A 72,089-nucleotide genomic window follows, 5' to 3' on the forward strand; every position below is an offset into this window, starting at 1 on the left:
ATCTTCCTATCAAAATGAATCACTTCACATTTCTCCGCATTGAACTTCATCTGCCAGTGTCCACCCATTCCACCAACTTGCCTGTGTCATTTTGAAGTTCTACACTGTCCCCCTCACAGATCACAATGCTCCAAGTTTTGTATCATCTGCAAGTTTTGAAATTGTCCCCTGTACACCAAAGGTCTAAGTCATTAATAAGTATAAGAAAAAGCAAAGGTCCCAATACCAATTCCTGGGAACTCCACTCCAACCCTCCCTTCAGTCCTAAAAACATCTATTAATCAATAATCTCTGTTTGCTGTCATTCAGCCAATTCTGTGCCCACGTTGCTACTGGCCCTTTTATTCCATGAGCTAAACTTTTCTCACAAGCCGGTGGTGTGGAACTGTATCAATGCCTTTGAAAGTCTATGTCCACCACATCAACAGCATTATACTCATGACCCTTTCTGTTACCTCTTTGGAAAATTCCAGCAAGTTAGTTAAACACAATTTGCCTTTAACAAATCCATGGTGCCTTTCCTTAATTAGCCCACCTTTGTCCGTGTGACTATTAATTATGTGCCACATTATTGTTTTTAGAATCTTCCCCAAACTGACTGGTCTGTAGTTGCTGGGTTTATCTTTACACCCTTTATTGTACAAGGGTGTAACATTCAAGATTCCCCAGTCAGCTGGCACCACCCCGATTCTAAAGAAACCTGGAAAATGATGACCAGTGCCTCTGGGGAATTTCCATTCTCACTTCCCTCAGTGTCCCTGGATGCATTCTGTGCCATAGATTTTGAAGATTATTGTATTAAAATGCAGCTGTTGACTAATCTTGTTCAAAGCATTAACAGGGAAATCATGTTAAAAAATGCAAGCAACGCACCCCAGATGAGTAATGGTGATAAAGGTGTGGCTGCCTAGAGACACATACCATGAGGCTGATTCACTGTTAATAATGGCCTTCTCCCATCTCAATTGTATTTCGAGTTTAAAAATCTAGGCCTTAAAATAATGTGCTGCTTTGAAATTCTCCAGTTCTTTACTTTAATGATGGGTTAATGCTTCAATGAACACAGATTATAGGCAGTCCTCAACTTTACCACGTTCGACTTGTGACGGACAACACTTACAACATTTATAAATTGACAGTCCATTTCAAGTTTACAATGTTGGTTTTGACTTTACGACACCAAGCCAGCACATTCACAAGTGCTCATTGACACCCTGCACCACCCATCTGTATAAACGGACAGGCCAAACTCCCTTCATTAGGTTGGAAATGAATGTTTTATTCTGTTAAGTATTTTTGACACAACAGCTGTGATTTTTATGTATTTATAACCTTATGTTGTATTTAATATGCGCTCAGACTCACAGAAGATCAAGATTAAACAGGCAACTGATAACGATTAAGTGGTTTCATTATATCCTCCACACTAACTGAGGAACTTGCACTAAGGTGTGCAGACATCAACAATCGCCTCAGCGATATGACAGGACAAGAGTTGAGAGCATTTTACACCTCCGGGTATCCCATGACTGATGACCAGCCTCGGATTCTGGAACCAATCCTCCATTTATACCTTGTTGTTCCTCTGAGAAACTCGGTTCTGTCAGACAACACTTCGACTTACAACTTGGTTTTAATGAACCAATAGTGTCACAGGCCTGGACACTAGGGAATCCACTAAATGTGTTAAATGTTTACACATTAAGGTCAAAACTTTGGAAATCCAAGGCCTGAGTATCTGAACGTGGTGGCGGCTGTTGCATAAACCTTTCCCTTTCACCAATTAGATTGGGATTGAGGTACAGATCAGCCATGATCTAATTATGGGCACCACGGTGGCACAGTGATTAGCACTGCTGCCTCACAGCACCAGGGACCAGGGTTCAATTCCGGCCTTGGGTCACTGTCTGTGCGGAGTCTGCAAATTCTTCCCGTGTCTGCGTGAGTTTCCTCCAGGTGCTCCGGTTTCCTCCCACAGTCCAAAAGACGTGCGGGTTAGGGTGTGTTGGCCATGCGAAATTCTCCTTCAGTGTACCCGAACAGGTGCTGGAATGTGGCGACTAGGGGATTTTCACAGTAACTTCATTGCAGTGTTAATGTAAGCCTACTTGTGATACTGATAAATAAACTTTTAAAAAGCAGAATAGACTCGAGGGCTGGATGGCTTCCTCCTGTGTTCCAGCCCTGCCCTGCCAAACTGTAACATGATGAAATGCCCCAAAACACAGAACACAAATATTCTAAAATATCACAGTGAGCCACATGATTCAGTATTAAGGCATTTAAACAAAATCTTGGTCAAAAGGTTAGATTTTAAGGGGATTCTCCCAGCATGCTGCACTGTTTTCATAGCGCAGTGGGCCGGGAGACTTGAGCAGAGGCAGTTTTGTGGGCTGCCCGCTGGCGCCACGCCCTCTACGTGTCTCCAGCAGCCGGATTTCTGGCTGTGTCAGCTCCATGCCAGAAACCAGCGTGGAGCTGCACAATGTGTGCAGGCCCTCATTTGACTATGTTTTAAATGCCATTCGTGGGCCCAGGAGTGAATTCTCCAGGCTCGCTACCCTCTCCCCTCCCGCCAAGAGTGGTTCACTCCAGCGGGGTTTACTACAGCTCCCCACTTGCAGGGAGCTGTCGACCCAACACCGCTGGAGTGAAAGGGAGGGGAGGGGGGTGGTGGGGGGAGGGAAATTGAGGCCCCCCCAGAGGATCAGGTGCTAGGGGAATGCCACTGTGGCAGTGCCAGCCTGGCCCCTTAGCACTGCCCAAGAGGCAAAGTGCTAATGCCCAGGGGGTACCTTGGCACTACCAATCAGGCATCTGGCAGTGTCAAGAGGTGAGGCCTAATGGGGGCAGGGCCTCTCCAGGGACAATCTGTGGGGATCAGCCCAGACGGCACGGTAGCACAGTGGTTAGCACTGCTGCTTCACAGATCCAGGGTCCCGGGTTCGATTCCCGGCTTGGGCCACTGTCTGTGTGGAGTTTGCACATTCTCCTCGTGTCTGCGTGGGTTTCCTCCGGGTGCTCTGGTTTCCTCCCACAGTCCAAAGATGTGCAGGTTAGGTTGATTGGCCATGCTAAAATTGCCCTTAGTGTCCTGGGATGTGTAGGTTAGAGGGATTAGTGGGTAAATATGTAAGGATATGGGGATAGGGCCTGGGTGGAATTGTGGTCGGTGCAGACTCGATGGGCCGAATGGCCTCCTTCTGCACTGTAGGGTTTCTATGATTTCTATGATTTCTATGAGTGACAGAGGGAGGGAGGCCAGCAATCAGAGCTGGCCATCGGAGTGGGGGGCGGGGGGTTGGGGCTGCAGGGAGGGTGAGGGGAGGGTCGAGGCTGGCTCAGGCATGTTTAGGAGGGCCAGCGATTGGGCTGTGGGGTTCACATGGCCAGAGATATGGGATTGCAGGGTTGGCCAGGGATCGGGAGGCCGGCAGACAGGGGCCACTGAGCATGCATCGATCTCGGCACTGACAGATCGATGCACACACTGTGGCCCACTCAGCACGGTGTTGCCGGCCTCCTGTGGGAATAGGCCCCATCACAGCTTTTGGAATAGATTGATGCTCGTGTGTTCTGCAGATACAGAGTGTGGGAGATTTATTTTGAAACTCCCGCTGAGAAAACCAGCATGATTTACTCCAGGTTTTATGCAAATGCAACAATTAGAATTTTTTTGGGGAGAATCGCCACCTATATCTTTGTCTTAATGAAGGGGAGAGGTAGATGAGGTGGAGAGGTTTGGAGGCTTTGGAGCCCAGGCAGTTGAAGGCATGGCCACCAATGGTGAAGCAGTAATAATCAGGGGATGCCCAAGGAGAGTGTGCGGAGATCCCGGAGGGTTGTGGGGCTAGAGGAGATGACAGAGATAGGGAAGGGAGGGAGAGGCCATGGAGGGATTTGCTTAACCAGGAGCCAATGTAGGGATGATGGGTGAACAAAGCTCGCTGTGAGTTCGGACACAGGCAGTAGAATTTGCGATGATTGCGAGTTTATAAGTGAGCATAGAATGTGATTGGTCAGGTTAGAGTACATTAGACTAACCAATCTGGGCAGGATTGAGGGTTTCAGCAGAGAATCAGCTGGAGCTGGGGTGGAGTCAGGCAGTGTTACAGATCTGGATATTGGTGGTCACTGGGTAACACAGAGGTGTGCTCGAAGTTCATCCCATGTTCAAATATCACATCAAGGTCGGGTTTAGCCTCAGAGAGTAGCCAGGAAGAGCGCAGTTTATCACAGTGACCAAGGCACTGGCTTCGGCCTTTCCAATATTTATCAGGAGGAAATGTCTTCTGGATGTCAGACACCGGGGCCAGATTATTCTGGTCGTTCACGGCCTGGCGGCAGCAGGCGAGGATGGAGAATTTGGCGCTCAGTAGGACCAGAGAATCCCACTAACGTGAATGGCTGGAGATTTCTGGCCCAGATGTTAAGGAAGTGAAAGAGAAGCCATTGACATGGATCAATGCTCTGACTATGATTAGGTGGATTGGGTGCTGTCCCAAATGGCAGCATAACACTGGAGAGGGTTTTGAAAGGGAGGATGGGTTTCGCAGGGGCGGGGGGGGGGGGGGGACCTGAACCCACCGGAGAGGTGCCGGCATCAGCGCGCACACATTGATCTGTCAGTGGGGAGATCGGCACATGCACACTGCCCCCCCCCCCCACATCGCCGAACTCTGTGACCACCCCCCCGCAATCACCAGTCTTTGTGACCCCACCACTCCCCTGATCACCGGCTTATGTGGCCCCCCTCCCCATGTCCAACACCGATATCACCCCACCCCCCCCCTCCCCCAATGGCCTGCCTGACCCCCCGTCCCCATGACCAGTCCTGACCACCCTATGGAGTGGGAAGAGGAGTCAGACCTAGAACGGGAGGAGGAGGAGTCAGAGCTGGAGTGGGAGGAGGAGTCAGAGCTGGAGTGAGAGGAGGAGGAGTCAGAGCTCGAGGGGAGGAGGAGGAGTCAGAGCTCGAGGGGAGGAGAAGGAGTCAGAGCTGGAGTGGGAGGAGGAGGAGTCAGTGCTGGAGTGAGAGGAGGAGGAGTCAGAGCTGGAGTGGGAGGTGGAGGAGTCAGTGCTGGAGTGAGAGGAGGAGGAGTCAGAGCTGGAGTGGGAGGAGGAGGAGTCAGAGCTGGAGTGGGAGGAGGAGGAGTCAGAGCTGGAGTGGGAGGAGGAGGAGTCAGAGCTGGAGTGGGAGGAGGAGGAGTCAGAGCTGGAGTGGGAGGAGGAGGAGTCAGAGCTGGAGTGGGAGGAGGAGGAGTCAGAGCTGGAGTGAGAGGAGGAGGAGTCAGAGCTGGAGTGGGAGGAGGAGGAGTCAGAGCTGGAGTGAGAGGAGGAGGAGTCAGAGCTGGAGTGGGAGGAGGAGGCGTCAGAGCTGGAGTGAGAGGAGGAGGAGTCAGAGCTGGAGTGGGAGGAGGAGGAGTCAGAGCTGGAGTGAGAGAAGGAGGAGTCAGAGCTGGAGTGAGAGGAGGAGGAGTCAGAGCTGGAGTGAGAGAAGGAGGAGTCAGAGCTGGAGTAGGAGGAGGAGGAGTCAGAGCTGGAGTGAGAGGAGGAGGAGTCAGAGCTGGAGTGGGAGGAGGAGGAGTCAGAGCTGGAGTGGGAGGAGGAGGAGTCAGAGCTGGAGTGGGAGGAGGAGACAGAGCTGGAGTGGGAGGAGGAGGAGTCAGAGCTGGAGTGGGAGGAGGAGACAGAGCTGGAGTGGGAGGGGGAGGAGTCAGAGCTGGAGTGAGAGGAGGAGGAGTCAGAGCTGCAGTGAGAGGAGGAGGAGTCAGAGCTGGAGTGGGAGGAGGAGGAGTCAGAGCTGGAGTGGGAGGAGGAGGAGTCAGAGCTGGAGTGGGAGGAGGAGACAGAGCTGGAGTGGGAGGAGGAGGAGTCAGAGCTGGAGTGGGAGGAGGAGACAGAGCTGGAGTGGGAGGGGGAGGAGTCAGAGCTGGAGTGAGAGGAGGAGGAGTCAGAGCTGCAGTGAGAGGAGGAGGAGTCAGAGCTGGAGTGGGAGGAGGATTCAGACCTCAGATGAGCAACAAATGATGGTTGCCAGTAACACTCACATCCCAAGAGAGAATTTTTTTCAAAACCTTATCGAGTGACTTGGAGCACCTGGGGGAAACCCACGCAGACACGGGGAGAACGTGCAGACTCCGCACAGACAGTGACCCAAGACAGGAATTGAACCTGGGTCTCTGGTGCTGTGAGGTAGCAGTGCTAATCACTGTGCCACCATACCACCCAAGTACTACATCTACTTTCTCTCCTTTATCTAGCCCACAAGTCACATCCTCAAAAAACTCCAAAAGATTTGTTGTGTATAATTTTCCCTTCGTAAAACCCTGTAAACTTTTTCTGATGATGGGGGTGATTTTCTCTTTGTTCAGTGAAGAATTCCTCAGTGGATTCCAGCATTTTCCGATGACTGATACTAGGCCTTTAGATCCTGTTTTATTTCTAACTTCCAATCCGTTGGATCATTCTGGAATCCATGGAAATGTGTAAAATCACACTGAGTGCACATACCATCTCTACAGCTTCCTGTTTTCCGGGTTAAGATGGCAGGCACCAGGTGCTGGGGATTTGCTGAATTGCAGCTCCTTCAGGTTCTCAAAGATTCTTTGTGTTGATATTAATTACCTTCAGTTCCATCGTTTTGTTACACCCTTGGTTACCCTCAAATTCTGGGATGTAAATTGTGTCTTCTACCATGAAGACAGACCCAAAGGCTGAGATTTTCCGGCTGTTTCCCACCAGCAGGTTCTTCGGGGTTCCCTGGCAGTGGAGCGGCGAACAACAGGAAAACCCATAGGCGGGACTGGATGATCCCACCACCAGCCAATGGCAGGCTGACTCCGCTTCCACCCAATGGCAGGCGGACTCTGCTGCCACCCAATGGCAGGCTGACTCTGCTGCCATGTAGCAGGCCACAGAGGGGCTGGAAAATCCCTCCCAAAATATTTGTTCAGCACCTCTGCCATGTCCTCATTCTCCATGATAATTTCCCCTCTCTCTGCCTCTAGGAGCTAACATTTACTTTAGCTGCTCTCCTCCCTTTCATATACTGGTGAAAGTTCTTAAACTCCATTTTTATACTCCTGGCTAGTGTACTCCCATTTTCTAATTTTTACCCCTTTCCTCAACGTTTTGGTCACCCTTTGTTGGTTTCTATAGTTCTGCCAATCCCAAGGCTTACTACTATTTTTCACAACATTACAAGTCTCTGCATTCATTCTAATACTATCCTGAATTTCCCTTGTAAAGAATGAATCTTGCTGTTTTTTAGTGGAATGTATTTTTGCTGAGCATTTCAAATTTTACTTTAAATGTTTCTGACTATGTATTTATCACCATCCCTTTTGGTCTATTTACCCAATTAACCTTTACCAACCTTCCCTTCGTATCCAGGTAAGTGACTTTGTTTAAATTTGAGATTATTGTTTGGGACTGGAGTAATTTGCTCTCAAACTTTAATATGGAATTCAATCGTATCGCTTTATCCCAGTGGATCTTTTCCTGTTAGATTCTTGATTAACCCTGGCTCAGTGCACAATGCTAGATCTAAATAGCTTTATCTCCTCTTGGCTCCACTATGTTGGTTCTAAGAAGTGGGTGTGAAAGCATTTGGCAAATATCTTCCAGACTAACTTTGATTAACCCAGAATATGAAGATTAAAGGTTGATTAGAGGTTTAGATAGGGTGGATAGTGATAGCCTTTTTCCTCTGATGGAGAAATCCAGCACGAGGGGGCATGGCTTTAAATTGAGGGGGGGTAGTTATAGAACCGATGTCAGGGGTAGGTTCTTTACCCAGAGGGTGGTGAGGGATTGGAATGCCCTGCCAGCATCAGTAGTAAATGCGCCTAGTTTGGGGGCGTTTAAGAGATCCGTAGATAGGTTCATGGATGAAAAGAAATTGGTTTAGGTTGGAGGGTCACAGTTTTTTTTTTTAACTGGTCGGTGCAACATCGTGGGCCGAAGGGCCTGTTCTGCGCTGTAATGTTCTATGTTCTATGTTCTATGTTCTAAAGTTCCCATGATTATTTTATTGCTTTTGTTCCAGCTCCAATTCTTAGAAGTCATTAATCGGGGCTGCCGGCATTTGTTAGGCCACTGAGTACATGTGGCATTATGAGAGCGGTTGGTGCTACTGGGTCCATGGAGAATGAGAGAGTTGTGGGTAGGGAAGGCCATACAGCTATGGCTGTAACATTACATTCTGCACTCCTTTCCTTCTCTCCTATGTACTCTATGAATGGGACGCTTTGTATAGCGCTCAAGAAACAATACTTTTCACTGTATCCCTATACATGTAACAACAATAAATCAAAATCACTCCAAGTCTGAGTCTTCCTCCTCCCGCTCCTGGTCTGACTCCTCCTCCTCCCCCCACTCACAAACAATGTGAGTGGAGAGAGCATCAAGACAGGTTAAAGAGATGTGTATTGTCTCCTTACACATCCCTTTAGCCTGTCTTGATGCTCTCTCCACTCACATTGTTTGTACCTTTAAGGCTTGATTAGCTGTAAGTATTCGCACTCCAACCATTATTCTGTAACTTGAGTTTGTGTCTTTATATGCCCTGTTTGTGAAAAGAATTCCCACTCGCCTGAAGAAGGAGCTTAAGGCTCCGACAGCTTGTGTGGCTTTTGCTACCAAATAAACCTGTTGGACTTTAACCTGATGTTGTTAAACTTCTTACGATAAATACATAGCCAGAAACATGTAAAGTAAAATTTAAAATGCTCAGCAAAAATACATTGCATTACAAAACAGCAAGAAAGATTACAGATGCACCATAGAAAGCATCCTTTCAGATGTATCACAGCTTGGTATGATTCCTGCTCTGCCCAAGACCGTAAGAAACTACAAAGGGCCATGAATGAAGCCCAGTCCATCACGCAAACCAGCCTCCAATCCATTGACTTTGTCTACATTTCCTGCTGTCTCAGGAACTATAGAAACCAGCAAAGGGTGACCAAAATGTTGATTAAAGAGGTAAAAAGTAGAAAATGAGAGTACACTAGCCAGGAGTATAAAAACAGAGTTTAAGAGCTTTTGCCAGTATATAAAAGGGAGGAGAGTAGCTAAAGTAAATGTTAGCTCTTAAGAGGCAGAGAGAGAGGGAAATTATCATGGAGAATGAGGACATGGCAAAGGTGCTGAACAAATATTTTGGGTGGGGATTTTCCAGCCCCTCTGTGGCCTGTTACGTGGCAGTGGAGTCATAAGAACATAAGAAATAGGAGCAGGAGTAGGCCATCTAGCCCCTCGAGCCTGCCCCGCCATTCAATAAGATCATGGCTGATCTGAAGTGGATCAGTTCCACTTACCCGCCTGATCCCCATAACCCCTAATTCCCTTACCGATCAGGAATCCATCTATCCGTGATTTAAACATATTCAATGAGGTAGCCTCCACCACTTCAGTGGGCAGAGAATTCCAGAGATTCACCACCCTTTGAGAGAAGAAGTTCCTCCTCAACTCTGTCCTAAACTGACCCCTCTTTATTTTGAGGCTGTGCCCTCTAGTTCTAGTTTCCTTTCTAAGTGGAAAGAATCTCTCCACCTCTACCCTATCCAGCCCCTTCATTATCTTATAGGTCTCTATAAGATCCCCCCTCAGCCTTCTAAATTCCAACGAGTACAAACCCAATCTGCTCAGTCTCTCCTCATAATCAACCTGGTGAACCTTCTCTGCACTCCCTCCAAGGCCAATATATCCTTCAGCAAATAAGGGGACCAATACTGCACACAGTATTCCAGCTGCGGCCTCACCAATGCCCTGTACAGATGCAGCAAGACATCTCTGCTTTTATATTCTATCCCCCTTGCGATATAGGCCAACATCCCATTTGTCTTCTTGATCACCTGTTGCACCTGCAGACTGGGTTTTTGCGTCTCATGCACAAGGACCCCCAAGTCCCTCTGCACAGCAGCATGTTGTATTTAGGGCTAGCCTAGCTTCATAACCTATCTTTCCTTTCTTTATTGCTTTCTTAGTCGTTCTTTGTTGTCTCTTAACGTTTTCCCAATCTTCCGATTCTCCACTATTTTTGGCCATTCTGTACGCATCGGTCTTTAATTTAATACTCTCCTTAATTTCCTTCGTTATCCACGGCTGGTTATCCCTTTTCTTACAGCCCTTCTTTATCACCGGAATATATTGTTGCTGAGTACTGAAAAGGATCTCCTTAAATATCCTCCACTGTTCCTCAGCTGTCCTACCTACCAGTCTGCTCTCCCAGTCCACCTTAGCCAATTCAGCCCTCATCCTATCGTACTTCCCTCTGTTCAAACAGAGGACAGTGGTATGGGACCCTACTTTCTCCTCTTCCATTTGTACCAGAAATTCGACCATATTGTGATCACTTGACCCAAGAGGGTCCTTCACAAGAACATCCTTAATTCTACCTACCTCGTTACACATTACCAGATCTAAGATAACTCGTTCCCTCGTCGGTTCTGTAACATACTGTTCAAGGTAACTATCCCGACAGCATTCTAAGAACTCTTCCTCCATCCCACCTGCCATTGGGTGGCAGCGGAGTCAGCCTGTCATTGGCTGGTGCCGGGATCATCCAGTCCCGCCTCTGAGTTTTCCCGTTGTTCGTCGCTCCACTGCCATTGAACCCAGAAACTGGCGGGAGCAGGCGGAAAATCTCAGCCTTTGGGTCTGTCTTCATGGTAGAAGACACAATTTACATCCCAGAATTTGAGGGTGTAACAAAACGATGGAACTGAAGGTAATTAATATCAACACAAAGAATCTTTGAGAATCTTAAAGAGCTGCAATTCAGCAAATAGAGTCATAGAGGTTTACAGCATGGAAACAGGCCCTTCGGCCCAACTTGTCCATGCCGCCCTTTTTTTTAAAACCCCAAAGCTAATCCCAATTGCCCGCATTTGGCCCATATCCCTCTATACCCATCGTGCCCATGTAACTATCTAAATGCTTTTTAAAAGACAAAATTGTACCCGCCTCTACTACTACCTCTGGCAGCTTGTTCCAGACACTCACCACCCTCTGTGTGAAAGAATTGCACCTCTGGATACTTTTGTATCTCTCCCCTCTCACCTTAAACCTATGCCCTCTACTTTTAGACTCCTCTCCCTTTGGGAAAAGATATTGACTCGCTGATCTATGCCCCTCATTATTTTATAGCCCTCTATAAGGTCACCCCTCAGCCTTCTACGCTCCAGAGAAAAAAGTCCCAGTCTCTCCAGCCTCCCCTTATAACCCAAACCATCAAGTCCTGGTAGCATCCGAGTAAATCTTTTCTGCACCCTTTCTAGTTTAATAATATCCTTTCTATAATAGGGTGACCAGAACTGTACACAGTATTCCAAGTGTGGCCTTACCAATGTCTTGTACAACTTCAACAAGACATCCCAACTCCTGTATTCAATGTTCTGACCGATGAAACCAAGCATGCCGAATGCCTTCTTCACCACTCTGTCCACCTGTGACTCCACTGTCAAGGAGCTATGAACATGTAACTCTCGATCTCTTTGTTCTGTAACTCTCCCCAACGCCCTACCATTAACTGAGTAATCTCCAGCACCTGGTGCCTGCCATCTTAACCCGGAAAACAGGAAGCTGTAGAGATAGTATGTGCACTCAGTGTGATTTTACACATTTCCATGGATTCCGGAATGATCCAGCGGATTGGAAGTTAAAAATAAAACAGGAACTAAAGGCCTAGTATTGGTCATTGGAAAATGCTGGAATCCACTGAGGAATTCTTTACTGAACGAAGAGAAAATCACCCCCATCATCAGACAAAGTTTACAGGGTTTTATGAAGGGGAAATTATACACAACAAATCTTTTGGAGTTTCTGAGGATGTGACGTGTGGGCTAGATAAAGGAGAGCAAGTAGATGTAGTATTTGGGTGGCATGGTGGCACAGTGATTAGCACTGCTACCTCACAGCACCAGGGACCCGGGTTGGATTCCTGCCTTGGGTGACTGTCTGTGCGGAGTCTGCCCGTTCCCCCCCCGTGTCTGCGTGAGTTTCCTCCGGGTGCTCCGGTTTCCTCCCACACTCCAAAAGACGTGCTGGTTAGGTGTTTTAGCCATGCAAAACTCCTCCCTCAGTGTACTCGAACAGGCGCCGGAGTGTGGCAACTAGGTGATTTTTACAGTAACTTCATTGCAGTGTTAATGTAAGCCTACTTGTGACACTAATAAATAAACTTAAAAAAGTATATACTTGGATTTCCAAAAGTCACTCGATAATGTTTTTTTAAATTCTTTCCTGGGATGTGAGTTTCACTGGCAACGGCAGCTTTTTTTTCTCATCCCGATTTGTCCTTGAGAAGATCTTGAGGAGGTAACACAAACAGGTTAATAGGCAAGAAAAGAGCTGCTGGTGTTGAGGGTAATATATTAGCATGGATAGAGGATTGGTTAACAGACAGGACATAGCGAGTGGGGATAAACCGAGTATTTTCAAGTTTGCTGGTGCAATGATCAGTGCTGGGGCCTCAGCGATTTACAATCTATATTAATGACTTAAATGGAAAGAGTGAGGGTAATGTATCCCAGTTTTCAGATGATACAAAACTGGGTGAGAATGTAAGCTGTGAGGAGGATACAGAGGCTGCAAAGAGATATAGACAGGTTAACTAACTGAACAATAAGATTTCAAATGCAACATAATGTGAAGCAGTGTCAGGTTATTTACTTTGGTAGTAATAATAAAGGTATTTTATACATAAATACTCAATTGTTCAGCCTCTTATCCTGAGATTGTGCCCCCGTGTTTTAGACTCCCTGACTAGAGGAAACAATCTCTCAACATCCACCCAACTAAACCCCTTCAGAATTCTGTAGGTTTCAGTGAGATTACCTCTCATTCTTCAAACTCCAGAAAAAATAAGGCCACTTTACTCAGTCTCTCATCATAGGACAACCCCTCACCCAGGGATCAAGTTAATGAACTTTCGCTGTACCGTCTCCAATGTGAGTTTATCCTTCCTTAAATGTGGAGGCTAACACGGCACACAGTATTCCAAATGTGGTCTCATTAAAACGCTGCACACTTTCTCTACTCTTAAACTCCAAGCCCCTTGCAATAAAGACCTGCAGTCCAAAGATGTGCAGGTTAGGTGGATTGGCCATGGTAAATTCTCCCTCAGTGTGCCCGAACAGCTGCCAGAGTGTGGCGACTAGTGGATTTTTCACAGTAACTTCATTGCAGTGTTAATGTCAGCCTATGTGTAACACTAATAAATAATCTTTACTTACTTTAAAAGATTCATACATAGGCCAAGTAATCAGGTTCGGAACAAGTAAACTTGTAACAATAATGTATTATCAGAAATACACAAAGAACAGAATGGAAAAGCAGAAAATGTTTTTAAAAGATGTGAAACTTGTAAGTGTTGATGTTCCGAGGGACTTGTGTCTGCTCATTAAAAGAATACATAAAGTTAAGGTACAACACGTAATAATGAAGGCAAATAGCATCTTGGTTTTCATTGTAAGGGGATTGGAGTGGAAGAATAAAGAAGTTTTGCTCCAATTGTATATGATTTTGGTGATGCCATATCTGGAATATTGTGTGCAGTTTTGATGTGCATATTTACAAAGAACAAAGAAAAGTACAGGAACAGGCCCTTCAGCTCTCCAAGCCCGTGCTGATCATGATGTCCTAACTAAACTAAAAAAAACCTTACTCAGATCATATCTCTCTACTTCCTCCCTATTTCTGAACCCATCCAGATGCCTCTTAAATGTTGTTAATGTACCTGCTTCCACCACCTCCTCTGGCAGTGCGTTCCAGGCACCCACCACTCGCTGTGTGAAAAACTTCCCCTGCACATCTCCCTTAAACTCTCCCCCTCTCAACTTGAACCTGTGCCCCTTGTAATTGGCACTTCCACCCTGGGAAAAAGCCTCTGACTATCCACCCTGTCTGTGCCTCTCATAATTTTGTAGCCCTCTATCAGGTCTCCCCTCAGCCTCCGTCTTTACAGTGAAAATAATCCTAGTTTATTCAACCTCTCCTCATAGCCGACACCCTCAAGACCAGGCAACTTCCCAGTGAACCTTCTTTGCATTCTTTCCAAAGCTCCCACACCCTTCTGGTAATGTGGTGACCAGAACTGCATGCAACATTCCAAATGCTTAACCAAGGTTTTATATAGCTGCAACATGGTTTGCCGACTCTTGTACTCAATGCCCTGGCTGATGAAGGCAAGTATGCCGTGTGCTCTCTTAATCACCTTGGCCACCTGTGTTGCCACTTTTAGGGAACTGTGGACCTGCACGCCCCTTTGTCATCCAGACTCGAAACATTTAGCGCATTTAGAAAGGAATAAACTCATTAACGATAGTCAGCATGGTTTTGTGAGAGGGAGGTCATGCCTCACTAACCTGGTGGAGTTTTTTTAAGAAGTGACCAGAATGGTTGATGAGGGAAGGGCCGTGGATGTCGTCTATATGGACTTTAGTAAAGCGTTTGACAAAGTCCCTCATGGTAGGCTGGTGTAAAAGGTTGGATCTCATGGGATAAAGGGGGAGGTGGCTAGATGGGTGGAGAACTGGCTTGGTCACAGAAGACAGAGGGTGGTAGTGGAAGGGTCTTTTTCCGGCTGGAGGTCTGTGACTAGTGGTGTTCCGCAGGGCTCTGTATTGGGACCTCTGCTGTTTGTGATTTATATAAATGATCTGGAAGAAGGTGTAACTGGGGTGATCAGTAAGTTTGCGGACGACACAAAATTGGCAGGACTTGCAGAAAGTGAGGAGCATTGTCAGAAGCTACAGAAGGATATAGATAGGCTGGAAATTTGGGCAAAGAAATGGCAGATCGAGTTCAATCCTGATAAATGCGAAGTGATGCATTTTGGTAGAAATAATGTAGGGAGGAGCTATACGATAAATGGCAGAACCATAAAGGGTGTAGATACGCAGAGGGACCTGGGTGTGCAAGTCCACAGATCCTTGAAAGTGACGTCACAGGTGGAGAAGGTGGTGAAGAAGGCATATGGCATGCTTGCCTTTATAGGACGGGGCATAGAGTATAAAAGTTGGGGTCTGATGTTGCAGATGTATAGAACGTTGGTTCGGCCGCATCTGGAATACTGCGTCCAGTTCTGGTCGCCACACTACCAGAAGGACGTGGAGGCTTTGGAGAGAGTACAGAGGAGGTTTACCAGGATGTTACCTGGTATGGAGGGGCTTAGTTATGAGGAGAGATTGGGTAAACTGGGGTTGTTCTCCCTGGAAAGACGGAGGATGAGGGGAGACTTGATAGAGGTGTATAAAATTATGAAAGGCATAGATAGGGTGAACGGTGGGAAGCTTTTCCCCAGGTTGGTGGTGACGTTCACGAGGGGTCATAGGTTCAAGATGAAGGGGGGGAGGTTTAACACAGATATCAGACGGACATATTTTACACAGAGGGTGGTGGGGGCCTGGAATGCGCTGCCAGGCAAGGTGGTGGAGGCGGACACACTGGGAACGTTTAAGACTTATCTAGATAGCCACATGAACGGAATGGGAATGGAGGGATACAAAAGAATGGTCTAGTTTGGACCAGGGAGCGGCGCGGGCTTGGAGGGCCGAAGGGCCTGTTCCTGTGCTGTATTGTTCTTTGTTCTTTATTAGCTCTATTCTCCCTCCACAGATAGATAGGGTGCTCTGTCGAAGAATCAGTGCAGACTCGATGGGCCCAAATTGCCTTGTTCTGCACTGTAGTGATTTCATGCTGTCATACCTGCTGAGATTTTCCAGCATTTTCTGCTTTTATTTCAGATTCCAGCATCTACAACAATTCGCTTTTAACATTTTGAAATGCTTTGAGAGTTGAAATAAGGTAATAAAAGAACCAAATCTTGATCGCCCAATGGCATTGGGTACCATCACTACATCAAGAATAATTGAGCACTGCATGCGGTTTAAATGAATTAGCAATCCTACTCTCAAATTTTCCCAAAGGTCACTTGGCTGTGATGAAGAGAGGGACATTAGGACCCAGTGTGGCTGAGCCAGCACAGTCAGGGTATCAAAGTTTAAACTTTATTTATTAGTGTCACCAGTAGGCTTAATTAACACTGCAATGAAGTTACTGTGAAAATCCCTTAGTTGCCACACTCCAGCGCCTGTTCGGGTACACTGAGGGAGAATTTAGCACAGCCAATGCACCTCACCAGCACGTCTTTTGGACTGTGGGAGGAAACCGGAGCACCCAGAGGAAATCCACACAGACAGTGACTCAAGCTGGGAATTGAACCCGAGTCCATGTGAGGCAGCTGTGCACTGTGTCACCCAGCTAGGATCCAGTGATGGCAATGCTAGTACATGATGTGGAGATGCCGGCGTTGGACTGGGGTAAACACAGTAAGAAGTTTAACAACACCAGGTTAAAGTCCAACAGGTTTATTTGGTAGCAAAAGCCACACAAGCTGCCGGAGCCTTAAGCCCCTTCTTCAGGTGAGTGGGAATTCTGTTCACAAACAGGGTATATAAAGACACAAACTTTATATGCCCTGTTTGTGAACAGAATTCCTACTCACCTGAAGAAGGGGCTTAAGGCTCCGAAAGCTTGTGTGGCTTTTGCTACCAAATAAACCTGTTGGACTTTAACCTGGTGTTGTTAAACTTCTTACAATGCCAGTACAGTCAGGGCGTTAGGACCCAGTGGTGGCTCTGCCAGTACAGTCAGGGCGTTAGGACCCAGTGGTGGCTCTGCCAGTACAGTCAGGGCGTTCGGACCCAGTGGTGGCACGGTCAGTACAGTCAGGGCGTTAGGACCCAGTGGTGGCTCTGCCAGTACAGTCAGGGCGTTTGGACCCAGTGGTGGCTCTGCCAGTACAGTCAGGGCGTTAGGACCCAGTGGTGGCACTGTCAGTACAGTCAGGGCGTTAGGACCCAGTGGTGGCACTGTCAGTACAGTCAGGGCGTTAGGACCCAGTGGTGGCTCTGCCAGTACAGTCAGGGCGTTAGGACCCAGTGGTGGCTCTGCCAGTACAGTCAGGGCATTAGGACCCAGTGGTGGCTCTGCCAGTACAGTCAGGGCGTTAGGACCCAGTGGTGGCTCTGCCAGTACAGTCAGGGCATTAGGACCCAGTGGTGGCTCTGCCAGTACAGTCAGGGCGTTAGGACCCAGTGGTGGCTCTGCCAGTACAGTCAGGGCGTTAGGACCCAGTGGTGGCTCTGCCAGTACAGTCAGGGCATTAGGACCCAGTGGTGGCACGGTCAGTACAGTCAGGGCGTTAGGACCCAGTGGTGGCTCTGCCAGTACAGTCAGTGGGTGGGGACAGGCAGCAGAACAGGACTGGCAGCTTTCTGCACTCAAATCCGGTTGCAGAAAGGGAGACTGCGCCATTTATTTTCAGCCGGATCCCTGTCGGTAAGGAAGAGATCCCGCAGATACTCAGAACTGGACGGAGGGAATTTGTTTCAATTCTCGGAAACATTGTATTTGGTGATTGTAATATTGTATCCAGGAGCCTGGCCCTGGAACTGGGCTTTGATCCGCCCTGATTGATACTCTCTATTTTTCTCTCCCACAGCTTTTCCTTTCATTTTGAGTGAATTTGCAGCTTCACTATGTTTAATATCGGGAAGTTTCTGGGTGCAGGAGGAGGAGGAGGCGCGGGCATTGCCGGCCAGCTGCTGCAGGGACTGGTCGGTGTTATTGGGTAGGTGGCTTCATTAAACCTCTTTATTTCCGTTTGGGATTTAAACAAATGGCAGCGCCTGTGCTGAGCTGTTTCAGATCATTTCTCCCCCCTCTCTCCATGTTGTGAATATTACATTGTAAAATAATAAGTACATTTATGAACGGAATGTCTCAATAAAGCTCATTCACTTGTCTGAGATGACCACTCCCATTTGTATCAATTAGCCTCCGGGTTTCACTGTTTGTGCTGCTGGGTGTGGCTCGATACATCACCAAGTTGCGCAAAAGGGTCACTGAACAAGTTATTAAAATTGGGTGAGAGATATCCAGGCCTCTGCGTGACTTCACCCTCCGGTTTTGCGAAGACATTCCTTGAATTTCAATCTTCACTTCACCCATTCACTGCCCTCCCGGCCCATGTTATTCGGCATCCGGGGTGACTGAGTGTGTCTGAATACAGTCCCACCCAGTCTAAACATCACAGCCCCAACTGACTGTGTGAACTGCACGCCATGTTATAGAATCTCTGTAGTGCAGAAGGAGGCCATTCAGCCATTGAGTCTGTACTGACCCTCTGACAGAGCAGCCTAGTGCTGTAACCCCATGTATTTACCCCGCTAATCCCCTAACCTATACATCTTTGGACATTAAAGGGCAATTTAGCATAGCCAATCCACCCAACCAGCACATCTTTTAGAATGTGGGAGGAAACTGGAGCACCTGATGGAAACCCATGCAGACACAGGGGGAATGCGTAGAGTCAACATAGTGATCCAAGCCAGGAATCGAACCCGGGTCCCTGGCACTGAGAGGCAGCGGTGCTGACACATGTAGATTGGGTTCACTTGCAAATACCAGCCTTTTATTTTAAAATTTCCTGTGAGGTATTGGTTAAATTCAAACACTGCCTTATCCTGATGGATCCAATTGCCTCCAAGTACACTTGGTCACATGGAATGGTGACTATCCCATTTGTTCATCGTCTGACTGAGGAGCTTCAAGAAACACCTGGGCTGAGATTCTCCAGCTGCACTTGCCCCAAGACGGGAAAATCCCCGCCTGAGATCAACAGACCTTTGCATGGTCTGTGTCCTGCCCACTATGATTCCGGTGGCGGGTGGAATGGGAAAATCCCTTCTCAGGTGTCAGACTCTTGTTACGTTTTACAAATAGATTATTTCTGGGGATGGGGGGGCTCAGGGGGGCCAGTGCAGGCGGAGGGAGGGTGGAAGGTGCTGGAACTGGAGTTGGTGAGTGGTGTGTTTTGGGTCACCTCCTTGGACCTGTGATTAGAACTCAGGGCTGCTGGGCTCACAGCCATGTGGACAATGTCCTGAGACATTTGAGACATTGGGCAGAATTTGTTTCAGAAACCTGGTTGGCATGGACAAGTTGGGCCAAAGAGCCTAGTTCCCATGCTGTATATCTCCATGACTCTTAATTCACCAGATCTTGCTGCTGTGAGCTGTTCACTGGATGTGTTGTGGTTCGAAGCAGATTTACATCCACAAGCTCCCTAAAGTGAAAGGCCTGCATTTACGTAGTGCCTTCCACAACTCTAGGTCACCCCAAAGCATTTTGTAGATTCGGTTAGAATCTAGGAGTTCTGCCAATTATAGTAAAATGGAGTAGTGAGCGTGGGTTGTGTCTGACACCAGGCCTGGGTGTTATGGGGATAGTGTGGCCTCGGTTGATTTATTGGGAAGAAGATACAAGATGTTTACACCTGTGGAAAATAGCAAGTGTGTTTGTACTGACAATGGTGGTATCCAAGTCTCACCTGAGAAGTGTTTGGAAAGTCAGGTTTATACTTTAAGCTGTTTTGTTTTGTTCCGAGATAGAATGGAATTGGGGATCTCAAACATTGCTAATTAGCATTTCTACCTGGCTACAAGGCCAATGTGATTCATGTTGCCATGGAGAGAGGTTTCAGGAAGAGAAAAGTCAATAGAGAAGCAACTGTAATATTGAGTTACAGGGTTCCTAAGATATCCCCGAAATACTCAGATACAAGTCAGTCTGCAGCCATCTTAGAGCAGGAGGCAGAGCCAGTCAGTCCTGCAACTAAAGGAAAGAAAATCCACCATGCAAAATGTGGGTGGGTGCTCATGCTCTGCTTAAGAGGCCAAGTTGCTGAGGATTTGAAGGAGGCTGGAAGATTTGCCTATCTTGGGTTAGAGAGAAGGAATCTCCAGTGTAACCCTCACAGCCAAAGTCATTTTGGGGTTAGAAGTCACCTGACTGGGAAAAGAAAGGAACCAAGCCCTTTGGAGTTGAGGGCAACTTGGGAGTGGTTTCTGGAGAATGAAGTGTCAACCTAAGGCACGGTGTAGCATATAACCATAGCACAAGAGTTTCAGTCATACTAAATGGGGACTTTCTTGTCTGTAGTTCAGTATAAATCATCTACTGAATAGTGTTTGGACAGTGTTGCTTTTAGTTTTTTAATTACAGTAAAATTTAGACATTTCTATGCTTCCTGATGATTGATACAGAGCTAACCTGGAGAAGGACGGCGGGAGGCCATTACGTGACAGAATTATCCATTGTGGGGTGAAATCCAGTGAAGGAGTGAACAGCATTGCCGGTAGCTCTCCCAGGACTAATTTCTATCATGTTGTTAGCTGATCTTCACTTGAGTGACAGTAGAAATGATTCCAGAGCCCCCAGAGTACAGAGTGGAAATTTGGCTAAGGTTTCTGCTCGCTATCTCATGACAGCTCCTGGGCAACTGCTTCCATTGGGAAGTAAACTTGCCCTGTTGGGGGCCCTGACGGGAGATACAGTGGCGTAGTGGTATTGTCACATGACTAGTATTCCAGAGACCCAGGGTAATTCTCTGGGGACCTAGGTTTGAATTATAGAATACTACACTGCAGCAGAGGCCCTTCGGCCCATCGAGTCTGCACCGAAGCATGAAATGCCCTGACTTGCCAGCACTTGGCCCATAGCCTTGAATGTTATGGTGTTTGCCAAGTACCCATCCAGGTACTTTATAAAGCACGTGAGGCATCCCACCTCCACCACAGCAGATGGTGAAATTTGAATTCAATAAAATTCTGGAATCAAAAGTCTAATAATGACCATGAAACCATTGTCGATTGTTGTAAAAACCCATCTGGTTCACTGATGTCCTTTAGGGAAGGAAATCTGCTGTCCTTACCTGGTCTGGCCTACATGTGACTCCAGAGTCACAGCAATGTGGTTGACTATCCTCTGAAATGGCCGAGTGAGACACTCAGTTCTTGGGGCAATTAGGAATGGGCAATAAATTCTGGCCTAGCCAGCGACACCCACATCCCCGAATTAATTTTTTAAAATCCAGCTGCTACGTTTTGGGTTCCATGTTTGGAAAAGAGTCACTTTGAACAGAGCACTTGGAGGGTAGTGTGTCTGTACATGGAAGGCTCAAGTGTTTGGAAGTGAGGAAATAGTCTTGTGCATCTTCCTCCCTGAGAATACCTGTGCCAGGATTTTGAAGGGATGTGTGCAAAATACTTGTTTGAGCCCCTTATCAGCAGGTGTGCCTTTTGCCAGGGTTGGTTCTCTGCATTTCATAATAATGAGCTGCTTGGCCCTTCCCTGAGGTTAGTTACATCACACCTCATGGAGAACAAGTTCTGACAGCTTTGTCACTGGGAGTTTGGGACGGCACTATTTAAATTTCCGTCATTATTCACTAGCCAAAGAATCCATTGGATTATAAAATAGAACTTTAGACCATGTGGAGGCAATGCATCCTTTTTAAGTGACCATGGCTCCATTTGTCTAATCATTTCAGCTTTGTGAGGGAACTGTGTAGGTTTGGAAATTGCTGCTAAATTTACTTTTGAGAGAGGACCTCAGATGTGTAATAAATCACTGCTAAACCATCCAACTCTAGATACTGCATGTTACTAATACAAACTTGATTTAGTCTGTCATGGTCCTTGGCTAAACTCTGTGTCGGGGGAGGAGGAGGGGGCGGGGGAGATTCAGATAGGGAATAACATTTTATTGAAAGAAGATGGAGTTTGAGATTCAGGACCCCTGCTTTTGCAATAAAGGTTCAAGATTCCACAGGTTTTGAACAAACAAAATACTCTCCAAGTTCAGAAAGCTAAAACAATTTACAACATGTATCTTGTGCATTAAGTAAGTATGAGATTCATGTGAATTAACAGACTAACTGCTGGTCAAATGCACCTCATTACAGAGTGGTACAGATGGCACAGTGGTTAGCACTGCCTCACAGCGCCAGGGACCCAGGTTCAATTGCCAGCTTGGGTCACTGTGTGTGGAATCTGCACGTTCTCCCCATGTCTGCATGGGTTTCCTCCCACAGTCTGGTTTGGGTACATTGGCCATGCTGAATTCTCTGTGTACCCGAACAGGCGCTGGAGTGTGGTGACTAGGGAATTTTCACAGTAACTTCATTGCAGTGTTAATGTAAGCCTACTTGTGACACTAATAAATAAACTTTGACTTTAAACTTGAATGAATAAACTTTAAATGATAGATGCAACCAAGGCATTGTCCGTGGATTTCTCAGACCCCCAGATGTCAGTAAACAAGTCAAAACAATCTCACTGAAACGTCCTCTTTCTCGCGACGGTTTCCAACCTCCACCTTTTGAAGATCTCTCCTTGGAATTCTCTCCAAAGCTTGCTCCCACTCAGCCACCTTTAACAATGGCTCACCTCACCGGGTTTGAATCTCGCCCCCTCCAGATTCGTTCTCCCTGGATTCCTGAGTCTCCATTTCAGCCTCTACGTACTGACAGCTTGCGGCTCTTTGCTAGACAGCTAGCCTCACTGAGCTGACACTGCCCCCCGAGTTTCTCTCAACTCCAGCCTTCCTGTGTCCAGATGTATGTGACTCCCTGGGCTTCCCCTGAGCTCTCAGTTCCTCCGCTAACAGCAACACTTTGGCTGCGTGGAGCCTCTCCCTTCACTCCCCCGCCCCCCCCCCCCCAAACTGACTGACTGTCAACTGCTGTTTGCTGACCTGTTTGCTGATCTAGGGGACCTATCAGAATGCTTGTGGTCTCACCCTTGTTACGAGGCAGGAACCAATTTCTCACACATTGGAACATCCTGTACCTTACAATCCCCAGAGGCTGCTAATTTAGCCCTCAGGGATGCAATTAATTGAATTAATCACAAGTGGGTGGAAGAAGAATAAAGATGCCTTTTGCAACCTCGAGAGAGTCAGCTTGCGGGTTGGTTACTGTTGAAGTGCAAGTCACTTGGAAAGTGAACTTGGTGGGCAATGCACAGCAATATAGAATCCACTCTCGTGATGCTGGCTGAGGAATAAATTTTAAAAGTTTATTTATTAATCACAAGTAAGGCTTACGTTAGCACTGCAATGAAGTTACTGTGAAATTCCCCTACTCATCACAGTCCGGCGCCTGTTCGGGTCAATGCCCCTAACCAGCACGTCTTTCAGAATGTGGGAGGAAACCGGAGCACCCAGAAACCCATGCAGACACGGGGAGAAGGTGCAGATTCCACACACACAGTGACCCAAGCTGGGAATTGAACCTGGGTCCCTGATGCTGTGAAGCAGCAGTGCTAACCACTGTGCTACCGTGCCACCCCATAAATATTGGCATGGACACCACAGTGACTGCCCTGCTCTGCCAAATATTGTAAGAGACTATTTCCTCGGGTGGATGGAGCTATTACAAGGGGGCATAACTATAGGGTTCATGGTGGGAGATATAGGAAGGATGTCCGAAGTAGGTTCTTTACTCAGAGAGTGGTTGGGGTGTGGAATGGACTGCCTGCAGTGATAGTGGAGTCGGACACTTTAGGAACATTTAAGTGGTTATTGGATAGGCACATGGAGCACACCCGGATGATAGGGAGTGGGATAGCTTGATCTTGGTTTCAGATAAAGCTCGGCACAACATCGTGGGCCGAAGGGCCTGTTCTGTGCTGTACTGTTCTATGTTCTATGCAAGTCTCACAACACCAGGTTAAAGTCCGACCTGGTGTTGTGAGACTTCTTACTGTGTTTACCCCAGTCCAAAGCCGGTATCTCCACATCATGACTACCAAATATTCCCATGGCCTCATTTCTACGCAACTAAGAACAGGGGCCCCAGTTTTGGTGCATCTGCTAGTGCGGCATTTCGGTACTGCAGGTATTTTTCCTGATTATGTTACATAGCCTTTAAAGGTGGCACAGCGGTTAGCACTGCTGCCTCACAGCGATTCCCGGCCTTGGGTCACTATGTGGAGTCTGCACATTCTCCCCGTGTCTGTGTGGGCTTCCTCTGGGTGCTCTGGTTTCCTCCCACAGTCCAAAGATGTGCAGGTTATGTGCATTGGCCATGCTGAATTGAACCCTAGCGTGGAGGTTAGGTGGATTAGCCATGGTGGATGTGCTGGGTTGTGAGGATGGGGCAAGGGTGTTTCTGTGCTGTACATTGTATGCAAATCTGTTAAATTTGCATATTTAAATATGTTTAATATTTGCAGCATTTAATATATATTTCTTTCTTTCCATGTTCTGCCCTCCAGACAAATGGGAACTGGCCCGGTAAGTTTTCTGAAACTTCCTTACTGTTTGAAGTTGATTTAAGATTGTTGTTTGTCCTCGAGTAAAATATTTAAATATACTCGAAATTTTCCATGCCCTCGGATTCTGTGTCTGATTAGGACTTTAGAAAATTGTTTACACTACCTGGGCCATGAGGAAAATCAGCCAGGATTATTACCCCACTGCTCCTGTCCAGTGAGTTCAAGTGTTGACTGAAATGAAAGGTTGGGATTCTAGTCACTGCAATTTAGAAACATATCGGATTCTCAGGGGGCTTGACAGGGTAAATGCTGAGAGGATGTTTCCCCTCATGGGAGAGTCTAGGGTCAGAGGGCACAGCCTCAGAATAAAGGGGCACCAATTTAAGACTGAGATGAGGAGGAATTTCCTCTCTGACGGTTGAGTCTTTGGAACTCCTTGTCGCAGAGAGCTGTGGGAGCAGAATCCTTGTGTATATTTAAGGCTGAGATAGGTTTTTTGATCAGTAAGGGAATGAAAGGTTATGGGGAAAGGGCAGGAAAGTGGACATAAGCAATGACGGATCAGCCATGATCCTATTGAATGGCAGAGCAGGCTCGAGGGGCCGAACGGTCTACTCCTGTTCCTGCGATGTCACCAACATTCACTGTTCATGCTCATCCATGAAGAGCTGCCCATTGGTTGACTTATTTTGAGAATAACCAGTGCCAATAAGCTTCTGTCTCATTTGGAGTTAGTGCCTTCAGGAAATTGATGCTGAGAAGTGGAAACAATATCTGGAATTTTATAAATACACTGCAGTTGTTAAGCATGTCAGTCTTTAAAGGGTTAATGCGCAATGAAGGACACTAATGTTTCCGTTGTCAGTGTTATGGGGTTGCCATTACCCATAATTCAGCTTGTAGTTCACTTCCCTCTACTTTTCTTTTCTGAGAGAGAACCAAGTGATTCTGACCACAAATGGTGAAAATCTAGAAATTGGATGGGGCCCCCAGTGATTTCTTGTGTTCAGTTAGTTAGCAGCCTGCAGACAAGATATCTGAAAAGAGGTTTAATTGTCTTTGAGAATAGTGAGAATGGAGGAGTACTGATAACTAATCTCCTTCACCGTCCTATCCCTCTCGCCCAGACCCCCTATCTGGAGAGTTAGTCAACAATGCTGGACAGACTCCACTGTAGTGCCAAGAATTTTATTTCCTTCTGTCAATAATGCCAGGAATGAAGACCATAGTCACTTGGGATTATTTTGGGAGGAGGGAAGGTTAAGATGTCATAAAGATGTTAGAATTAGGGCAAATCAATTTCAGAGGATGCAGACTTTAGGCGATTGGCAAGAGAAGATTGAGCTGCAAGAGAATTTCTCTGAGCTCTGATCTCAAAAGTCTTGCTCGACAGGGCAGTGGAAGCAGATTCACGTAGAAATTGCAAAGCTATGGGGAAAGTGCAAGGGAGTGCGACTAACCAGCTCTTCAGAATGCTGACACAGCATGGTACAGATACACTCTGTACGATTCTAATAACTTTACAGACTGACTATTAGCATTCCTTCCCTTTGCTACCTGTTAAACATTGTCCCAAGGGTGCTCCACTCTCCTCCTATTGAAACCAGGATTTATCTCTCATTCTTTCATTCAATGCTATCAAGCAGCACCTGCTCAGTGAAGCCCAGTTTGGGTTTCGCCAGGGTCACTCAGCTCCTGACCTCATTTGACAGCCTTGGTTCAAACATGGACAAAACAGCTGGATTCCAGAGGTGAGGTGAGAGTGACAGACCTTGACATCAAGGCTGCATTCGACCGAGTGTGGCATCAAGGACCCTTGGTGAAACTGGAATCAGTGGGCATTAGGAGGCAAACACTCCACTGGTTGGAGTCATACCTGGTACATAGGAAGATGGTTATGGATGTGGAGGGTCAGTCACCTCAGCTCCAGGACATTTCCGCAGGAGTCCCTCAGGGACTCCTGCCCCTGTCTTAGGCCCAACAATCTGCAGCTGCTTCATCAATGACCTTCTCTCCATCATAAGGTCAGAAGTGGGGATGTTCGCCGATGTTCAGCACCATTCGCGACTCCTCCGATACTGAAGCAGTCCATGTTCAAATGCAACAAGATCTGGACAAAATCCAGGTTTGGGCTGACAAGTGGAAGTAACATTCGCTCCACACAAATGCCAGGTAATGGCCATCACCAATAAGAGACACTCTAATCACTGCCCCATGACATTCAATGGTGTAACCATCACTGAATCCCCCACTGTCAACATCCTTGGGGTTTCCATTGACCAGAAACTCAACTGGACTCACTACATAAACACAGTGGCTGCAAGAGCAGGTCAGAGGCTGGGAATACTGCGGCGAGTAACTCGCCTCCTGACTCCCCAAAGCCTATCCACCATCTACAAGCCAAAGTCAGCAGTGTGATGGAATACTCTCCACTTGCCTGGATGGGTGCAGCTCCAACAACACTCAAGAAGCTCGACACCATCCAGGACAAAGCAGCCCGCTTGATTGGCACCACATCCACAAACATCCACTCCCTCCACCACCGATGCTCAGCAGCAGCAGTGTGTACCATCTACAAGATGCACTGCAGCAATTCACCAAAGACCCTTAGACAGCACCTTCCAAACCCATAACCACTTTCATCTAGAAGGACAAGGGCAGCAGATACACGGGAACACCACCACCTGCAAGTTCCCCTTCAAGCCCCATACCGTCCTGACTTGGAAATATATCGCCGTTCCTTCACAGTCGCTGGATCAAAATCCTGGAATTCCCTCCCTAATGGCATTGTGGGTCAACCCACAGAACAGGGACTGCAGCGATTCAAGAAGGCACTCACCACCACCTTCTCAAGTACAATTAAAGATAGGCAATAAATGCTGGCCAGCCAGTGACACCCATATCCCATGAATGAATAAAAAAGTAATAAATCCCAACCCAATCTGTAGAACTCCCTCCCTCCCTCCATCAATCTGTACAACTCTCTCCCACCTACCTTCCCTCCCTCCCTCCTTCCCCCTCCATCGAAGTGTAGGTCTCTTAAGTCACAGCCTAATGTCACTTGTAGCTATTGTCTTCAGCTATTGTTGCATCCTGCATTAAAGGTTTGTCCTGGAATTAAAGATTAATTTGCAAGATCCATCATTGTGTTGGGGGCAGGGGAGTTACATTTTACATTTTTGGACACTTGTTATTAAAATGCCATAGATGGGGGAATTAACAAAAGGTTTAAATGGCTCATGTCATGTGATAACCTCCAGGAAGGTATTTTACCAGTGTTGGCTATCACAGACCCTGAACCTCGAAGTCAATTTCTCCAGGATTTTTCTCTCTGCATCTGTACCTTTCATTATTCTCAGTGGGGAAATAAGCTTCCTGGAATGTTCTGTTCTAGAATGTTTTGACATTATGTAATGGGCCTGTGGTTTGGGCTCTATTGACCTTTTTGCCAATCTGTTGACCTTTTTGATCATAGGCCGAACAGCCCCGCCATGTTTCACAGATCGAGGCCTGTGAGAATGACGAGGAGAGAAAGTTCCGGCAGATCTTCAAAAGCCTGGCTGGAGATGTAAGTGTTAAAAGCTCATTTTATAATATTTGACAACTGTTCTGATCTGTGTTTGTATATTCTGAAGGTTTAATGTGTTCTAGTTAACTGAAAGTATTGGAGACTAAGTTTTTGCTGCAACAGTCTCTTCACCTGAACTGCATGGAGAGGCCGAGGTTTAATCTCGAGCTTGTGTTTCAGAGAGGTGAGACACTGAGTTCTCCAGTTATATTCGCGAAGGTTTAAAGAGAGAAACTGGACAGGGTTTGTGATTGTCCAGTTATCGGAATGTGCTCGGAAAGCACATTGGGCCCGGCTACAATAACTCTGCTTCCTCTGAATACCGTAACAAGCTGGGGTTTCAGCATCGACAAGAATCCCCTGTTCAATATACCAGGAAGGTTGTGTCTTTCTATTCATACCTTGTGTATCAGTCTAAAGCAGGGTGGATCTTAAATTTCCAAATTGTCTGGTTTACGGAGAGAGAGCAGAGAGTCTCAGAACCTTGATCAATAACATTGAATAATTAACTTATCTTCTGTAAATGAGAGCACCTGTGTGTTTTTCCCACTTGCTCCTCCACCCCACCCCCTGCCCTTTGTTAGCCCCACCCAGACCTGCTCGAGTGGCACAGTGGTTAGCACTGCTGCCTCGCTCTGCCAGGGACCGGGGTTCAATTCCGGCCTTGGGTCACTGTCTGTGTGGAGTTTGCACATTTTCCCCGTGTCTGTGTGGGTTTCCTGCCACTCTCCGAAGAGGTGGATTGGCCATGCTAAATTGCTCTTAGTGTCAGGGGGACTAGCAAGTGTAAATACATGGGGTTATGGGGATAGGGTCTGGGTGGGATCGGTGCAGACTTGATGGGCCAAGTGGCCTCCTTCTGCACTATAGGATTCTGAGTGGTCCTGATTCCCTGTCTCCACCTTGTCTGGCGTGTACCTCTTGTACCCTGGGATTTCTGGTACTGGGTTTCTCCCAGTGCTAATGATCCCCCTTGTTAAAGAATAAAAAACAAATTTGAATGAATGTAGCGAACGCTGGGATTACTGAGGCCTATTAGTGAACGGAGAGTGTAATTTGGTTCCTGGTGAGACGAAGAGGTTTTGAACCCTTTGTAAGACTGAGGTAACAAAGTAATTTATGATAACAAAAATCAACTACTTGGAAATCAGGAGCTAATCTTAAGTATTTTATGAGTGCGATTATCTTTTTTCAATTCTGTCAGGATTATGTCTTTGTTTGCAGTATGTCAAACAATATGCAAATGTATGCAAATTTGTACTGACTTTGAGCTGCCTTTCTGCTCACTTGGGCTTGTGGCAATGAGATTAAATTTCACTCTGAAGTCACTAAAAATGATTAGGTCTTTTGGAAGTACCCTTGCTTTAAAATCTTAGAATCCCTCCAGCACAGAAAGAGGCCATTCGGCCCATCAAGTCTCCACCGACCACAATCCCACCCAGGCCCCACCCTCATATCCCTACACATTTACCCACCAATTCCTCTAATCTATGCATCGCAGGACACTAAGGGCAATTTTAACATGGCCAATCAACCTAACCCGCACATCTTTGGACTGTGGGAGGAAACCGGAGCACCTGGAGGAAACTCACGCAGACATGAGGAGAATGTGCAAACTCCACACAGACAGTGACCCGAGCCGGGAATCGAACCCGGGACCCTGGAGCTGTGAAGCAGCAGTGCTAACCACTGTGCTACCGTGCCGCCACTAATCCTGTGCTACCGTATCGCCACTAATCCTTTGTGGAGTATTGCCTCTCAGATTTGGAGTGACCACTCTTGGTGTTAAAAAGGGGGGAATGTTGGCTGCTTTTAGGCATGTGACAGCTTGTGTGATGGGGGTGGGGATTGCCTCCCCCCCCCAAGCTAAATCTCACCTTTGTTGCATTGAAAGCTGCCGGACCGCTGTCCGATTCTTACTCCTGTCAGTGGGGAGGAGAGTGACTGCTGGACTCCAAATTTTATTAATTTATTTATTAGTGTCATAAGTAGGCTTAATGCATTAAAAATACATTTTATTTGCAGCTCAGTAACTATTGTCTCGAAACCTGAGTTCGTAAAAATATGAAGGCACTTCAGTGAATTCACACCTATGAGTAGTGACTGGCAGCTATCCCACACACTCATGATAGAACATAGAACATAGAACAGTACAGCACAGAACAGGCCCTTCGGCCCACGATGTTGTGCCGAGCTTTATCTGAAACCAAGATCAAGCTATCCCACTCCCTATCATCCTGGTGTGCTCCATGTGCCTATCCAATAACCGCTTAAATGTTTCTAAAGTGTCTGACTCCACTATCACTGCAGGCAGTCCATTCCACACCCCAACCACTCTCTGCGTAAAGAACCTACCTCTGATATCCGTCCTGTATCTCCCACCACGAACCCTATAGTTATGCCCCCTTGTAATAGCTCCATCCACCCGAGGAAATAGTCTTTGAACGTTCACTCTATCTATCCCCTTCATCATTTTATACACCTCTATTAAGTCTCCCCTCAGCCTCCTCCGCTCCAGAGAGAACAGCCCTAGCTCCCTCAACCTTTCCTCATATGACCTACCCTCCAAACCAGGCAGCATCCTGGTAAATCTCCTCTGCACTCCTTCCAGCGCTTCCACATCCTTCCTATAGTGAGGTGACCAGAACTGCACACAATATTCCAAATGTGGTCTCACCAAGGTCCTGTACAGTTGCAGCATAACCCCACGGCTCTTAAACTCCAACCCCCTGTTAATAAAAGCTAACACACTATAGGCCTTCTTCACAGCTCTATCCACTTGAGTGGCAACCTTTAGAGATCTGTGGATATGGACCCCAAGATCTCTCTGTTCCTCCACAGTCTTCAGAACCCTACCTTTGACCCTGTAATCCACATTTAAATTTGTCCTACCAAAATGAATCACCTCACATTTATCAGGGTTAAACTCCATTTGCCATTTTTCAGCCCAGCTTTGCATCCTATCTATGTCTCTTTGCAGCCTACAACAGCCCTCCACCTCATCCACTACTCCACCAATCTTGGTGTCATCAGCAAATTTACTGATCCACCCTTCAGCCCCCTCCTCTAAGTCATTAATAAAAATCACAAAGAGCAGAGGACCAAGCACTGATCCCTGCGGCACACCGCTAGCAACCTGCCTCCAATCCGAAAATTTTCCATCGACCACCACCCTCTGTCTTCGGTCAGCCAGCCAGTTACCTATCCAATCGGCCAACTTTCCCTCTATCCCACACCTCCTCACTTTCATCATAAGCCGACCATGGGGGACCTTATCAAACGCCTTACTAAAATCCATGTATATGACATCAACTGCCCTACCTTCATCAACACACTTAGTTACCTCCTCAAAAAATTCTATCAACTTTGTGAGGCACGACTTGCCCTTCATGAATCCGTGCTGACTATCTCGGATTAATCCGCATCTTTCTAAATGGTCGTAGATCCCATCCCTAAGGACCCTTTCCATCAATTTACCAACCACCGAAGTAAGACTAACCGGTCTATAATTACCAGGGTCATTTCTATTCCCTTTCTTAAACAGAGGAACAACATTCGCCATTCTCCAGTCCTCTGGCACCATCCCCGTGGACAGCGAGGACCCAAAGATCAACGCCAAAGGCTCTGCAATCTCATCCCTTGCCTCCCAAAGAATCCTAGGATACATTTCATCAGGCCCAGGGGACTTATCGACCTTCAGTTTATTCAAAACTGCCAAGACATCCTCCCTCCGAACATCTATTTCCTCCAGCCTATTAGCCTGTAACACCTTCTCTTCCTCAAAAACATGGCCCCTCTCCTTGGTGAACACTGAAGAAAAGTATTCATTCATCACCTCGCCTATCTCTACTGACTCCATACACAAGTTCCCACTACTGTCCTTGACCGGCCCTAACCTCACCCTGGTCATTCTTTTATTCCTCACATAAGAGTAAAAAGCCTTGGGGTTTTCCTTGATCCGACCCGCCAAGGACTTCTCGTGTCCCCTCCTAGCTCTCCTAAGCCCCTTTTTCAGCTCATTCCTTGCTAACTTGTAACCCTCAATCAAGCCATCTGAACCTTGTTTCCTCATCCCTACATAAGCTTCCCTCTTCCTTTTCACAAGACATTCCACCTCTTTTGTGAACCATGGTTCCCTCACTCGGCCATTTCCTCCCTGCCTGACAGGAACATACCTATCAAGGACATCCAGTATTTGTTCCTTGAAAAAATTCCACTTTTCATTAGTTCCTTTCTCTGACAGTTTCTGTTCCCAACTTATGCCCCCTAATTCTTGCCTAATCGCATCATAATTACCCCTCCCCCAATTGTAAACCTTGCCCTGCCGTACGGCCCTATCCCTCTCCATTGCAATAACAAAAGACACCGAATTGTGGTCACTATCTCCAAATTGCTCTCCCACAACCAAATCTAACACTTGGCCCGGTTCATTTCCCAGTACCAAATCCAATGTGGCCTCACCTCTAGTCGGCCCATCCACATATTGTGTCAGGAAACCCTCCCGCACACACTGCACAAAAACTGCCCCATCCAAACTATTTGACCCACAAAGGTTCCAATCAATATTTGGAAAGTTAAAGTCCCCCATGACAACTACCCTGTGACCCCCACACATATCCATAATCTGCTTAGCAATTTCTTCCTCCACATCTCTATTACTATTTGGGGGCCTATAGTAAACTCCTAGCAACGTGACCGCTCCTTTCCTATTTCTAACTTCAGCCCATATTACCTCAGTGTGCAGATCCCCCACGAAGTGCCTTTCCGCAGCCGTTAAACTATCCTTGATTAACAATGCCACTCCTCCACCTCTTTTACCAGCTTCCCTACACTTAGTGAAACATCTATACCCCGGAACGTCCAACAACCATTCCTGTCCTTGTTCTACCCACGTCTCCGTAATGGCCACAACATCGTAGTCCCAAGTACCAATCCACGCCCCAAGTTCATCTACCTTGTTCCGGATGCTCCTTGCATTGAAGTAGACACACTTCAACCCACCTTCCTGTCTACCAGTACCCACCCTTGACCCTGATACCTTCCCCAATACCTCACCACCCTCACTGACTTCTGGACTACAACTCCCTTTCCCACTCCCCTGACAAATTAGTTTAAACCCCCCTGAAGAGCCGTAACAAATTTCCCTCCGAGGATATTGGTGCCCCTCTGGTTCAGGTGCACCCCGTCCTGTTTGTACAGGTCCCACCTTCCCCAGAACGTGTTCCAATTATCCACGTATCTGAAACCCTCCCTCCTACACCATCCCTGCAACCACATATTTAACTGCACTCTCTCCCTGTTCCTCAACTCGCTATCACGTGGTACTGGCAACGTACCAGAGATGACCACATGTTTCGTCTTGGCTCTCAGCTTCCAGCCCAGCTCCAGAAATTCCTGCTTTAAATCCCCGTCCCTTCTCTTACCTATGTCATTGGTACCAATGTGCACCACGACTTGTGACTGTTTCCCCTCCCCCTTCAGAATCTGGAAAACACGGTCTGAGACATCACGGACCTTGGCATCCGGTAGGCAACATACCATCCGTGAGTCTCTTTTGCTGCCACAGAACCTCCTATCTATCCCTCTAACTAACGAGTCCCCAATAACTATCGCCCTCCCGCTCTCCCCCTTTCCCTCCCGAGCCACAGAGACGGACACAGTGCTGGAGATCCTCTCACTGCGGCTCCCCACTGGTATGTCATCCCCCTCAACCGTATCCAAAGCGGAATACTTGTTGCTAAGGGGAACGACCACCGGGGATCCCTGCACGGACTGCTTCCTCCCAGCCCCTCTCACCGTCACCCATCTGTTTTCAATCCTCGGTGTAACTGTATTCCTAAAGCTTGTGTCTATGGCCATCTCTGCGTCCCTGATGATCCTAAGTTCATCCAACTCCAGCTCCAGTTCCCTAACACGGTTTTGGAGGAGCTGCAGATGGGTGCACTTCCCACAGGTGTAATCAGTAGGGACACTGTCGTCGTCCCTCACCTCAAACATAGTGCAAGAGGAACATTGCACTGCCTGCACACCCATCCCCTCGAGATACCTTGCCAGTACCAGGTAGAAAGTGCAAAAATGAATTCAACTCACCCCTGCTCGCCCTTTCTGCCTAAGCCCTGTGAGCCAAAGTCTTATAGCTCACACTCTGCTTCCCACACACTCAAGCCCTGTGAGCCAAAGTCTTATAGCTCACACTCTGCTTCCCACACACTCAAGCCCTGTGAGCCAAAGTCTTATAGCTCACACTCTGCTTCCCACACACTCCACTGCCCGCTCCCGACGCTGCCCGCTGTATACTGCAGCCTACCTTTTATACTTCACGCGCTTAAAAAACCCTTCCCAGACTCCTTTGCTGCCCACTTCTAGTTTTCACTTTAAACTTGAAAAACTGCTGTTAAAGTAAAGGCCAAAAAAATACACACACTAGCTGACTAATTAAATAAATAAACAATTCAATTAATCCAATTAATCTCTTACCAGCACTGCTGCTTTCAAACACCCCTCTCAGCTTGCTCCAGTGGATCAATGATGCCCTGTGTATCTCTGCTTCACACTCCGAGATTTCAGGGACCAGTTTTAATCATTGCTCTCATTTGCCAAAGGAATGAGTGGCGAGACTGCAGCTAGAGTTGCTTCTATTCACACAATATAAAGAGCATGGACTGAAAGAGTTGGTGGTGGTGTGGTGGACTATCCCCATCTCCTTCTGGTGTCCTGCAGAAAATAAAGCAACTCTGCTACTGGCAGGTTTCCTTCTCTGTTACTGGCAGCACGATTACTGTATTCCTGGGGAAGGGGGTGTGTGAGTGGGGGGGATGCGGTGGGTAGAGACAGAGTGAGCTGGTCAATGTCTGGGATGGAATCCTGAGTTTTCACAGCCCTCTCTCACATGATTGGGAGTTTGACTGAGAAATCATTTCCTCTGTTGGTGAATCAGGAGAGCAGTCACATGGGGCTGGGGGGGAGGGGGATGCTGTGTGTCCCCCACGGGGCTGTGTCTTGGGGAGGTGGAGGGGGGGTGGCGGCTGTGTGTCCCCTGCAGGGCTGTGTCCTGGGGGAGGGGAGGGTTGCTGCGAGTCCCCCGTGGGGCTCTGTGTAAGGGAACATTTTCTCATCCAGGCTGCCTCAATTTGCTTCCATTTCTGCTTATCTTTCCCAAGCATTCATTCACCATAAATTCTGAGCATTCCCTCTCTACTCCTTGCCACTCCTCCAGGAAGATGCCAAGCTGACACCTGGCTCCTTTTGGCTGGGATTTGTGGGTGAGGAGAGAGGATATCCATTGGGCTCCCTCTGTACTTGATAAGATATGTGCTTGTGGAAAAATCCAATGGATGGCGTGTGGTGGTCAGTCAGCGTTGATGAGTAAGGGAGCTAACTTGAGGCAAGAGGGAAGCAGACTCATCATTTTCATCAGGTTGAAGTTCAACTCTTGAATCAAGATGATATCCAAACACAGTGCTCAGGTTAATGAAAACCCCAAATTTGGGAGAAATGATCCTGATTTTTCAAGTTAAACAATAACTTCCCATTGTCATTAATGGAAGCAGGGAGGTGAGGAGAGAACAAGATATATCCCAGTGTGGAGATTCATATTTGTTTCGTGTTGAAAGCAAGATGTTCTAGGTTAGGAGACGTTCTTGCCTTGTGTTCCCCCAGGAAAGAATGGGATTTGGGACATTCTCTTAGATCAAAGCACACGTGATTTATTCTAAGAAATATCTGGTTCTTTTTAGGACATGGAAGTGAGTCCTTTGGAGCTGAAGAACATTCTCAACAAAATTGTGAGCAGACGTAAGTAATGGTTTTATTTTTCATGGCCTTGACACCACATCTCAGCACGGTGTGCTAATATCAACGAGGTATCAGTGTGACTCGGGTGGTGTCCATTTTGAGACTAAGGCAGATATTTGTGGGTTTAAGCACTATTCCAGAACTCTGACCTAATACCATATACTCATTATTCTTTAATACCCTAGGGCTAATGTAAATCTACCCCTCTTGGTTTTAAGATTGATTAATTGATCGAGCATCAATTGTCCTTTGTGGAAGACTGTTCCAAATGTCTACAGCCCTTTTTGAAGAATTGCTTTCTAATTTCATTCCTAAAAGCTCTGCTTTTTATTTTTATCGGTGTTCGGGTGCTGGACCAGAACCCCAAGTTATATCAGGAAGCCAGGCTAGACCCCAACAATGTTTCTATTTTGGCATAAATGTAAAGAAAGGATACTTCACTCCAGGAATGATTCCATTGACAAATTAGGGACCTTTGTGTAGTAAAACAAACTTTATTTAATAACACAGTTTAAATATTAGGGTGGCACAGTGGTTAGAACCGCCCTCACAGCACGAGGGGACCTGGGTTCAATTCTGGCCTTGGGTGACTGTGAAGTTTGTATGTTCTCTCTGTGTCAGCGTGGGTTTCCTCCGAGTGCTCCAGTTTCCTCCCATAGTCCAAAGATGTGCAGGTTAGGTGGATTGGCCATGCTAAATTGCCCCTTCGTGTCTCAAGATGTGTAGGTTAGGGGATTAGCAGGGCGATGGGGCTTGGGTGGGATGCTCTGTCAGAAGGTTGCTACAGCTTCAATGGGCTCAATGGCCTCTTTCTGCAGTGTAGGGATTCTATGATAACTTTAACAAATGAATCAGCTTAACTATTAACAGTTGAACAATATTTAAAATTGAAAAGAAGAAACCTTACTTTTTACCTTATGGCTATTTCAGTTCTAAATAAGCAACGTTCCTCTTAGAGACTTAAATGCCACTTTAAATACAATTAGCAACCATATTTATACATGCTATAAATTGTGTTAACAGTCTTGAAACTTTGAGAGAGAAAATGGGTTTCAGAACAGCTTACCGACCTCTCTTCCGCAGACCCCCAGCTAGAACTGCAACTCTAAAACATTAAGCACCTTTCTCTGCTACAGACCCAGTTTATCCCATGACCCTGTCAATCAACTTTAATCAGAAATCCCAGGAGAACTACTTGTATAAATATAAGTCCATTAGCTTTATCTAAATAACGAATTCCCAGCTGAAAATGCGTTATTAACTTGCTTTCACACCCTTGAGCTAAATGTTTTCTAGACACATTGGCTGCCGGCAGCATAAATCTGAAATTTTAAACATTCCCCTTAAGCAATATATATATATATATTATATATAATATATATATATATATATTTATATTAATTGCACTCATTTAATCACAATAAGGTAGCTGCCTCCTAGTCCTAGACTCTCCAACAAGCAGAAATAATTTCTCTCAATCTGTTCTCCTTAAGATCTTCAACTTTGATCCAATTCCCCATTTAACCATGTTCAATTCAAAAGTAGTTTCATAGAAATCATAGAAACCCTACAGTGCAGAAAGAGGCCATCTGGCCCATCGAGTCTGCACCGACGACAATGCCACCCAGGCCCTACCCCCATATCCCTACATATTTACCCACTAATCCCTCTAACCTATGCATCTTAGGACACTAAGGGGCAATTTTAGCACGGCCAATCAACCTAACCCGCACATCTTTCGACTATGGGAGGAAACCGGAGCATCCGGAGGAAACCCACGCAGACACGAGGAGAATGTGCAAACTCCACACAGACAGTGACCCGAGCTGGGAATCGAACCCAGGTCCCTGGAGCTGTGAAGCAGCAGTGCTAACCACTGTGCTACCGTGCCACCCGTTTGTTCAGTCTCTCTTCGCAGCTTAACCCTTCGAGTCCATTCTATGAAATTTGTGCTTTTTTTGGGAGGTGTAGTTTTTCAGATCAGATGTCAGGGCGGAGAGATGGCAGATGGAGTTTAATCCGGACGAATGTGAGGTAATGCATTTTGAAAGATCTAATACAGATAGGAAATATTCAGTAAATGGCAGAACCCTTAAGAGTATTGATAGGCAAAGGAATCTGGGTGTACAGGTACACAAGTCACTGAAAGTGGCAACACGGGTGGAGAAGGTAGTCAAGAAGGCATACGGCATGCTTGCCTTCATCAGCTGGGGCATTGAGTTTAAAAATTGGCAAGTCATGTTGCAGCTTTATAGAACCTTTAGTGAGGCTGCACTTGGAATATAGTGTTCAATTCTGGTCGCCACACTACCAGAAAGATGTGGAAGCTTTGGAGAAGGTACAGAAAAGATTTACCAGGATGTTGCCTGGTATGGAGGGCATTAGCTATGAGGAGAGGTTGGAGAAACTTGGTTTGTTCTCACTGGAACGACGGAGGTTGAGGGGCAACCTGATAGAAGTCTACAAGATTATGAGAGGTATGGACAGAGTGGATAGTCAGAAGCTTTTTCCCAGGGTGGAAGAGTCAGTTTACTAGGGAGCATAGGTTTAAAGTGCAAGGGACAAGGTTTAAAGGAGATGTACGAGGTAGATTTTTTACACAGGGTGGTGGGTGCCTGGAACGAACTCGCCGGGGGAGGTAGTGGAAGCAGATACGGTAGTGGCTTTTAAGGGGCGTCTTGACAAGTACATGAATAGGATGGGAATAGAGGGATACGGTCCCCGGAAGGGTAGGGAGTTTTAGTTAAGTCGGGCAGTATGGTTGGTGCAGCTTGGAGGGCCGAAGGGCCTGTTCCTGTGCTGTAATTTTCTTTGTTCTTTGTCAAATGCTTGCTATTTCAAAGGCTGTTAAGCAACAATTATATTGGATCTGCAATCTCATTTTAACTATTAAAACCATGCCACAAGATTCCACATTTTAAAAAATTAAAACAAACTTTATTTAAAATGGTTAAATTAAACAAGCAGTATGTGATTCATAAATATTATGCAGTCAGATATACTCCCCAAGAATGCTGTTATAAGACACATCACTCCTAAATGTATTTACTTCGGTAAGGACTACTCATAAGTACACTACTGTCCTTTGGAGCACCCTCCTCACCACTCCTACACTGTTGCTGGGTCAAAAAACCTGAAACTCGCTCCCTAACGGCACTGTGAGTGTACCTACACCACATGGACTGCAGCGGTTAAAGAAGGCAGCTCACCAACACCTTTTGTGGGCAATTAGGGATGGGCATTGAAGCTAATTCAGCTGATTACTTTCCTTGCAATTAGACACTGTGAGGACCACTGTAGATTCTCCCACTAGTTTCAAACTAGGTAATTTTCTGCTGTTCCTCAAGATTCAAATTGAGATTAAGCCTCACTTGCCTTCAACATGGTCAGTGATAAAGTTAGTGTTTTACTTTGCTTACAATGCAAGTCTGTCTAACTGCCATTCACTTTGACTATCCTCTCTGTGAGCTGCAAGCTGCAAACTATACAGACCTGTTCCAGGCTGCAAGTAAAACTCTCTCCAGATCAAGCCCAAGATGGGGCGCAATGCCTTTTCTTGTCAGCTTGGATCTTGTATGTTTCACTTGTGGGGACCATGAATTGGATTCAATTTGAATTTTGAATTTGAATTTTGGAACAAGCAAGGAGATGGATTCAGGTCTGCCCGGTCCATTCTACGCATTGGCCTTGTAACTTTAAGAAAGGAATAAAATTAAAAACTCTCTCAGCAGATACCCCGATATATTAAAAGCAGTGAGCCTTCCTAAACTCCACTCCATTCCAAATAACGCGGCCTGCTCTGGAATGGCCTTGAACTGACCTTGGATCAATTATCACTCATTTACAAGTTATATACTATAAGTTGTATTCTAAAACTCACGACCATGAACTGTAATGATAAGAACAGAAAATAAAAGCAAGACTAGATGAATAGACCCTACGGCCTGCCGAGCCTGCTCCGCTATTCAATACAAATATGGCTGATCTTAGGCTTCATTTTCCCACCCTCTCCCCGTATCCCTTAATTCCCAGAGAAACCAAAAGTCTGTCTATCCCAACCTTAAATATATTCAATAACAGAGCATCCACACCCCTCTGGAAAAATTCACAACCATTTGAGCGAAGACCCTTCCCCTCATCTTAGTGCTAAGTAATTGGCGCCTTATCCTCTGACTGTGTTCCCATGTTCTTGATTCTCAGCCAGTAGAAACAAATTCTGTGGGTGGAATTTTCCCATCCCGCCTGCCAAGGGAATCGTAGTGGGTCAGACATGGTCCAAAGGTCCAAAAGAGAAAATGCTGAAAAATCTCAGCAGGTCTGGCAGCATCTGTAAGGAGAGAAAAGAGCTGATGTTTTGAGTCCAGATGACCCTTCGTCAAAGCTAAAAGGCATAGAAAATGGGAGATATTTATACTGCAGGGGGAGGGAATGAAAGATGAGTCATAGCCATGAAAACAAGGGGAAAGGCTGCTAATGGCAGTCCATAGAGAGAATAAAGGGTGTGAATGGCCAAACAGCAGAGAAGCTGAAATCAGAGAGTAAGCAGTGACAGATGAAGATGTTGCGGGGGGGGGGGGGGGGGGGGGGAGAGAAAATTGAGAAGGGGAAGCAAAGGGGGAGAAAAGGCAAGGAAAGAGGGGATAAAATAGGGGGAAAGAGTGGGAGGGGAAAGGAAAATAAAGGCAAACAATAAAGGAATAAAAGGTAGAGAAGTTTTGAGGTAGGATAGAGCTAATCATCTGAAGTTGTTGAATTTGATGTTGAGACCGGATGGTTGTAATGCATCTAGCCGGAAGATGAGATGCTGTTCCTCCAGTTTGTGTTGAGCTTCACTGGAACGTTGCAGCAAGCCAAGGACAGACATGTGGGCATGGGAGCAGGATCGTGTGTCAAAATGGCAAGCAACCGGAAGGTCAGGGTCCGGATTGCGCACAGACCGAAGGTGCTCAGCAAAGCGATCACCCAGTCTACGCTTGGTCTCTCCGATATAGAGGAGACCACATTGGGAGCAGCGAATGCAATAGACCAAATTGAAAGGTGCAACTGAAACACTGCTTAACCTGGAATGGGTGTTTTGGACCTTGGATGGTGAGCATGGAAGAGGTAAAGGGGCAGGTGTTACACCTGCGATTGTTGACCTCGGGCGAGATTTTCTGGCCTTGGGGTGTGTGTGGCCGGAAAATTCCATCCTCTGTGTCTATCTTGTCGAGCCTCTTCAGAATCTTTTAGATTTCAATGGGCATCAGCCCTCATTCTTCTAAAGTCTTAGCTTCTGAATGTGGAGACTGGAGTAACAGTGGTCACAAGTAACAACATGAACAACTTGTGTTTTATGGCACCTTTTAACATCATGAAATGTCTCGAGATGCTTCATAGGCACATCAGAAAGCTACATATAGCACTGAGCAACAGCAGGAAATGTTGGTGCAGAAGACCAAAAGCTTGGCTAATGATATAGATTTGAAAGGACCTCTTAAAGGAGGAAGGCGAGGGGTTTAGGGTGGAGTAGGAAGTGCCTGAAAAGAAGAGACACACTGTTGTGTTTTGTACTCGTCAGAATATCAAATTTCAAAGGGAACAGCATTTCATACAACATGAGAAGAATGCTGATTGGTTGGCAAGTTGATTCTGGTCGAGGCACCAGGGAACTATTATTTCCCCCACTTATTTGTTTAATACTAAAAAAGGCACAATGCCTGGTCATGTTCCTTTTGCCTGCAGAAGCTACAAGTGAGGCACATTGTGAGCCCAACTGATAACTTTAAATTGGTTGTCTAACAAACTTACTTAAAAAGGGCATTTGGTTGATTACACCGGAGCAACCCTTAATGGTTATGGTAGAAACTGATTCACAAAAATTAAAGTGATAGAGTGTTTAAAATTGAATAATCCAGGAATCCGAGGTGCCAATCTTTGATCTGGCCAAGTCTCTGATTCCATCCTTTTTTTTCAATGACCTAGATTCATAGTTTAAATTTTCATGTTTTCCCACAGATGCTGATCTGGAGACTGATGGTTTCAGCCTGGAGTCCTGCCGCAGTATGGTCGCTGTTATGGACGTATCCTCCTGCAAAAAAACAGAACTAATTTCTAGCTCCCAAACACTGGCTGAGGGTCTCATCTAGAATCGCAGAATCTCACAGTGTAGATGAGGTCCCTCAGCCCATTGAGTCTGCACTGTCATCCCAGTCTTTTCTCTCCTCTCTCCCCCCCCCCCCCCCCCCTGCCTGCCACCCCCACCACCCGAGGAGCTGAACACTGATGGATGATTCCATGCTCCATCGCTAGTCTGTTCTGGGTTTCTTTACTCTCATCAGAGGGTAGGGGCTGTGATGGAGGGAATGGTCCAAAGTCTTCCTTGACAGAGAATAAAAGTTGATTTGGGTAAGTGTAGTTTAACTCTGATAAACCCAAGTCTCAAGTAACTAAACCAACAAATCTCCTCCTTGACCTTCCTGCAGCTTTTAATATGATTGTTGCCAATCTCCACTATAAACCCTTCACCAGTGTCCAACTGTGTGGAACTGCACCCACCCATTCTTCTCTGTCTAATTGTAGAGGTGCTATTGGACCAAATCCCATTCACCCATCACCCCTCCCTGTGCTCACTGGCCTACACTTTCCAATCTCAGCCATTACCTCTGGGGTCCCCTCCTATTTCACATCGACGTGCTGCCCCATGGCAACATTATCCAAAGCCACCGTTGGCATTTATGTGTGCTGCGTCACCCAGCTCTCTGTTGCCAACACTTCACGTTGCCAAGTTGTCAGACTACTTAACCAGTGCTGGATGAGCAGAAATCTCCTCCAATTAAATATCAGATAGTCTGAAGCCATTGTTTAACTTTCCTGTTCCAAACTCTATGCCCTACCTACCAAATCCATCCCTATCCCTGGGAACAGTGCAGGACCAATCGATCTAGAAACATAAAAACAGAAAATTGGAACAGAAGGAGGCCATTTGTTCCTTTTGAATTTGTTCCACCATTCATTATGATCATGCCTGATCCTCCAACTCAATACCTGATCCCGCTCCTCCCCCACCCCCCATATCCTTTGATCCCCATTACCGCAAGAGCTATGTCTAACTGCTTCTTGAAAATATACAATGTTTTGGCCTCAATTAATTGCTGTGGTAGTGATTTCCACAGGCTGACCACTCTCTGGGCAAAGAAATGTCTCCTCATCTCAGTCCAAAATGGTCTACACGGTATCATCCGACTGTGACCCCTGGTTCTGGACTCCCCCACCATCGGTGAATGTCTGTTTGCTATCGTGGTGTCATGTCTGATCCTGAGATGATCTACTGCCCACATATCTAAGCTATCACTTCGACTGCCTATTTCAATCTCGAACACCATCCAATTCCCCCTGTGCTCCAGCTAATGTTTGAACCTCTAAACTTTAGCTCATCCAAAATTGTCAATAGTGAACATGCTTCCAAAAGTGCTTTGAGATGTCCTGGTGGTTGTGAAAAGTGCAATATAAATGCAAGTCTTTCTTTTATGAGACCTGTTTGAACTTTTTGTGTGTACAATTGAGTTTGTTACACTGTCTTAACCAAATAGTTTAGGCCGACAGCACTGGGAGGCTGGGCTTTGAAGAATTCAAGTACCTTTGGAACAAAATCAAGATGTGGCAGGTATGTATATGTTGGAGTATAATGTGTAGTATAGAGATATAGGCCTGTGTCTGTATAGAGCTCAGTATATGCTGAGTGATTGCTACCCCAAGGCTCACTGTGCCCTGGTTATACTGTGATAGTGGCCATGGTGTCACTGAGCCACATGGATCAGAACATTCCATGTTCAATAGGTAATCAAATCAATACCTTGCTTTTAAATATAATTTAGGCTCGGACTTGATTAATTTTGCACAATGGTATATGCATAAAATGAAGGCTGATATATCAGCAAAGCTGGCCCCGATCAGTAGGAGATATCTTTGTCCTGAGTACAATATCAAGCTGGTTTTTTTTCTGGTTAGTTAGTTCAGCGATGGCTGCCTGTATGTTAGTTAACTCTGTGCAACACACAATCTACCTTGTGTGGAAGACTTGCTGCGGTTTGCTGTCTGGGTCTAGCAGTTCTCCCTTAATACCCTTTCTTATCACTTCTATCTTAACAGCTTTACTGCAAACCCCTCATTTTTCATTGTTTCTAAGAAGCTTGCTAAACTTGCCTGGTCAGATAGTGGCACCTTTGACTAACGATGCACTGGTATCCCTGCAATCAGTGCCAGAAAGCTTGTACTCTTTTACCCAGCATCTTCTCTCTCTCTGATAACTATTTGACTATTCAACATGCAGGTCCACAGCTCCCTATCACGTATCAATCCCCCACCAAGTTACTTGTATCATAGAAACCCGACAGTGCAGAAAGAGGCCATTTGGCCCATCGAGTCTGCACCGACCACAATCCCACCCAGGCCCTACCCCCATATCCCTACATATTTACCCGCTAACCCCTCTAACCTATGCATCTCAGGACACTAAGGGGCAATTTTAGCATGGCCAATCAACCTAACCCGCACATCTTTGGACTGTGGGAGGAAACCGGAGCACCCGGAGGAAACCCACGCAGACACGAGGAGAATGTGCAAACTCCCCACAGACTTGATCTTTGTACTTGATCAGACTTGTACTTGATCTTTGTCTGCGTGGGCTTCTTAAGTGCTATCTCGATAAATGTCCTAGTCATCATAGAATGGTTACAACAGAGAAGAATGCAATTTGGCCCATCATCTCTACCAACTCTGCAAAAGCAACTTGTCTCTTGCCCACTCCCCTAACTTTACTCATAGCACTAAAATTATTTTATTTTCAGATAACGATCCAATTCTCTCTTGAAGGCGTCGATTGAATGTGCCTCTATCACGCCCTCAGGCAGTGTATCCATTGGGGTTTAAAAAAGAAATAGATTTTCCTCTTGTCTCCAAGACTTCTTTTGCCAGTTGTCTTAAAACTATGTCCTCTTATCTTCGATCCTTTGATTAATAATGACAACAGATCCCTCCTGATTTGGAACTCTATCAAATCCTCCTGAACCTTCGAGCAAAAACTGAAGTTGCTCATCTCTGGAGCCATTCTTGCGAATCTTTCCTGCACACTCTTTAATGCCTTCGTATACTTCCAAATGTACAGTGTCCAGAATTAAACAGAATACTGTAGTTGAGGCTGAACCAGTGTATAAAGGTTCACTATAACCTCTTTGTACATCTATTCTCCACTCCTATTTATAAAGCCCAGGATCATTTGTACTTTATTAATTCTTAACCTGCCCTGCCTCCTTGAATAATTTATACACACCTATCCCCAGGTCCCTCAGCTCCTAGACCCCCTTTCAAATTGCACCCTTTTATTGCGTCTCCACATTCTTCCTCCCAAATGAGTCATTTCTCGCTTCTCTGTATTGAATTTCATGTGCCATATTTCACATGGGCTATTTCAAGTGTTGATGTTTAAAGGTGCACCATTTCTGATATGAAAAATTAACTGGTTATGAAAGTAGCAGTGAAATCTGAGACGGTCATTCTCCGCTCCACAATTCTGATCCATCTTAGCTGACCCGTATTTTCATTCCATTTGTTCCAAATCTCTGAAAAATCCTTTCCCAACAAAAATCTTGGTGTCGTTTTTGCCATTTTAGAGTACCCCCAGTGCCGGCACTTTTTGGGTGGAAACAGAATTCCAGATTTCCTCTGGCCTTTCTTGAAGAACTGTTTCCAGACATCATCCGTGGGTGGCCTACCTCTAACATTAACGTTATGTGGAGTCCCTCACATTTTTGGAATGTGGGAGTCGCTGGCTGGGTCAGCATTAGTTGTCCATCCCTAATGTCCTTGAACTGAGTGTCTTGCTAGACATTTCAGAGGGTATTTAAGAGTCAGCCACATTACTGTGGCTCTGGAGTCATATGTAGGCCAGACCAGGTAAGGATGGCAGTTTTCCTTCCCTAAAAGATGTCAGTGAACCAGATAGGTTTTTACAACATGGTCACCATTATTGAGGCTATTAGTTCTATATTTTATTAGTTTAATTTAAATTCCACCATTTGCCCTGATGGGATTTGAACACGTGTCCTTGGATCATTAGCCTGGGCCTCTGGATAGCTTTAACCAGTGATATTACCACTGCTCTGCCATCCCCAACAGACTCTGCTGGCTCTTAACAATCCTACACTTACTGGTCTCCTCGGAGAAGTGAGGTCTCTTGCTGCATAATTCCTGATGAAAGGTTTCAGTTTCCATACTGATCTCCGACATTCACCTGAAGTCTTGCTCAAGCACTGAGTTTCGCTTCCATCCTGGAAAAGTATTTGCATTGCTAACACTGACCAACATTTCTGGGCTGCATTTCTATTAATGACTGTCCAGTTACCCCCACCCCCCGGTGGGAAATGTATATCCCAAATCATGCAACACTTTCTGCCTCAGTTAATGCACATGCTTAAAGAGTAGACATTTGAGTTGCAGGTTTAGGGTGAATAATGTTATTGTTTTTACACTGAATTTGTGCTCTGGACCATCTACTCTGGCCACGTGTGTGGAGTTTGAACTCGCTGTATAATTCATCTCTGCAGGCTGTCTACAAGAAATATGATGCTGACCGATCGGGAACAATTAACAGCCAGGAACTGCCTGGGGCATTCGAAGCTGCAGGTGAGATAGAACAGGACCGACGGACTGGCCAGCAGCTCCACAACAGGGCAGTGGGGAGAAAGAGGTGCCACGGGCACATTAGACAGCATTTTCCAACTCTTCCTATGTCACATGATTGACTCCTCTACCATTATCCAGCTAGTTTATTACCTCTGTGCACCCTTATCCTTACAGTTCCCTCAAATGGAACCTTGTTAAGTGATCTCTAAATTGAGGCATTATCAAATGGACAGTCCACATTTACTGATTGAAAAAAAACTCAGCAATATTTGAGACTTTGAAAGCATTCTGAATGCCTCCACTCCTTTGCCCTTAAGATAAACATTGGTATTTATAACAACACAGTTGATAAATGAATGGATTCTATTAAAAACCTCCCCAATGAACATTGCTGGTTGTTTTAGTACCAAACTCGACAAGACTTCTTCAACAACACCTCCAAAATCAGTAATCTCTATCGAGAGCGCAATATGCTCATCGTTCTGACTAGGGAACACTATCACAATTCTTTCTCGTGGGGTCAGAATCTTGGCACTCGTCTTCTGTAACAGCACGTTGACATACTTTCATCAGCATCTTCTCAAGGGAGCGAATGGATGAGTAATAAATGCCCATCTCTCTATTGAATCCCACATCCTGAGAATGAAATGTTAACAAAGAGCTGCCCCACCAGGATGTTGGAGCTTGGGTTGTCGGGTAGTGAATGGTCTCAGTGCTGTAGTTTTTAGAGAAAAGGGTCGGGCAAACGTCTTGCTCTTGATGCTGTCCAATGACATGAATGTGCCCCGAGGAGCTGACTGCAGTCTTGTCAACTTCCAAATGAAGGACTTGTGCATGGATAAGGTTTGGGAGGGTAGTTGACATGGTGCAGTGCACCCTAGCAATAACAAAGAAAAAATACAACACAAACAGGCCCTTCGGCCCACAAGTTGCGCCGGTCATGTCCCTACCTACCTAGGCTTATATATAGGCTTACCTATAACCCTCAATCCTATTAAGTCCCATGTACTCATCCAGAAGTCTCTTAAAAGACCCGATCGAGTTTGCCTCCACCACCACTGACGGCAGCTGATTCCACTCGCCCACCACCCTCTGTGTGAAAAACTTACCCCTGACATCATCTCTGTACCTACTCCCCAGCACCTTAAACCTGTGTCCTCTTGTAGCAACCATTTCAGCCCTGGGAAAAAGCCTCCGAGAATCCACCCGATCTATACCTCTCAACATCTTGTACACCTCTATCAGGTCACCTTTCATCCTTCGTCTCTCCAAGGAGAAAAGACCGAGCTCCCTCAACCTATCCTCATAAGGCATGCTAACCAATCCAGGCAACATCCTTGTAAATCTCCTCTGCACCCTTTCAATCATTTCCACATCCCTCCTGTAATGAGGCGACCAGAACTGAGCACAGTACTCCAAGTGGGGTCTGACGAGGGTCTTATAAAGCTTCTTATAAATAACCTTCAGAAGAGAGCTGTAAAGGGTGGAGGTTAACCTGATATAAGCGTTCCTGTGTGGTATAGCAGTATCATTGTATATCGTGACTCCAAGTTGTAACTCTGAAGTGGGTGTACAGAGCGTTCCACTATGGTGACAGGCCAGGGTTTGACGGGGTTTAATCATCTTCTCTTGTCTCAGGATATCCTCTGAATGATGATCTTTACCGCTTGCTGTATCGCCGATATGCCAATGAATCTGGCAACATGGACTTTGACAACTACATTGCCTGCTTAGTCCGATTGGACGCAATGCTCAGTAAGTGGGATTCTGTTGTCATCCATTGAACATTTGGTAATCATACGGACACTGGGCAAATCTGACTGGAATAAATCTTGTGAAAACTGTCTTCAGATTTTGTAAGGCATCAATATTGGAGATATTTGTGCGTTGTTGCTGTGTTTGAAACTTGTATTTTGTTTTATTTCCAGTACAGTGTGTGTTAATCTCAGTGCAAAACAGATTGACATAGATAATTCCAAAACTGAGACATTAGGGAGGTCTGACCAGACTGGGGCTCTCTTCTCTGATAGGGTGGCCTGAAAGTCTTTTTATTCATTCAGGGGATGTGGGTGTCGCTGACCAGGTCAGCATTTATTGCCCATTCCTAATTGTCCCTTGAACTAAGTGTCTCGATTGGCCATTTCAGAGGGCAGTTAAGAGTCACCCACATTGCTGTGGATCTGGAGTCACATGTAAGCCAGACCGGGTAAGGATGGCAGATTTCCTTCCCTAAAGCACATTCGTGAACCAGATAGGTTTTTATAACAATCAACAATGGTTTCATGGTCATTATTAGACTTTAATTTCAGATTTTTATTGAATTCAAATTGCACCATCTGTCATGGTGAGATTTGAACCCAGAGCATTACCCTGGATCTCTGGATTACTAGTCCAGTGATAATACCACTAGGCCACTGCCTCTCCAAGTTATTCAGCAAGTTTCCATTTGTGCAGGTGCCCAAAACAAGAGGCAGTTAAATGTGAGTCCAATAGGGAATTCCATTGAGACATCTTTACCCCCAGAGAATGTGGAATTCAGTAGCACCAGTCAAGGTGAAAAGAACAAATGTATTTCAGGGGAAGCTAGATATATACACACACACATAAATGAGAAAGGAATTGATGGATATGTTGATGGGAAGAAAAACAAAACTGCTGGAAACATTCAGCAGAGAGTTAACAGCTGGCATCTTGGCAGTGAGGGTCTCGCCTGCTGGCTGGAGAGCCAGTGAGAGATCTGTGCTTGCTGCCTCTTTATTCGGAGGGCCCACTATTTCACTGGATCTTGAGCCAATCGGGCAGATCAGGGGACACCAGTGAGCCTTCCTTCAGAATCCAATCCCTCAGAGGTGGAAGTACCGCCCACCCATAGCAGCTCCAGCTGGCAAATCAGAAGCTGGCAGCTCCTGTGATTGACAGCTCCACAGAGGAGGCCGTCGCTTTTGTTGGAACAGTCTCCCCCATCACCCCCTCCCCTACCCTCCTGGAGTCCCAGGAGAAACTAAAGTGACGGGGGGGATAGGGGTCAAAGGCTGTTAGAAAGCCAGGGAAAGGGGATGGCTCTTGCTGGCTAGCTCTGTGTCTAATGCCCTCAATTGGACATAGTGCCTTTTGCGAGGGAACCCCCACCTTGGGTGGCAGGCGACCCATGTTCTCGTACCAGTTGTTGGGAGCCCTGCCTGGAGCTGGGTTAATGCCTGCAGTAGTGGGAAGAGGCTCTTATAGTGGTCATGAAGTGGCCACTTCAGTGTTTAGGTGGTGGGGCGAGAAGGTCCCACCCAGAGCTTTAATTCTGGAGGTACGTCAACATCCCACCCAATTAAACGCCCTTCCTGCCTCACCAGCTCAGCACCTGCAGGAGCAGAAAACTTTGCCCAACATTTCAGGTTGATGACCGTTCATCAGGACAGTCTAACATCTGATGAAAAGTCATCAACCTGGGATGTTAACTCTGTTTCTGTCTCTACAGATGCTGCATGACCTGCTGAGCAGCTCCAGCATTTTCTGTTCTTGTTTTAGGTTTCCAGAATCAGTATTTTGCTCTTGTGTTTGCGATACATTGATGTGTTAGATATGGAGGGGTGGAAGGAACCAAACTGAGCATAAACTAGTGGGGCTGAATAGCCAGTTTTCCTCCTGTAAACTATGACTAACAAGTCCTATGATAAATAAGATTCCTTTGCCTGGTTACTCGGAGCCCGAGTTCAGGGGCCTAGTGGAAATCGTAGGCTGAAGGTTGGACACAGTCCAACAGGAGGGAAAACTGTGTCAGATCCTGCCCAAATTTTTTTAGGAGCTGACTGAGATCCAAAGCATGTGATTTCCCAAAACGGGAATGTGTTGTGTGTGTCTGATAGCAGAGTCTTTGTTTTGCATCTGCTCTGGGTTTTATCCAACCTCCTGGATGTGGTTAAAAAGGCACATTTTTCTGCAGTGAGCTGTGTACTCTTAATTGCAACCTCAAGCTGACTTTGAAAAAGGTTTTTGTGCAAATTTGTTTGGAGAGGGAAAACAGAACTTCTAAAATCTGTAAACAGTAGCAGTCCAAGCTGTTGTGTTCAGTCACTTTGTTATAATTGTGTCATTAATCACAGAGCTCAGGAGGAGGCCATTTGGTCTGTACTGTCTGTGTCATCTCTTTGAAAGAGCTTTCTAATTAGTCCCAGTCCCTTTGCTCATTTCCTTTGCAAAATTTGTCATTTCCAAGTATTTATCCAATTCTCTTATGAAAACTATGATTGAATCTGCTTCCATTTCCAGCTATGCATAGTCATTAAAAAATTTTAGCTAAACTGCAAATCTTCATTTTTTTTAACCTCCCTCCCCTGTTCCTCTCCCCACGAGTCATCTAAAAGTTTTTTTAAGCACTGTAACTTTAGCTTTTTTATTGTGTCATGGGATGTGGGTGTCTCTGGCTGGGTCAGCATTTGTTGTGCATCCCTAATTGCCCTTGAACTGAGTGTCTCGATCGGCCATTTCAGAGGGCATTTAGGAGTCAACGACATTGCTGTGGCTCTGGAGTCACATGGAGGCCAGACTAGATAAGAACGGCAGATTTCCTTCCCTAAAGGACATTAGTGAACCAGATGGATTTTTAACAACATTCAATAGTTTCCTGAGGCTAGCTTTCAATTCCACCATCTGCTGTGGTGGGATTTGAACCCGTGTTTCCAGAGTATTAGCCTAGGCCTGTGGATTACTAGTCCAGTGACATTACGACTATACTACCACCCCCCTGATCCAAGGGTTAGAAGTCTCTGAACAGCACCAATTAGCCCCTTTATTTAAAGTGAAAATATAAACTTGAACTCATTCCAAGTTGTGCCCCTAATTCACACCAAAACTCCAGTTCACACATACCTCTGCCCTTACTGACTGATATCAACTCCCAGGCGATGCCTTGTTTTGTTTTAAAAAAAAATTAATTCCCCTGTTTTCAGATTCCTCTATGATCCTCACTCTTTCAAGTCTCTGTAACCTAGGACGGCCCAGCAAACCCAAGGTCTGTGTTCTTCTAATTCTGGCCTCTTGTGAAGCCCTGATTTCCTTTGCTCCATTATTGGGCTCTTGTCTTCAGCTGCCTGCACCCTGAGCTCTTGAATTCCCTCACTACCTCCTCTCCCACTGCCTTTTCCTCCTTCAAGCTCTTTAAAACCATTGCCTTGGTCACCTGTTCCAATATCCCCTTGTGTGCCTTGGTGTCAGATTTAGTTTGATCGCTCCTGAAGGGTGCCTTGAGACGTCTCTTACTGCTTTAGCGACGCTGCCTAAATGTGTCATTGTTGGACAGAGCTGGTTGGGCTTCACTTTCTTCTTCTGTTTCACTTGCAGGATCATTCAAAACTCTGGATAAGGACAACAATGGCTCCATCAAAGTTAACATAGTAGAGGTAAGGTCGCCCGTTAACTGTTTTTCCAACAGGGATTTCACACCTCGCACCGATTTCTTTGAGATCTTTTGCTTATTCCATCAATTAGTGGAAAAGAAATAGAGGAACTAATTTGCAGTGAAACGTAGAGCAAGAATGATAGGGCTGTCATAATGAGAGACTTTATTCTAAATGGATATTAGTATTATGAAAGAGAGAGTTGAGGTTTCTAGAGTGTGTTCAGGAGAGTTTTCTACAGCATGTGTTTCCAGTCCAATCAGAAAGGAGGTACAGCGGGATCAGGTTCTGAGGAATGAGTCATAGGGCCCGATTTTACCATTTTGATTCTAAGTGCTGAATCTGGGAGTGTTTCAGATTTGACTTTTAGACCTGTTTTCCAGCCCCCCCCCCAAACGCACTCTGCCTTAAAAAATATTAGCGATTCTGAATCGCACTGTCGAAGCCTGCGGGCGGGGCTTATCGCGCCCGAAACACTGCTGCTCCGATTGGAGCCTTCAACTGTGCATGCGCAGTAAAAAAATAGAAAATCGCTCCCCTGCCACATCGTTCCTGGGCCTGATCAATGCCTACCCCCGGCCCCTACAGACATTGCCCCACCCCACAACATACTGTCCCCCTTATCCCCGCCCCCCCACCCCCCCGCTACCCAGACCGATCACAGCCTCCTGCCCCCCTCCTCTCTTCCCCCCCCCCCCCCCCCAACTGATCGCACGCAGAGTGGCAGTGGACCCCCTTCTCCTCCACTGATCGCACGGAGAGTGGTAGCGGACCTTCCCCACCGCCCCCCCCCACCCCCACCACAGAGCCATCTGACCTGCCTCCCTCCCCTCGCCAGAAAGCGATCTGACCCGCCTCCCCCCTCCCCCCAAACCAGGGAGTCATCTGATCTGCCTACCCCCCCCCCCCCCCCAACTCCCCAACAGAGAGCGATCTGAGTCAGAGAGCCGCTGGAAGCTCTGAACTTACCTCCTCAGAAGCTGGAGCGCCCGAATCGGACCTTTGTGGACCATGTCTGTTTCGCGCCGAATCTGGACGGGTGAACGCAGTGGTGAAGGGGGAAATACTGGTAAGTTTGGGCGTCCAGCTCATTAAGTCAATTCGCCTCACGCCCGACTTTACTAAGTTTTACCAACTTGATGGTAAAATCAGGCCCAGAGAGTTTTCGAGCACAGAGGCCCTTTGGCCATTCATGTCTGTGCTGGCCATCAAGCACCTATCTGTTCTAATCCCTTGGTCCGTAGCTTTAAATGCTTTGCATGCTATGGTGTTTCAAGTGCTCATTAAATATTCCTGTCTCTACCACGCATTCAAGCAGTGAGTTGCCGATTCCCACCACCCTTTGGGTGAAACATTTTTCCTCAAAACCCCTCTAAATATTTAGATCTCTAAATCTATGCCCCTGGTTATTGCCAATTCTACCAAGGGGAAAGATTTCTTTTGATCTACCCTATCCATATCCGCCATAATTTTGAACGCTTCAGTCAGATCCCTCTCGGACTTCTCTGCTCTGAAAAGTACAACCCAGTCTAGCCAGCCTCTCTCCATGGCTGAGACACTCCAGCCCAGACAAATCCTCTGAACCTTTCCGGGATAGGTCAAATGTCAGAAGAGCAACATTTATGGGAGAGTGATCAAAAGATACTGAGGATAAGGAGCAATCTAGGGTGAAAATAATGAAATAGGGTGAGAACTAATCTGACTTGGGTAAATTGGAATCAAAGATTGATGGGGCCTAACTATGAAAGGTTCTGTGGGCTGTCTTTAATGAGGGGATCGTTTGGCTACATGAGGAAGTAAATCCAGAGCTCCTTGGATGAAAAGTGTCAATGCAAGATGAAGCGGAGAGACAGTGCAATTTAAAGATCTCGGATGGATCTTCCATTTGAATCAGGCTGAAACATAGGTGGCTCTGAGGGGAAGCTGAAACTACTGATGTTATACTGTGCTTGCTAGCACTTCCCTTGCATCTTTTCTTGAATAAGGGTGTCATACATGTTGCTACTCTGATCCTCTCCTATGTCTAGGGAAAGATGAAGGAAAACCCTTCTGCTATCTCCACCTCCACACAATCTGGGATATATCCAGGCCTGGTGATTTTCCTAATGATGTGGAAATGCCGGCGTTGGACTGGGGTAAACACAGTAAGGAGTCTAACACCAGGTTAAAGTCCAACAGGTTTATTTGGTAGCAAATGCCACTAGCTTTCGGTGCGCTGCTCCTTCGTCAGATGGAGATTCCACTCCATCTGACGAAGCTCCATCAGATTCCACTCCATCTGACGAAGGAGCAGCGCTCCGAAAGCTAGTGGCTTTTGCTGCCAAATAAACCTTTTGGACTTTAACCTGGTGTTGTTTGACTCCTTACTGGATTTTCCTAATCACAGCCTGCCTTTCCAGAACCACTTTTCAATTTGCACACTATCTATAGCCTCCACTTTCCCCACTCCCAGCAATATTTTATCCAATTCCTCCTCTTTCATGAACTGATACAAAGAACTCATCAGGTATTTTGGCATTGACCTATATCTCTAAGCACATATCACCCTCTTTGTCCACCCCATCACTTGCCGCTATTTACCTGCTAGAAGAGGATTTTTGGGTTCCACTTCATTTTGATGTCATTCTATTCTTGTATTGTCTCTTTACCAGTCGTCTTTTCCTCCTCACCTTCCCTCTCCACCTATTGTATTTTGACCTGGTTTTTACTTGAAGAATTCACCCAGCGTGCATCATACACTCTCTTGTTTCATCATCATTCCTCGTCATTTAAAGAGCCCTGGTTTTGGAATCCCTACAGTGCAGAGACCATTCAGCCCATCAAGTCTGCACCAACTCTCCGAAAGAGCATCCTACCCAGGCCCTCCCTTCTACCTTGTCCCCATAATCCCATGCACTTAGCATGGCCAATCCACCTAACCTACACATTTTTCGGACAGTGGGAGGAAACTGGAGCACCTGGAGGAAACCCACGCAGACACAGGGAGAATGTGCAAACTCGACACAGTCATCCAAGGCCGGAATTGAGCCTGGGCCCCCGTTGCTGAGAGGCAGCAGGGCCCCTGGCATTGTGTGGTAGCAGGACTGGGCACTATGTCACTGTACCACCCTTGTTGGAATGTACCTGGAACATGTCCTCTTCAACGATCAACCATTGTTCTGTTACGGTTTTCCTTGTCAGTTATAGTTCCATTTTACCCGAGCTAGATTCCTTCACATTACATTGTTTTCCTTGGAAAAGAGAAGGTTGAAATGAGATTTGTGAGAGATTTTCAAATGCGTGTGGGTTCTGGACAGAGCAGATGGGGAAAAGCTGATCTCATTGGCAGCAGGATCGAGGGGGCACAGAATTAAGGTGTCTGAGGAAATGAGGAAAATCTTTATCATGCAGCAGATCTGGAATATGCTGCCTGCGTGAACACAATCATGGCTTTCTGAAGAGAAAATATTTGCAGGGTTACTGAAGAAGATGGGGAGTGAGTCTCTGAGTTGGTTTTTCAGGGAATTGGCGCTGAACCACAGGCCAAATGGCCACCTTCAGAGCTGTGACCATTCGTAATTCTATTCGATGATTGATTCTTTGTGAAACTGATATGGGACCTTGGCTTGGCCCGATGCCACGTTGGCTGGCATGTTTAGCCCATGCAGTTGCCACATTTGCTGGCGTGCATAGACCATGGTGGATGCCACATTGGATGGCATGTTTAGCCCATGGCAGATGCCAAGTTGGCATGTTTGGCCATTTGAGTCAAAGAGAATGGTGCTCAATCAAGTGTAGTTTCTGTGGGTCGTCCTTTGACTGCAAATGTCTCTAATGAACTTGGACTGTCACCGGCACCATTTGTGTAGGTTCTGGATCTAAATTGAATTTGATTGGTCTGTTTACTGTCCTATCGGAGCTTTAAACTTTACTCCTCCTGCACTGTGGGCTGGGCTGCTAATCTTTGACTTTATCAAACTGCATAGCAGTAGGGGAGTGTGAACATTTCACGTCGCCAAACAAAAATTCTAGGTAACTCGGTTTGAAGGTTCAAACATGGTGATGAGGTTTGTCTGCCAGTCAGACACCTGAGCAAGGAAACTAGGACTTCCCTTAAGTGTAAAGAAAGGAAGTTTGTGTTGAACTGTGCGTAACATTAAGATTGTTCCTTCGGGAATGGGTGAAATAATTGCTCCGAGGCTGGTGTCTCTTCATTGAACTTAGACTTATTTACATTGTACGAGGAAATGCCTGTCTGAGTGCTACTGAGTATAAACCCGGAGTACCAGTAACCCTGACACTCTACATTATGTACACAGCCAGGACACACTGATTGGACAGCCATTACTGCCTCAGTCAGAGAACTCATATTCTAAGAGGTCCACGTCATGGGCCTCGGTAAGGTCATTACAATGGGAGTTTGTATTTGTTTTTAATTCACTTTTCTGAATGTGGGCAAGGCTGGGATTTACTTTTCCCCCCCAGTTTACCGTGAGTGGCTTGTTAAACACTTGAGAGGACAGATGAAAGGTTATTGGGGGTAGGCAGGAATATGAGGTTGCAATCAAATCAGCTATGATCTTATGGAATGTGGGAGCAGGCTGGAGGGACCGAGTGGCCTACCCTTGCTCCTAATTAATCTGTTCATATGAGTCAACCATCTGGGGGTGGACTGGAGTCACATCGGGGCATTGGGTTTCCTTTCCAAAAGGTCATGAGTGAACCAGTTGTGTTTCTAACAATCCAAAGGCTTCAGTCACTCTGGCCACCTTTCAAATTTTATTTCTTGGTTTTTAAGTTGAACTGAAAGTCTCAGGTCGCTGTGGTGGGATTGGAATTAGTGTTCTTTGTCACTTTTGTTTTGTTCTGGCCTCTGGGTTGCTAATCTGGTAATAGAACGCACACTGTCCGGTACATATATAACTTGTCTCCTACCATGAATAACGGAAAGTGGGCATTAAGGATGTTACAAATAGACGAATGGTGGCTAATGACTCTCTCCCATTCTGTGTTCTAGTGGCTGCAGCTCACTATGTATTCCTAAAGTACTTGTCTCGGAATCAGCCCTTCAAAGAGAACTGAAGATCTCATCGTTACTCATCTACCAGATAGCTGAAGAAACGATCCTTTGCTTGGCTGAGTTTGGGGCTGGGGGGGGGTGGAAAATATATTTTTCTGCATGTAGGCTTTTTATAGTTAGAAATATCTGCAATGTTTGCCTGTTGGAAAGGTGGTGGCTAATCTTGACCATTCTGAAGTTCCATGCTGCTTCCTTCCTGATAGTTGCGATTGCCAAAAGTAAAAGAATTGTTTGAGGGAGAGAGCTTTGAAAATGGGAGGTTAAGGAACAGGGAAATCTAGAAACGCAGGGCAGGTCAGCATTCCTGACCAAGACATTGTCCCTTCCCATTCCCTGCACAGATGCTGGTGGACCTATTTTTGCCTTCCTCATGGATTTCCTGTTTCCCATTTCCAGCAACTGCAGATTTCTCATTTTGTTTGAATTTGCTATCCTCAACATTTCCATGTGTATGCTGTGCCTAAAAGATAATGCCTTTTTAAAAGAAGCAACCTTTTTAACTAATGTAAAAGGTTGCTGTCAGATAAAAAGTTTAATTTTAAGGACCTACTCACATACTTGAGCAATTAATGCTCTCTTTGTGGGGAAGCCAATCTCGAAGCATTGCTGCGTATCTTGTTTAACCTGGAGGAGGATGTTGTGTGCCAAGCAACACCAATGAAGGAGAACAGCACAATTTCTTGAGACCAGTTCTCTCTGCCAGTAATTGGAGCTTTGGAAAGGTCAAGTTTATTTTTACGATGTTGTGCTCTGGGGGATTGTTAAGGTGCTTTAACCGCTGTCATGTATCGGAGTCTGATCTGTGGAATGCTGTCATCCGTTTGAATACTCTTGGACCTTGCTAGTTTATTTCTCCCATGTTTAAGCAAATTTATTTCTGATCCCATGGCACCAACGGCCAGTATCTCTCTGTGTGAGTTCTGACAGCCCTCTCGCATTGCACAAAGCGTGAGCCCTGGCAAAGATCGGCTGGAATTGCCAAAGGTGGTCGTGACAATGACCCCAGAATCAGGTTTCTGAAAAATTCATTTCCTTCACCTGTATATGGTTTTGAAGGATGTGCCATACACCGGGCTGACCTTGTATCTTCTAATTTACAGGGAGCTGATCGTAAGATATTATAGTGGTGAAGGAGAATATTCGGCCCATTGAGTCTGTACTAGTGTTTTGTAGAGCAATCCAGCTCACTCGGTCCGTTTCTTTTTCTTTATACAGCTGAGATCCAATTGCCCAATACCGTTGAGATGTCCATGACATGTCCATTTCTGTTTATATTAGAAGCATTTTCACTCCATCCCTCTTTAATTTGCATCGCATATTTGGCTAAGTTGACCCTTGCCACCATAGGGATGGATGATGTTTTTTTTCTTGCCTGAAGCTGTGTGGAATCATTGGAGAAATAGTCTTTAAGTTGCCTGGACTTGAAGCATCGCCAAACTGAGTGGTTGACTGGAATGTCAGGCACAGCCCATCAAAAACCAATCAAAGCTGCTGATTGTTGAGCTGGGAACATCAAGTCCCAGTTGCTGCATTGTCAAAATCATGCGAGGAAAGTTCTTTGATGCTCAGGTTTGGTTGGACATTGGGTGACCATTGTACCTGCCAATGTGCAACAGACGGCAGTGAGACTGGTGGGTTGAATAAATGGATTAAAATTGCTAATCTGCACTAGGTGCTGTTTTTCTCTCACTTTAATGGCCATACTCTGATTTTTAATAAAGAAAATCTATTAACCTTTTTTAAAAAGTGTATATTTTACCAACTGTACATGTATTAAACAAAACACCAAATTAAGATCACAGCTGGAGTTGTGTATGGTTTTGGTTCTGCCTAAGGATGGATGTATTTGGATGCTGTACAGCAAAGTTTCACTAGATTAATTCCTGGATGAAAGTTATTCCATGAGGAGATGTTGGGGACAATGAGCCTATAATTGTCAAATATTAGAAAAATGAGAGGTGATCTCACTGGGAAAAATATAAAACTCTCTTGAAAACTTGAGTGTTGATGTGAAAAAGATGCTTACCTGAGCTGTTTATGCAGAGTCCAGAATTGGATTCATGGGGCCTTCCAACATCGATGGAGGTGGGAGGAATATACAATTGGATTTGCATTCCTACCAGTCACCATCTGGACTGGCACAGAAATGTGACAGGTTGAGACGACAATGGAAGTGAACTCTTGTCATGTTGGCCATGTTACTACCGACCTCAATCTTTTCATACGGTCATAGAGGTTTACAGCATGGGAACAGGCCCTTCAGCCCAACTTGCTTATGCCATCCTTTTTTTTCAACCCCTAAGCTAGTCCCAATTGCCTGCATTTGGCCCATATCCCTCGATACCAGTCTTACCCATGTAACTGTTTAAATGCTTTTTAAAAGACAAAATTGTACCCGCCTCTACTACTACCTTTGGCAGCTTGTTCCAGACACTCATCACCCTCTGTGTGAAAAAATTGCCCCTCTGGACCCTTTTGTATCTCTCCCCTCTCACCTTAAACCTATGCCCTCTAGTTTTAGACTCTCCTCCCTTTGGGGAAAAAAAATGTTGACTAGCTGATCTATGCCCATCATTATTTTATAGACCTCTAAGATCATCCCTAAGCATCCTACACTCCAGGGAAAAAAGCCCCGGTCAATCCAACCTCTCTTTATAACTCAAACCATCAAGTCCCAGTACGATACTTGTAGAAAAGGATAGAAGTAATCCCAGATTGAATGTACTAAACTGGGAGAAGGCTATGACAGTATTCGGCAGGAGCTAGGGAATGTAGACTGGGAGTGGCTGTTCGAGGGTAAATCCACATCCAATACGTGGGAGTCTTTTAAAAGTCCATTATTAACAATTTAGGACAAGTATGTCCCTGTAAAAATGAAGGATAAAGATGGCAAGATTTGGGAATCCTGGATGACGAGAGAGTGTGAGCTTTGTGAAAAAGATGGAGGCATACATAAATTTCAGGAAATTGAAAACGGATAAGGCTCTTGAAGGAGCTATGAAATGTCCTTGGCAGGATTAAGAAGAATCCCAAGGCTTTCTATGCATATATAAGGAAGGAAGAGGATAGCTAAGGAGAGAGTAGGTCCACTTAAGGACAGTAGAGGGAATTTGTGTGTGGAGCCAGATGAGGTGGGTGAGGTCCTCAATAAGTATCAATATTCACAAAGGAGAAGGATGTGGTGGATGGTGAGTGTAGAAAGGAGGATGTTGACATTCATAGAATCTCTACAGTACAGAAAGAGGCCATTTGGCCCATCGAGTCTGCACCGACCACAATCCCATCCAGGCCCTACCCCATTTCCCCACATATTTTACCCACTAATCCCTCTAACCTACGCATTCTAGGACATGTTGAGATAAAAAGGGAATTGGAGGTTTTGAAAAACATGAAGGTGGACAAGTCCCCAGGGCCAGATAGGGTCTATCCCAGAGTACTGAGAGAGGAGGGAAGAAACTGTTGAGGCCTTGGTCAAAATCTTTGTATCTTCTTTAGTTTAGGGTGAGGTACCAGAGGATTGGAGAGTAGCTAACATTGTTCCTCTGTTTTAAGAAGGGCAGAAAAGACAATCTGGGAAATTACAGGGCCTGTGAGTGAGTCTTGCATCAGTGGTGGGGAAATTATTGGAGAAGATTCTTAAGGACAGGAAGTACTCACATCTGAAAGAGAATAGGCTTATTAGCGATAAGCAGCATGATTTAATGAAGGGGAGGTCGTGTCTCACAAACTTAACACAGAAAACTACAGCACAAAACAGGCCCTTCAGCCCCACAAGTTGTGCCGAACATATCCCTACCTTTTAGGCCTACCTATAACCTTCCATCCTATTAAGTCCCATATACTCATCCAGGAGTCTCTTAAAAGACCCTATTGAGTTTGCCTCCACCACCATTGACGGCAGCCGATTCCACTCGCCCACCACCCTCTGTGTGAAAAACTTCCCCCTAACATTTCCCCTGTACCTACCCCCCAGCACCTTAAACCTGTAAACTTGATTGAGTTCTTTGAGGAAGTGACAAAAAAGTGACCAGGACAGAGTTAGTGGATGTTGTATACATGGAATTTAGTAAAACCTTTGATAAAGTTCCTCATGGCAGGCTGATACAGAAGGTGAAGTCATATAGGATCCGAGGTGAGCTGGTAAGATGGATACAAGACTGCCTTGGGCATAGGAAGCAGTGGAAGGGTACTTTTCTAACTGGATGTATGTGACAAGCAGTGTTCCACAAGGATCAGTGCTGGGGCTCTGTTGTTTGTAATTTATATAAATGATTTGGAAGAAAATGTATGGTCTGATTAGTAAATTTGCAAATAATACAAAAATTGGGGGAGTAGCGGATAGTGAGGAGGATTGTCTTACTTTCAGTTTTGGTGGCTGGTTAGAATCATAGAATCCCTACAGTGCAGAAGGAGGCCATTCAGCCCCTTGAGCCTGCACTGACAACAATCCCACCCAGGCCCTATCCCCATAACCCCACGCATTTACCCTGCTAATCCCCCGACGCTAAAATTCAATTTAGCGCGGCCGACCCACCTAACCCGACTGTGAGAAGAAACCAGAGCACCCGGAGAATACAGCAGGATATAAATCCGCTGGAGACTTGGGCCGAAAGATGGATGGCAGATGGAATTTAACCCAGACAAATGTGAGGTGATGTGATTTGGAAGGTCTACTGCAGAAGGAAAGTATATAGTAAATGGTAGAGCCCTTAGAAATATTAGCATACGGAGGGAACTAGGTGCGCAGATCCCCAGTTCCCAGAAGGTGGCAACGCAGGTGGTCAAGAAGATGTATGGCATGCTGGCCTTCATTGGTCGGGGCGTTGAGTATAGGAATTGGAAAATCATGTCGCAACTGCATGATACTTTGCTTAGGCTGCATTTGGAGTATTGTGTACAATTCTGATCACCACATTACTGGAAGGGTGTTGATGCATTGGAAAGGCTGCAGAAGAGATTTACCAGGATGTTGCCTGCTTTGGAGGATATGGACTATGAAGAAAGGTTGAACAAACTTGGATTGTTTTTATTGGAGTGCCAGAGGATGAGGGGGGACCTGATAGAGGTTTACAAGATTATGACAAGCTTGGATAGAGTGGATAGTCAGAGTATTTTTCCCAGGGTCAAAGGGTCAATTACTTGGGGGCGTAGGTTGAAAGTGAGAGGGGGAAAGTTTGAGAGATGTAAGGGGCAAGTTTTTCACATAGGGTGATGAATGCCTGGAACGCACTGCTGGAGGTGGTGGTAGAAGCAGATTCTATAACAACATTCAAGAGGCATTTGGATAGATGCATGAATAGGCAGGGAATAGAGGGATATGGATCACATAGAGGCAAGAAAATATTAGATTAGAGAGGCATCTGTGTCAGCACAGACTTGGTGGGCTGAAGGGCCTGTTGCTATGCTTTGTTCTAGCAAAGCCTTCATTTGCACCTCCAAAGCAGCAGGAGGAGATAGTGCAGTCCAACTGAACCAGCAAGCACACTGAAGCGTCCCGCCAACTAAAGCATGTGGTCTCACAAGCAATATGTTTAGTGGCTCCTGTCCAGCTTTAGAGATTGGCTGAGTTGCAAGAGACTGAGAATGGGGATAATGGGCAGCTACAGACAGGATGTAACAAGTTATATCCCACACGAGTCTGTTTTGGTCTCAAATATTCACTGTATTTATTAACGACTTAGATAATGAGATAGAAAGCCACATATTTGCTGATGATATGTGACAGTATGAACAATGTAGATGAAAGCATCAAAAATTACCAACAGAAATTGATAGATTGAGCACAAATGTGGCAAACAGATTTCTCTAAGTTAATATGATGGACATAAAAAGGATGGAATAGGAAACTTTATGAATGGTGAAACAGTGAAGGTCCAAAGCAACTTGGGGTTCTGGGTATATAATTTAATGCTGGCTTTAACATCCAGAGGACCAGAACACATGCTTCAACTGTACAAAGCCCCAGTTACACCACAGCTCGAGTACTCCGAGCAGTTCTGGGCATTACACTTTAGGAAAGATTCATTGGCCTTGGAATTGGTGCAGCATAGATTTACTACAATGATAGCTGGACTCCAAGGGTTAAATTATGAGGAGAGATTGTGCACGCTCTCCCCGTGTCTGTGTGGGTTTCTTCCGGGTGCTACAGTTTCTTCTCAGTCCGAAAGACGTGCTGTGAGAACTTTGATCAAATCACCCCTTAAATTCCAGGCAATAAAACATGGCCAATGCACCTAACCAGCACGTCTTTCAGACTGTGGGATTCTCATGATACTGATAGGATTAATAGGGTAGATAGCTGGACCATTTCTTTTTTGATATATTTTTATTGAAGGTTTTTCCCCATTTTTACAAACAAAGCAAAAAACTCTCAAGGATTGGTACAGTACTGCATAATCATTTTTCCACAAATACATACAGAAAAAGACAAAGGAGCACCAACATAGTTAGAATCATTTAATCTCTACAGTTCAGTAGGAGACCATTCGGCCCATTGAGTCTGCACTAACCTTCCAACAGAGCATCCCACCCAGGCTCTATCCCATAACCCCATGTATTTACCCCGTTAATCCACCTAACCTGCACATCTTTGGAGAGTGGGAGGAAACTGGAGCACCCGGAGGAAACCCATGCATACACGGGAAGAATGTGCAAACTCCACACTTGCACTGTGAGGCAGCAGTGCTAACTGCTCTAGTTATTCATTAATCATTGCAAATGGCCCCTCAAAGATACAAACAATTAAAGGATGTTTCAGAGATTGGGGGCAAACAGGATAAGAGGATGAAGCCATGGATACATGGTATAATGGTGTATGTCCTCGCTTACAGGATACTAGAGACAGAGCCATATAACTTACGAAAAGCCTTATAGGAGTAAGACAACATGGAGCCCAACTTCTCTGAGTACCTAGAGCAAAATACTTGCTTAAGTTCCGCTGACAACAGGGTTTTCTCCTCCCATTGGGGAAACCTTGGCACTGTGAACAAGAGCCATCTTGTTAAAGATGAAGTTAAATGGAGTATCTAGAAAAAGTTGCTAACACAACTGCTCAAAAGGCGACAGTGCGGCCCATCAAACACGACCCCTTTCAATTCGAGCACTCCCCGCCCTTCAGAAGAATTTCTTGGAGCGAAGCTATGTAAAGCCATCCCAATTTTAAAAAAGACACACTCCTCCCTCCTTTGATAAGATAAGTGCCATACAACTTACAATAAAACAAGTTCAGTTTTTAGTTTCTTTATTAGTATCACAAGTAGGCTGACATTAACACTGCAATGAAGTTACTATGAAAATCCCCTAGTCGCCACACTCTGTCGCCTGTTAGGGTACACTGAGGGAGAATGCACCTAACCAGCACGTCTTTCAGACTGTGGGAGGAAACTGGAGCACCCGGAGGAAACCCATGCAGACACAGGGAGAACGTGCAGACTCCGCACAGACAGTGACCTGATTCCTGATGCTGTGAGGCAGCATTGCTAACCACCATGTCACCCCTAGGAGACCCCCCGCCAATCATAAGCAAAGGATATTTTCCCATAGTACCAATGTCAGGATAACTTTTCACGCTCTTCAAGAATACTAAACCGTCAGGATTTAATTTTGACACAGGGACAAAGGCGAAGTGGGCAGACCCCCACACCCAGCCTGCCTCCTTGGCACAACCAGGATACAATAGGATCAAATCTGTGTCTTAAGCTTAAAGTAATGCAGATCGTGAGACATTCTAGGCTGTCTCCCCTCCATCAAAGAAGCACGCTAAGGGATGCATTCCATTTAAACAATTGTATTCCTGCACGTTCCAGGATTTTCAAAATAGCTATTGCCATTGCATATTCAGCCAAGGAGAATATAGGATATTAACACATATATAGAAAAGACTGGACAGTCAAAGACTCTGGCACCACCAAATTAGGCACACACCAAAGCATACCTACACCATCTCCAGCTATCCGAGGGGCGCCATTGATGCAAAAAAAGTATTTTCCCAGGATATGTGATTTGTCTGCACCTTTATCGACCCCAAAGTAATAAAAATACAGAAAATTAAACTATGCGACACAAGAAGTTCTAAGGGGGTTTTCATCACCAGCTGTGAGGGCTCATTGGGCCATACCCGCAACCTCAACACCAAACCGCCCACCCACCTTCCCACAGAGGTGCTATTCATATTAGCCATGAGAAGACTAAAGGGTGCCACATAGTATACACCACCATTATAAATGCAAGGGTTATAAAAGACGGATAGATATCACAGAGCTCTCGTGCCATAAAACCTACCCCGTGAGTTCCCCAACACCCTCAAGCTCTTTAAGGATATTAGACCACTAGGATTCAATTTTGACACAGGACCAGAAGCAATGCAGGTAGTCCCCTGTGCCCTGGAGGATATAGTAGGATCAAATCTGTGTCTTAAGCTTGGAGTAATTAAAGGAACACGCTGAGGTATGTATTTCATTACAAACAAATGGACGTCCCTGGTTTTTGAAGGATAACAGGCAAAGTTCGCCTCAATGCTCATTAACTAGATCATCCTCATCAACATGATAAATAACATCACAAAATCATAAAAGGAGTTTACCGACAAGTGGTAAACTCCAGAATTAGCGATGAACTGTAGATTATGGGCGGGATTTTACGGCCTCACTTGGGCAAAACCGGTGATGCGCGATAAATCACACGGGAGGCTGGATGTACCCGGGAAATAAAGGCTTTTATTACCAACAATAACGGAGCTACTATATACAATATACAATCCCAGACTAAAGGGTCACCAGGCAGAGCAGTGACCTTTATACCTCTCCCAGAAGGCGGAGCCAACTGGAGTGTACCATAGGACTATATTAACAGGTAGAACAGCCCAACCCTAACCCCAACAGTAACATATCTACAGACTCATAGTGCTGGCCAAACCATGGCTCAGCACTCCTGGTGGTAACCAACAATGGTTCACCACATTCACCCCTCCTTTAAAAACAAAGGCCGGCGGGGCACAAAAAAACAGAACAACTGTTCATCTGTCTATAAGTTCAATCGTTTTGGGGGACCGCACCGTCTCTGCGACCTCCTCAACACTGGCGATGACGCCGGTTCAGGCAATCGCGGTGACCTTCTCTCCAAGGCGGTGTCCAGTAGCTCCTCCAGTTCCTCATGGGCCGGTAGACCACGAGGTGGTGACAATCCGCTGGACTCAAGCACGCCTCGAGGTGGCGACAATCTCCTGGACTCAGGCAAGCTGTACACGGGAGTAAGAGGGTTAAGTGGTGGTCCCGATACTGCCCGCACCGTGTCAGGAGAAGAGATAATGGTCGGGGGGTCCCTAACTGGGGGTGTGGAAGCGACTGGGGTTTCCAAGCCCCCTGCAGGCACCAGATCTCGAATCGAGACCGTCAGGATATGCCACATAGGCATACTGAGGGTTGGCGATGAGGAGATGGACCTGTTCAACCAAAGGGTCGGACTTGCGGGTCCTAACATGCCGCCGCAGGACGACAGGTCCTGAGTACGTCAACCAAGACGGTAATGAGGTCCCAGAGGAAGACTTCCTAGGGAATGAAAACATTCTCTCATGAGGAGTAGCGTTGGTTGCCGTACACAGGAGTGAGCGGATGGAATGGAGCGCATCAGGGAGTACCTCTTGCCAACGGGAGACTGGAAGACCTTTAGACCTCAACGCCAATAAGACAGCTTTCCAGACTGTAGCATTCTCTCGTTCAACCTGCCCGTTACCCCTAGGATTGTAGCTCGTGGTTCTACTAGAGGCAATCCCATTTAAGAGCAGGTATTGCCTTAAGTCGTCGCTCATGAACGATGAGCCCCTATCACTGTGGATATAACAGGGGTAACCGAACAGAGTGAAAAGATCACGAAATGCCTTGATAACCGTGGCAGCGGTCATATCAGAACAGGGAATGACAAAAGGGAATCGTGAGTACTCGTCAATCACATTGAGGAAGTACACGTTCCGATCTGTCGAGGGAAGGGGGCCCTTGAAGTCCACACTCAGTCTTTCAAAAGGACGAGTGGCCTTAATGAGGTGTGCCCTGTCAGGTCGGTAGAAGTGCGGTTTGCATTCAGCACATACCTGGCAGCTTCAAGTTATGGACCTGACATCCTCCACTGAGTAGGGTAGATTCCGGGCCTTTATAAAATGGAAGAGCCGAGTGACCCTCGGATGGCAGAGGTCATTGTGGAGAGCCTGTAATCGATTCTCCTGCACACTAGCGCATGTTCCACGCGACAGGGCGTCCGAGGGCTCGTTGAGCTTCCCTGGACGGTACATGATATCATAATTGTAGGTGGAGAGTTCGATTCTCCACCTCAAGATTTTATCATTCTTGATCTTACCCCGTAACGTGTTGTTAACATGAACGCTGCGGACCGTTGGTCCGTGAGCAGAGTGAACCGTTTTCCCGCCAAGTAATGGCGCCAATGCCGAACGGCCTCCACAATGGCCTGGGCCTCTTTTTCCACCGCAGAATGCCGAATTTCAGGGCCTTGGAGGGTGTGAGAAAAAAAGGCGACGGGCCTGCCCGCCTGGTTAAGTGTGGCGGCCAGGGCGAAATCAGATGCATCACTCTCCACCTGGAAGGGGATGGACTCATCAATAGCGTGCATCGTGGCTTTTGCGATGTCGGCTTTTATTCCTGCAAAGGCTAAGCGAGCCTCTGTTGTTAGGAGAAAGGAGGTAGACTTGATGAGCGGACGGGCTTTGTCCGCGTAATTGGGAACCCACTGTGCATAGTATGAGAAGAAGCCTAAGCATCTTCTCAGTGCTTTTATGCTAGTGGGCAGGGGAAGTTCGAGGAGGGGACGCATACGGTCTGGATCAGGGCCGAGGACCCCGTTTTCCACCACGTATCCGAGGATAGCTAGGCGGCGCTTGCGAAACACACACTTCTCCCTGTTGTAGGTCAGATTCAGGCGAGATGCAGTAGAGAATCTAAGAATGTTGGCATCGTGGTCCTGCTGGTCATGGCCGCAGATGGTGACGTTATCCAGGTACGGGAAGATAGCCCGCAGCCCGTTCTGGTCCACCATTCGGTCCATAGCACGCTGGAAGACCGAGACCCCATTCGTGACACCAAAGGGAACCCTTAAAAATGGTACAGACGACCATCCGCCTCAAAGGCCGTGTATTTTCGGTCCTCTGAGCGAATGGGGAGCTGGTGGTAAGCCGACTTCAAGTCAATGGTGGATAACACCCGGTACTGCGCAATCTGATTGACCATGTCAGATATGCGCAGGAGGGGATACGCATCCAGCTGCGTGTATCTGTTAATGGCCTGACTATAGTCTATGACCATCCGGGGTTTGTTCCCATTCTTAACCACCACTACTTGCGCTCTCCATGGACTAGCGCTAGGTTGGATGATCCCCTCCTTGAGGAGCCGCTGAACTTCAGATCGAATGAAGATCCGATCCTCAGCACTGTAACGCCTGCTCTTTGTTGCGATGGGCTTGCAGCCTGGCACGAGATTCTGGAATAGGGAGGGTGGGGTAATCCTGAGCGTCGAGAGGCTACATGTGGAGCGCTTTGGGCAATTTAGAGGCTGCAGTGCTCCCACTGAAAGCGGAGGGAGTGGCCCATCGTACTGCAGGGTTACACTCTTCAGGTGGGCCATAAAATCTAGTCCTAGGAGTATCGGCGCGCAAAGGTGCGGTAACACAAGGAGCCTGAAGCTCTCGTAAACCGTGCCCTGCACCGTCAGGTTGACCACGCAGCTCCCTAGCACGGTGACAGACCGGGACCTTGACGCCATCGAAATTGTCTGCTTGACTGTCCGAATCTGGAGACCGCACCGCTTCACGGTGTCAGGGTGAATGAAGCTCTCCGTACTCCCACTGTCAAACAAACAATAAATCTGGCGTCCGTTTACCTGTATGTCCATCATGGACTTGTCGAGTCTGTGAGGCTTGGCCTGGTCCAGGATGATTGACGCCACCGTTGGATCGTGGGTGCAACTGCAGGCAGCTGAGCTGGTTGACGACAGCCCCTGCTGGTCATTTGCGGTCGGTGCCGACCAAAATGGCTGCCCCCATAGGTCGCACGTGGTCGACGGCGCCAAAAATGGCGGCCCCTGCAGGTCGCACGTGTCTTGCGGCTCCGTCGTTAGGAATGGCGACGCTCTGGAATCGCACGTGGTGGAAGACCTCGAAGATGCAGAAGACAAGGAGACCGGCTCCGGGGAATCACACGCTGCACTGCTATGTTTGGAGGGTGGTTTGGTCCTGCAGACTTTGGAATAATGCCCCTTCTTGCCACAGGCGGAGCACAATACCGCTTTAGCTGGACATCGCTGCCGAGGGTGTTTCACCCCCCCACAGAAGTAACACCGCGGGCCTCCTGGAGCTGCTGCCGTCGTCAGGTCCGAGGCTGGAAACGCAATTGCGCAGTTTTTCGAAACCGCTGAATAAAGTGGAGTCTGCGGCTGCACCTGCCACAATGTCCCCACCCGGTCGTCGGGGTACATCTCCAGACTTTTGGAGGCCGTTTCTAGAGCGTCAGCTAATTCTACGGTTTTAGTGAGGTCGAGGTTGCCTTGCTCTAGCAGCTGAAGGCGAATGTACGACGAGCCGATTCCCACCACGAACGCATCTCGAACTAGGTCGCTCATATACTGGGCTGCCGACACTGGCTTGCAGTTGCAGGCTCTGGCTAGCTGCTGAAGTTCACACAGGTACTGTTCCGTCGTTTCGCCGGGCTGCCGCCGTCGAGTGGCTAGAAGGTGTCGAGCATGGATCTCATTCGGCGGTTTGTTGTATCGCTTTTTGAGAAGCTCGATGGCCCCTTTGTAGTCTTGGGCCTCACGGATCGCTAAGTATACAGTGTCGCTTACCCTCGCGTGGAGGACCCGCAGTCTGTCGGCGTTGTTTTGAACCGCTGTGGAGGCGTCGAGGTAATCTTGGAAACACTTCAACCAATGGTCGAAAGTGTTCGACGCTCCCGCCGCACGTGGATCTAAAGTAAGCCGCTCGGGTTTCAGCATTTGCTCCATGGTTTTCTTTTGTTTTTGTCAGAAAAAATTTTTGTTGGTAATAAAATTGATGCGCGATAAATCACACGGGAGGCTGGATGTACCCGGGAAATAAAGGCTTTTATTACCAACAATAATGGAGCTACTATATACAATATACAATCCCAGACTAAAGGGTCACCAAGCAGAGCAGTGACCTTTATACCTCTCCCGGAAGGCGGAGCCAACTGGAGTGTACCATAGGACTATATTAACAGGTAGAACAGCCCAACCCTAACCCCAACAGTAACATATCGACAGACTCATAGTGCTGGCCAAACCATGGCTCAGCACTCCTGGTGGTAACCAACAATGGTTCACCACAACCGGAAATTCCTGCCTGAGGTCAACGGAGATTTCCGTTGTTGGACCCTCGCCCACTCCGATTCCTTGGTGGGCAAGATGGTAGAGTTCCGACGTATGATTCCAAATTATTGCAATCCAAAGCCCTTAGGATTGTCGAACAGCCTTATGGATCCATCAGATCTCACCCTCAGAGTAGCAGGATAAAGCAGGGCAAACTGCATTCAGATAGCTTCCTGACACTTTCCAACTTTATCGACCAAAGCTATGAAAACTCATGATTACCGGCTGGGGGCCAGACCTTGACAGCAGGATATAATGTGTCACTTCAAGATTAATATGCCCAGCTTTCGTGTCGAGGTTAAGAGAACATGGTAGCTCGGTCTCAAGAAATTTAGCTAGGAACTCCCCTCAGCTGCTTCTGATAAGCCGGTCACATGGACACTCCTCCGGCCTGGCTCCCCACATCGATCAGGATTTCTGACATATCAAGCTAATTTTCCAACGATTGAAAGGGGGCTGAGTGGCCTCCTCCTGGTTCCTACGTGATGCTGGAAAACAATTGGAACACAGCAAGACTGCACAAACTGTGATGTGAGATTGAGCAGATAATCTGTTTTTTTTGGGTGGCGGAGCATTAAGTGTCTGAAGCACCAGACTGGATTTTGAGTTCAAACCTTTGGAGTGGGACTTGAACTCACAACCTTGTGACTCGAGAGACATAGCCATTCTGAAATGTATGATTCAAATTGATATCTTTTATGAACTAAAGAAAGTGAATATGTATTAGAATATACCATGTTGGGAAACATTCTATTTTTTGCTGTTCTGCTATGAACTAAATTACATGGAAATTTTTAACTTTGCAGAAATCGAGGTATCTGTTGGGAAAAATCTTGTCACTGTTTTACTGTTGCCATTCGAAGAGTTCAGAGGGATGATTATTCAAGCATCTCCAGGCTGATTTTGGATAAGTCAGTTGACAAGTGAGATGTGGTCTGAATCCCAGATATATTTGTATAACCCCAGCAGATGGCACTGTTTACTACCGAAGTGAGCTTGGATTGTCCTCCCACCCAGCTCCCATAGACACCAAAACCAGTATTTGAACGTTTAAAATCAGCCACCTGTCCATCGTTCTCCAGCTGATATTGATTGGTGGTCTCGATGTACACCACTGACAGCAGCAGGTACTGAGTGGCCCTCTGTCTCTGTGAGCTGAGGTGTTGTGTGACAGCGGGGATCATATCTTTCACCCGACCTCCACACATTCACACTATGTGTGGGATTTTCTGACCTCATTCACCGTCTCCTCCCACCCACTGCCAGCAAGAATGGAGAATTTGGCGCTCAGCTGGAGAATCCAGGCCGCGGACAAGGTCAAAGAACAAAGAACAGTACAGCACAGGAAACAGGCCCTTCGGCCCTCCAAACCTGTGCCGCTCATTGGTCCAACTAGACCATTCGTTTGTATCCCTCCATTCCCAGACTGCTCATGTGACTATCCAGGTAAGTCTTAAACGATGTCAGCGTGCCTGCCTCCACCACTCTACTTGGCAGCGCATTCCAGGCCCCCACCACCCTCTGTGTAAAAACACATCCCTCTAATATCTGAAATTGATTGGTGGTCTCGATATGATGTCGGAAAATTTCGGCGTATGTTTGCATGATAACATGGACGAAAGAGTAGGGCTAATTAGAGATCAAAAATATACCTTTGTGTGGACGAGGATTCTTAGTGAATGCTTTGCTTCTGTCCTCACAAAAGAAGTGGGGCGATCCAACGTTGAAGAGGAGGAGTGTGAAACATTGAATGGGATACACACGGTGAGAGAGGAAATATTAAGAGATACAGCATCTTTAAAAGTGGAAAGATTGTCAATTCAGGTGAATTGTATTCCAGTCTGCTGAGAGAAGCAAGGATGAAATAACAGAAGCCCTGACCATCATTTTCCAATCCTCTCTTCCTATAGAGGGGGTCGGGGCTGCGGGGGAGGGGGGAGGGGTGCTGCTGGTGCGGGAGAGGGGCTGGGACTGTCGGGGGAGAGGGGAGATTGAGGCAGGGCAGGGCAGGGTGGGGGTGTCGGGGCTGGCCCGGAGACGTCCAGAAAGTCAGCGATTGGGGTGTCAGAAGGGCAGGATTGTAGGGTCGCGGAACTGGCCAGTGATGGGGAG

General features: G+C 46.4%; 1 protein-coding gene across 1 annotated transcript; it reads left to right on the forward strand.

The window, feature by feature from the left end:
• Window positions 1-17,077: 17,077 nt before the first annotated feature.
• Window positions 17,078-58,395, forward strand: capns1b (calpain, small subunit 1 b). Its single transcript, XM_078241631.1, has 11 exons — window positions 17,078-17,346; window positions 17,510-17,638; window positions 24,129-24,147; window positions 27,604-27,696; window positions 35,433-35,490; window positions 41,485-41,549; window positions 43,064-43,132; window positions 46,071-46,149; window positions 47,788-47,904; window positions 51,481-51,539; window positions 56,533-58,395. The coding sequence occupies exons 2-11, from the start codon at window positions 17,547-17,549 to the stop codon at window positions 56,557-56,559; spliced, it is 678 nt and encodes a 225-aa protein (XP_078097757.1). The 5' UTR covers window positions 17,078-17,346; window positions 17,510-17,546; the 3' UTR covers window positions 56,560-58,395.
• The last annotated feature ends 13,694 nt before the right edge of the window (window positions 58,396-72,089 follow it).

This window comes from Mustelus asterias, chromosome 24 (assembly GCF_964213995.1).
Source record: "Mustelus asterias chromosome 24, sMusAst1.hap1.1, whole genome shotgun sequence".
Lineage (NCBI taxonomy): Eukaryota > Metazoa > Chordata > Chondrichthyes > Carcharhiniformes > Triakidae > Mustelus > Mustelus asterias.

What these genes read in the sequence shown, in the direction of transcription:
- capns1b (XM_078241631.1), top strand. Translation starts at nt 17,547, where the DNA reads ATGTTTAATATCGGGAAGTTTCTGGGTGCAGGAGGAGGAGGAGGCGCG. An exon ending in ACAAAATCAAGATGTGGCAG is followed by an intron (nt 43,133 to 46,070) that starts GTATGTATATGT and finishes TCATCTCTGCAG; the next exon opens with GCTGTCTACAAGAAATATGA. An exon ending in CCGATTGGACGCAATGCTCA is followed by an intron (nt 47,905 to 51,480) that starts GTAAGTGGGATT and finishes TTTCACTTGCAG; the next exon opens with GATCATTCAAAACTCTGGAT.